General features: G+C 53.7%; 6 protein-coding genes and 1 long non-coding RNA gene across 10 annotated transcripts; 3 read left to right on the forward strand and 4 right to left on the reverse strand.

The window, feature by feature from the left end:
* The first annotated feature begins 335 nt into the window (after positions 1–335).
* KRBA1 (KRAB-A domain containing 1) lies at positions 336–14,925 on the forward strand. Its single transcript, XM_053466614.1, has 32 exons — positions 336–560; positions 1,804–2,122; positions 2,441–2,551; positions 2,986–3,549; positions 3,756–3,977; positions 4,586–4,702; positions 5,276–5,395; positions 5,527–5,661; positions 5,891–5,989; positions 6,292–6,418; positions 6,548–6,628; positions 6,733–6,828; positions 7,293–7,430; positions 8,271–8,537; positions 8,938–9,051; positions 9,213–9,335; positions 9,420–9,497; positions 9,731–9,859; positions 10,089–10,223; positions 10,409–10,564; positions 10,650–10,781; positions 11,024–11,170; positions 11,251–11,421; positions 11,512–11,619; positions 11,745–11,900; positions 12,236–12,328; positions 13,349–13,501; positions 13,599–13,685; positions 13,766–13,912; positions 14,026–14,172; positions 14,481–14,636; positions 14,735–14,925. Exons 2-32 carry the CDS (start codon positions 1,808–1,810, stop codon positions 14,923–14,925), a joined length of 4,815 nt encoding a protein of 1,604 aa, XP_053322589.1. The 5' UTR covers positions 336–560; positions 1,804–1,807.
* Positions 14,926–15,012: 87 nt separating this feature from the next.
* Positions 15,013–18,144, forward strand: LOC128496451 (uncharacterized). The gene is made up of 5 exons (XR_008354234.1): positions 15,013–15,112; positions 15,314–15,433; positions 15,595–15,726; positions 16,323–16,666; positions 17,671–18,144. It is a non-coding gene; the product is annotated as an uncharacterized LOC128496451 (long non-coding RNA).
* A 4,187-nt stretch (positions 18,145–22,331) lies between these two features.
* On the reverse strand, positions 22,332–25,293 carry REPIN1 (replication initiator 1). Its single transcript, XM_053466617.1, has 4 exons — positions 25,231–25,293; positions 24,389–24,515; positions 23,950–24,024; positions 22,332–23,812 (listed from the first exon to the last, which is right to left on the reverse strand). Exons 1-4 carry the CDS (start codon positions 25,237–25,239, stop codon positions 22,332–22,334), a joined length of 1,692 nt encoding a protein of 563 aa, XP_053322592.1. The 5' UTR covers positions 25,240–25,293.
* Positions 25,294–28,758: 3,465 nt separating this feature from the next.
* LOC128496818 (zinc finger protein Xfin-like) lies at positions 28,759–32,024 on the reverse strand. Its single transcript, XM_053466618.1, has 5 exons — positions 31,962–32,024; positions 30,927–31,053; positions 30,462–30,536; positions 29,042–29,694; positions 28,759–28,968 (listed from the first exon to the last, which is right to left on the reverse strand). The coding sequence occupies exons 1-5, from the start codon at positions 31,968–31,970 to the stop codon at positions 28,759–28,761; spliced, it is 1,074 nt and encodes a 357-aa protein (XP_053322593.1). The 5' UTR covers positions 31,971–32,024.
* A 4,512-nt stretch (positions 32,025–36,536) lies between these two features.
* LOC128496438 (zinc finger protein 239-like) lies at positions 36,537–39,590 on the reverse strand. 2 transcript variants are annotated; one of them, XM_053466070.1, is made up of 4 exons: positions 39,452–39,590; positions 38,465–38,591; positions 38,067–38,141; positions 36,537–37,623 (listed from the first exon to the last, which is right to left on the reverse strand). In XM_053466070.1, the coding sequence occupies exons 1-4, from the start codon at positions 39,458–39,460 to the stop codon at positions 36,698–36,700; spliced, it is 1,137 nt and encodes a 378-aa protein (XP_053322045.1). In that variant the 5' UTR covers positions 39,461–39,590; the 3' UTR covers positions 36,537–36,697. The 2 variants fall into 2 exon arrangements, with proteins under 2 accessions (XP_053322045.1, XP_053322044.1); XM_053466069.1 differs by having other exon boundaries at positions 38,016–38,141.
* A 1,775-nt stretch (positions 39,591–41,365) lies between these two features.
* LOC128496434 (uncharacterized) lies at positions 41,366–49,124 on the reverse strand. 3 transcript variants are annotated; one of them, XM_053466063.1, is made up of 4 exons: positions 49,028–49,124; positions 43,532–44,263; positions 43,096–43,182; positions 41,366–42,513 (listed from the first exon to the last, which is right to left on the reverse strand). In XM_053466063.1, exons 2-4 carry the CDS (start codon positions 44,223–44,225, stop codon positions 41,447–41,449), a joined length of 1,848 nt encoding a protein of 615 aa, XP_053322038.1. In that variant the 5' UTR covers positions 44,226–44,263; positions 49,028–49,124; the 3' UTR covers positions 41,366–41,446. The 3 variants fall into 3 exon arrangements, with proteins under 3 accessions (XP_053322038.1, XP_053322037.1, XP_053322036.1); XM_053466062.1 differs by having other exon boundaries at positions 49,006–49,084; XM_053466061.1 differs by lacking the exon at positions 49,028–49,124 and adding an exon at positions 47,190–47,354.
* Positions 49,125–52,413: 3,289 nt separating this feature from the next.
* Positions 52,414–57,655, forward strand: LOC128496820 (zinc finger protein 189-like). Its single transcript, XM_053466623.1, has 3 exons — positions 52,414–52,697; positions 54,931–55,057; positions 55,241–57,655. The coding sequence occupies exons 1-3, from the start codon at positions 52,605–52,607 to the stop codon at positions 57,022–57,024; spliced, it is 2,004 nt and encodes a 667-aa protein (XP_053322598.1). The 5' UTR covers positions 52,414–52,604; the 3' UTR covers positions 57,025–57,655.
* Positions 57,656–67,867: the final 10,212 nt, after the last annotated feature.

Here is a 67,867-nt window from a genome sequence, read left to right on the forward strand (position 1 = left end):
AATCTGTTTAGACAGCCTCAGCCTATGGGCCCCCAACAAGTATAAAGGGCCACACGCCAAAAAGAGGGCACATGAAATAAATAATACACCGCCAGCTGCCCCAGGGGTACCTGAAAACCCCATTGCTGGATTTTCTGCTTGTCTTGGAGTCTGGGGTCCCTGTGGCCCCCAGAAGCGAGGTCTGACACCCCCAGGTCCCTCAGTGCTCCGAGTCTCAGCCTCCCGCCCCCCGCTCGCTCTCCTAACCCTTCCCCTACCAATCAGCGGCAGCGCAGAGGCTCACGGGAGTTGTCGTTCTCTTGGCTCCGCCTCCTGCAGCCCATTTCAGGCCAGGAACTACAACTCCCAGTAATGCATTGCGGCGGCCCCTGAGCTCCCCGGGCCCCTGAGCAGGGCAGAGAAGCTGTGTGTAGGGTTGCTGCCCGGGGGCAGGTGGGTATGAAGCGGGTCCCCTGTGCCCTCCCCGGGGGTGTCTACTAGTCTCCTCCTACTTCCTGTCCTCCTCACGGCGACAATAAGACGGGCTGCCCTGGCTGCAGGAGGCAGCATGTCTGAGCAAGGTAAAGGGGCCCCACTCAACCCCCCGACCCCCTGTACCTGCCCCCTCCGACCCTCTGTACCTGCCCCCTCCGACCCTCTGTACCTGCCCCCTCCGACCCTCTGTACCTGCCCCCTCCGACCCTCTGTACCTGCCCCCTCCGACCCTCTGTACCTGCCCCAGCGCCGTGCACGATACCCTCTACCTGCCCCCTCCACCCCCTGTACCAGGATCTCCTGCGGGTACCGGTTACCGTGTATATATTCTGGATCCGTTACCCGTTACCGTGTATATACTCTGGATCCGGTACCCGTTACCGTGTATATACTCTGGATCCGGTACCCGTTACCGTGTATATATTCTGGATCCGGTACCCGTTACCGTGTATATACTCTGGATCCGGTACCCGTTACCGTGTATATATTCTGGATCCGGTACCCGTTACCGTGTATATATTCTGGATCCGGTACCCGTTACCGTGTATATATTCTGGATCCGGTACCCGTTACCGTGTATATATTCTGGATCCGGTACCCGTTACCGTGTATATATTCTGGATCCGGTACCCGTTACCGTGTATATATTCTGGATCCGGTACCCGTTACCGTGTATATATTCTGGATCCGGTACCCGTTACCGTGTATATATTCTGGATCCGGTACCCGTTACCGTGTATATATTCTGGATCCGGTACCCGTTACCGTGTATATATTCTGGATCCGGTACCCGTTACCGTGTATATATTCTGGATCCGGTACCCGTTACCGTGTATATATTCTGGATCCGGTACCCGTTACCGTGTATATATTCTGGATCCGGTACCCGTTACCGTGTATATATTCTGGATCCGGTACCCGTTACCGTGTATATATTCTGGATCCGGTACCCGTTACCGTGTATATATTCTGGATCCGGTACCCGTTACCGTGTATATATTGTGGATCCGGTACCCGTAAGGCTTACCGCGTATACATTCACCTCTTCTTTCCCCCGTTACGTGGTCGTTGTTGGTCCTCTTGCCCCCGTTACGTGGTTATTGTTGGTCCTCTTGCCCCCGTTACGTGGTTGTTGTTGGTCCTCTTGCCCCCGTTACGTGGTCGTTGTTGGTCCTCTTGCCCCCGTTACGTGGTTATTGTTGGTCCTCTTGCCCCCGTTACGTGGTCGTTGTTGGTCCTCTTGCCCCCGTTACGTGGTTATTGTTGGTCCTCTTGCCCCCGTTACGTGGTTATTGTTGTGCCGCTCACGCCGTCCCGTTGCCCGCGCAGGTACATGATGCCTCGGTGCCGGGCTCCCGGCTGCAGAAATGGTTGTGGGATTCCGGACGCGTCGGTCACGTTCCACGCCTTTCCGGACGTGGCGGAGGCAGCCGAGCGCTGGGCGGCCCTCTGCGGACTGTCGGGCCGGGATCTTACGCACCTGGCTGAGGACGCGGCGCGCGGTGACGCCGGGAAGCCCCACCTCTGCTCCCTGCACTTCCAGAGCGACGCGTTCGAGACCAACGAGGGGAGAGCGGAGCGCACGCTGCGCCGGGGAGCGGAGCCCTCACTCTGCCTGAGTGCGCCCTCCACTCGCCACGATGAGAAGGTGAGAGGAAAGAGAAATGCAAACTGCTATGGGGAGGGCAGGGGCTCTGCGCTGAGGGCCGGGGTGCCGGGCTCTGCACTGAGGGCCGGGGTGCCGGGCTCTGTGCTGAGGGCCGGGCTCTGCGCTCAGGGCCGGGGTGCCGGGCTCGGCGCTCAGGGCCGGGGTGCCGGGCTCTGCGCTCAGGGCCGGGGTCAGTGTGCGGCCCCCGGATCCTCCGCCCCTCCGGGGGTAATTAATCGGGGGGTCTGTGGCATTTAGACGGGTCACCCGGTTTTTGGGGGGCGTTTGGTGACGTCGATGTCTTGCTTGTCTCTGCAGGAAGAAACTCCAGACCGTCGGCATCCTTCCCGCTCGCCATCCGCCACGTGCTGCTCCTGCGCGTCACGCTGCGTCACGCAGACCGTGCTCCACGGCTTCCACCGGAATCAGGTGAGGAGGGGAGCGGCGTTACTGCAGACCCAAGAGCTGACGCTTACTGCCCCGTGCGTCCTGTCTCCATGGAGATTGCACGGCTTTTTGAATCATTCATCCGTGTTCAGCCAGAATGTATGTGATTGGTCAGCACGCCGCAGAGCTTGGACAGGAAGTGTACGTACGAATGCTTCCTGTCCCGGGGGAGGAGTCAAATGGGACGGGGCTGCGACCTCATATAACCCACGTATATGTATCTATAGTGTGTGATAAATGCCCCCTTATGTGCCGGTTCAGGCAGCCTTTACTGGGTGGGGGAGGGAGATATCTTTAGGACAGGATAATGCTGGCTCTGCCACAGGCTGCCTCCCCTCCCGGCTGCCTCCCCTCCCGGCCTCCTTCAGGTAAAATTGTGAGAAGTGAATGACGAGAAGTTTCTGTTTATCCGTCAGATCGTTCTCAATTTCCGCGAGCAGAACGGCCGGCTGATGTTTGATACGGTCCAGTGTGTGACGCCTTCCTGCCCCCAGCGTGCCGAGTCCTACCCCGGTGCCCAGCATTCAGCCCAGCGGGCCGAGTCCTGCCCCGGTGCCCAGCATCCAGCCCAGCGTGCCGAGTCCTGCCCCGGTGCCCAGCATCCAGCCCAGTTTGTGAAGCATTCCTGCCCCCAGCGGGCCGAGTCCTGCCCCCAGCGGGCCGGGTCCTGCCCCCAGCGGGCCGGGTCCTGCCCCCAGCGGGCCGAGTCCTGCCCCCAGCGGGCCGGGTCCTGCCCCGGTGCCCAGCATCCAACCCAACATGCCGAGTCCTGCCCCGGCTCCCAGCATCCAGCCCAGTGTGTGACGCCTTCCTGCTCCCAGCATGCCGAGTCCTGCCCCGGTGCCCATCATCAAGCCCAGTGTGTGACGCCTTCCTGCCCCCAGCGGGCCGAGTCCTGCCGCGGCGCCCAGCATGCAGGGTCCTGTCGGGGTTCCCGGCACCCAGCCCAGGGTGGAGGCTCCTGCCTCGTGTCCCAGCAGGTGAGATGCGCGGAGTTAACCATATGCTGTCTGTGCAGGAGCTGCGGATAGTGGGACACGTATTGGCAGGAACAGTGTGGCAGAGAAGTCACACGGGGGGCCGGGAGAGGACAGGGGGGTCTTGTGGGTGTTCCGGGATGAACGGATGGATCTTGGTGTATTCTACGCGCCAACCATCGGATACCCAATGTTTGATTTCCTTCCAGATTGTCCTCGTCTTCCTGGAGCCCCCGAATGAGTTACCCGGGACAGACCCCCCCAGACTGCCTCAGGAACCCCCCCTCCGCGTGACGAGCAGCACCCAGACCGAAATAACGGGGAGGCCGGCCATGTTCACTGATCCACAGCCCCGCTGGGTCAGACACAACAGCCCCCCGGCCACGCGTCAGGAGCCCCCCAGGACTCTGAGCTCCAACTCCCCGTCAGAGGTAACGGCCGCCGAGAGGGGGCTTTAAATAAACGCTTTAATAAAGAGAAGCCAGCTGTCTAATGTCTGGGTATAGCGCCATCATATTCCGCAGCGCTGTACAGCGCATATCATGTCTCCATATGGATATCGGAATCGTTATCTGATTCGTAGCACGGAGGTGGGATCGGCCCCTTTTTGCTGGGCTGCAGTTTTTTCCGAGGTGTGGGGGTGACGTGGCTGATGTGTATGGGGTGTAACGTGGGTGACGTATGGTGGGTGATGTGGCTGATGTATGGTTGGTGTCGGAGGTATGGTGTGTAATGTGGGCGACGTGGCTGATGTATGGGGTGTAACGTGGCTGATCTATGGTGGGTGACGTGGCTGATGTATGGTGGGTGCCGGAGGTATGGGGTGTGAGGTGGCTGATGTATGGGGTGTAACGTGGGTGACGTGGCTGATGTATGGTGGGTGACGTGGCTGATGTATGGTGGGTGACGGAGGTATGGGGTGTAACGTGGCTGATGTATGGTTGGTGTCGGAGGTATGGTGTATAACGTGGCTGATGTATGGTGGGTGACGTGGCTGCCGGAGGTATGTAGGTCTGTAACACCCGTTCGTTTCTTGCAGTACGTCACAGACCTGCTGGGGCAGCACAAACCTTCACCCCGTGAGACTTTACCCAGTCCCTACCCAGCCTGTGCCCCCCACGGACCCTGCAGCCGCTCCCAGCCTTTCATCAAACAGGTACCAGATCCGTGGGACTTCAGGGGTAGATGCAGATACGCCGCCACGTTCCCCATATCCTCCGCTGTATGCACGAAATAAACCCAAGTAATGGCACGTGCACAGGAACATCAGCCACGTGTGTATCATACACACACATTCATACACACACACTCTGTATATACACACACATTCACGTACACACACTGTATATACACACATATTCACACACACACTGTATATACACACACATTCACGCACACACACACTGTATATACACACATTCATGCACACACACTGTATATACACACATTCATACACACACACACTGTATATACACGCACACACTGTATATACACACACATTCACACACACTGTATATACACACATTCACGCACACACTGTATATACACACACATTCACACACACACACACACACATTCACGCACACACTGTATATACACACACATTCACACATACTAATTGGATTCATGGAAGGTTCTTATAGAAGGTTCCCTCCTTCTTCTCCTCGTTCTTTCCCCCCTCCCCCTCCTCCTCCTCGTTCTCCGTCTCCGTTTCCTTCTTTCCTCGCAGATAGTCCTTAATTTCCTGGAGGGGCAGAATAAGCTGCCTCCGTCTGGTGTCTCGAGCCCCGAGACTCCCCGAGACCGATCACCCCCAGAGAGCTCCTGCTGCCGGTCCAGAGACCCCCAGGTGGGACGTGTGTGTGAGATGCGCGTTATGGAGCCACGTTTGATGGTTTGCTGCCCCGTGGCCCCCTGTGAATGATCTGAGCCCTGGAAGCAGTCACTTTTTAACCCTCGATGTCATGATTTTATTTACAGGCCAGCGATGAACGTTTACAGGAGAGACTCAGGAAACCCGCAGGAGCAAAAACCCTGCTGCGCCACCCAGAGAGCCCCCCGGGGCGTCACGGCACTCGGCCTCCTGAGACGGCCCCCCTGACGCCGATAAGCCAGGTACGTATCTGGAGCCGACGTCGCTTCTGGGCTTCCTCGTCGGTGAGACGTCGGCGGCTTTATTATGTAACCGAAAAAAATTCTCACAAAGAACCCGGCCCAAAAACAGCGAAACGCGGAGGATTCTTCCGAGTCCTTAAGATGCGAAAGGCGTCAGACTTCTGGTGGTCAGCCGGCGCTGCTGTCTCCTCTCGGGCCCGGCGACTGCACGTTAATTACTCTTTTGCAGGAAGATGTCGGGTCTCTGGTGCCAAAAATCGCTGCCGTTCCTCCTGTCTCAGAGCCCCAGCCGTCCAGCAGTGGCCCCCGCGCGCCTCCGGATCTCGGGGTAACTGTCCTTATCAGGTTCTAAATATTTCCACCGTATTAGACTGTTGGAAACCATCACTTAGAGCTAAGGGGTTTCTGCTGGGAGGCTGTTCCACTTATCTACCACCCTCTCCCATCCCATCTCCGGCTCTGACCCCCTAGTGTTAGATTCCGGTCTCTCATTGAACCCCCTGCTCGTGGCCCGCGGTAAATCACATGACAGGTTCCATTACCACGTGGGTCCCTTCAGAGGGGCAGTTAATCCTGAATGGAGTGACTTTGTGCCCCCTCCCCGGAGTTATTTGCCCCGTTCCTCCCCAGGGCCTGCTGATGTTTGAGGACATCGCGGTGTATTTCTCTGAGGACGAGTGGCGCATGTTGGACGGCAGTCAGAAGGCTCTGTACCGGGAGGTGATGATGGACGGTTACCGGACGCTGCTCTCTCTGGGTACGGCACGCGGGCGAGGCAGGGGGGTCCCTCTGTAATGCCCCCCTGTAGGTGTTAGCGTGTATGCAGGGGGGGCAGTTACTGTCTGGGGTATGTGGTTTATTCTAATGCTGCCCCTCCGAACCCCAGGACTCTCGCTGGAGAAGCCTGATCTGGTCTCGCGCATCGAGCGGGGGCAGCTGGACCTCTGGGAAAACGCGGCCCCTCCAGGTGAGATCGGTTATTCATCGCGCGATGGGCTGAGGGCCCCGCAAATCACCCGGCCCTCTGCGGGCAGCGCGGTCCTAGGGGTAACCTGCTGTGTTCTGCCCCAGGGGAGGATCGCTGGTGCTCCTTAGACGCGGATACAGAGCGGAGTCGTTTTGTGATTGGAGAAGACGAGCAGAAGCCTCTCTGCGTAACAGACAGAGGTAAGGGGCCCTGCGTGACCGTGGGTGTGGTCTCCGGGCATGGTCGCCGGGCGTGGTCATCAGGCGTGGGTGTGATCGCCGGGCGTGGGTGTGGTCACTGATCTCTTCTGCATGCTGAGCCCCCCCCATCCTGGGAATCAGACCAATTGTTTTCTTAATGTGTTATTTGCATGATTTCTGAATTCCTGTGTGTGCTCCTGCAAGTGAGGGTGGTAGATAAGTGGAACAGCCTCCCAGCAGAAGTGGTAGAGGGTAATACAGTGAGGGTATTAAACATGCATGGGATAGACAGTTGGCTCATGAATCTAAGACGAGACCAACGTCTGATTAAGGAGTGGGCTGTAGGTTTGTAGAAAGATCTCTCGCCGAGTCCTGCTTTTTGGGTTGGGGCGGAGATGCCGTATTTTAGGTGAAATTTCCTGTATTTGAGTATTTTTTCTCTGTGATGTCACTTTCTCCGGAAGTCTCTGCAGAGAGGAACAGCCACCTCGGTGCCTTGATGAAGCTGGTGAATGAGATTCCAGGATTCCTGCTGGGCGGCTCGGTCACCGACGGGATCTCCTCCCCAGGAGCCAATCCGGTGGATCCCGAGTTTTCTGAAAGTAAAGGCTCTTTTATCAAACCTGCCCCACGGTTATACCCCCGTACAGCGCGTCCTGCCCCGTATAATATATACCCCCCCCCCGTACAGTGCTATCTGCCTCGTATCATATATATATCCCCCCCCCGTACAGTGCGACTTCCCCCGTATAATATATACCCCCCCCAGGGGCGTAACTAGAAACCTCAGGGCCCCGGTGCGAGAATCTGTTAAGGCCCCCCCTCCCCAACCCATCTATCCCTTTCTCACGATCTACCCTCTCCCTCCCTACCCCCCCTTCTCACGATCTAACCTCTCCCTCCCTACCCCCCCTTCTCACGATCTACCCTCTCCCTACCCCCCCTTCTCACGATCTACCCTCTCCCTCCCTACCCCCCCTTCTCACGATCTACCCACTCCCTCCCTACCCCCCTTTGTAGGTCACTTACCGTCAACTCCTGTGTTGGGAACGTGAGGCTTTTGCGTCGGCACCCGAGACAAACGCCTCACGCTCCCAACACTGCACTCTGGGCAGCGCTGAGGCAGGCGGGGGTGGCGGCAGCGGCGGGGAGCAGAGGAGTCCTGGATTTCTGTCAGTCAGTGGGGCCCAAGAGGTGCCGAGCGGTCGTTTTCAGCAACCGCTCGGCACCCCTTGGGCCCCCCTAACTGGCAGAACTTCAGGGCCCGGTCGCAGTCGCGACCCCTGCGACCCAGTAGTTCCGCCAGTGCCCCCCCATACAGTGCGACCTGCCCCGTATAATATATACCCCCCCCGTACAGTGCGACCTGCCCCGTATAATATATATCGCCGGGTTAATCCTCGTGTCGGGGGTAATCTGTCTCTTCTGTAATCTTGTCTCAGTTAAAAGCGAGGATCGATCCCCCGTCTGCTCGCCGTCACCCGCTTGTCTTCGGCATCTGAGAGAGACGCCGAGTGTGGATCCTTCCAGCCCGAGGAGCTCCGGGGAGACGGAGCGGCGTCCCCGAAAAGCCGAGGATGATAAAGCAGGCAGGTCCCGTGGGGGGCCCAATGGGTCGGGGGTCGCAGATCGCTGTAACCTCCTGGGACTCGCTTTAACGAGCGGGGAGAGCGCAGGATTAACATGGAGAGGGCAGGCCGCGGAGAACTGTGCGAGTGAAGAGTTTTACTCGGTACCTGGAACAGCCACGGGAGGACTCATTCATGCTCACACACTTACACATACACACATGCTTACTCATTCATGCTCACACACACTTGGTCTTGAAGATGATAAATTGGGAAGTTCCTCAAGCATTTCAAATGGACCAGGTCAATTAATTTGATCTGACATCTCTAGAGTCTTAAAGCAGCCTCCCAGCAGAGGTGGTAGAGGGTAATACAGTGAGGGGATTAAACATGCATGGGATAGACATACGGCTCCTGAATCTAAGACGAGACCAACGGCTGATTACGGTTTGGATCGTTCCCGCGGCTGTAAATATAGGCAGACCAGACGGGCCGGGCTACTTTTATCTGCCGGGGGGGCTCATTTTCTCTGTTCTTCCAGCAGAGGTCGCTATAGATGCCGCCTTCACACAAATGATTCCGTCCAATAGCAGCTGGGGTCTGTCCTTCGGGGACCCGATCCCCAGGCGCAGAGACCTAGAACCGAGCGTTAAAGGTAACGTAACCGGCGTGACCCCGGGGCAGATGTCTTCTCTCTCTCTTCTTACGTTTTTCTCTTTAAACATTGTGGCCCCCAAGAGCCCACGTTAGCAGGAAGCCGCGTTTAAGGTCCCTAGCGGTTCGTAGGCTGAAGGTGGCTCTTCTTGTGTTTCGCAGAGGAGTCCCCACCTTGCAGTCCCAACCCGCGGCTCGGACCCCCTCGCGTTCCATCAAAAACTTCACACCATCCATGTTCCGAGGAGACCGCCGAGGACGTCGGCACGAGACGCTCACCTGAAGGTACCGGCAGCTTAAATGCCGCAGATCTCCGAGACCTCGGTGACCTGTCCCGCTCCTTACCCTCCGACAAACTTTATCCTGCAGGGAGCGCGAGTCCCCGACGGCCGGCGAACCTCCCCGACAGCCAATGGAGGGGCTACAAGAAAGTGAAGATTAAACAAGGTTGGTAACCACGGGAACCGCCATGTTCTTTCTAGACCGTTTCTCGCTTTATTCGCGGGTGGGGGTTATTTATCAGGGAGGGGTGTTTGCCCCCAGGTGTCAGTAACTTGTTACCCCTCTTGAGTTACTTTGTATTGAGGTGACCCCGGGATGATAGGGATTGTAGTCTTTGGCTGCCGGTGGCTCCAGCACCGCGGATCGGCCCCTTAATCCCCCTTCATTCCTCATTACAGAGGAGTCCGGAGGGGACTGCAGCTTCCCTGCGGCGTCCACCAGACCAGCAGCACCGCCAGCATCTCTCCTGCACCAAGACAAGGATACCCGGAGACCCGGAGCGTCGCCTCGGCCGCCCCCCGCGGACAGTAAGATCGTTACCCTTCGGGGGGCCTCGGGGGCAATTATCCGAACCTCTCTCTCCTTACGTTTTTCTCGCGTTTATTGGCTGTTGGCCTCGCTGGGTTGCCCCGGGAATCCTCCGCTCGCTGCAGACTCGGGAGAACTGGGACTCCGTGGGGAGGTGCTGAGTCCAGTTGCCCCGCACCAGGGTAATTTCTGCTTGGTATTTATATCGGGGTATTTATTCCTCCCCAGACACGCTGCTGGGAAACTCTCATCTGCACGGCTTGGTGAACTGTTTGAAAGAGATTTCAGCAGGCAGACCGCATCCTTACAGCGGCTCCTCTGCGCATGCGCGATGGGGCGCGGAGACAAGCAACATCTGTACAGGTGAGACGCGTCTCCCGGGCCGTGGCAGAGGAACCCCCCGTGGGATCCCAACATAACGTATTCCTGTTTAACCCCTTAAGGACAACGGGCGGTCCCTAAACCCATTGAAAACATGCATGCATTTTGAGCCCGTACATGTACGGGCTTTGTCATTAAGGGGTTAATTCACTTTTCACGGTTTGTAGATGATGCTGTCCGAGGGGCCGCAGTCTCCCATCCGTGTGAATCCTCTCAGCCTCGGCCCAACCCTTTCGCTGCAGCCGTCACCAATGGCGCTTCCCGACTAAACTGCGCGGAGCGTAGGACGCCAGAGACCTGGAACCCGCCCCCCGGCAGAAATGGTAAGTAGTCCTATCTCCCTGGCCCTCGGGGCCGTGCGTGGAGTTGCTCGGCCGGCAGGCTTAGATGCCCCTGCTTGTCGTGCAGATTTCCGGCGGTGCGGCTCGCTGCTCTCTGGGACGGGGAAGCGTTTCGGTAACGCGCATGGAGCCGACGGGTCCCAAGGGGCCGAGGAGACGCGGAGAGCGGATCAGGGAACGAAAAGGCCACGTTCTGACGGTAAGGGGGGGTAGGCGGGTGATGTACAGACCCCGGCCGGGGCATTTACCAACATCGGCACTTATCGGGGGAGGGGGCCGTTTCTTTATCGGGGTAATGGATACGGTGAGCATTCATCACCATGTAACTCCCGGAGGTTGTGGCCCCTGAAACACATTTAGTGTGGGGGGGGGGGTATTTATTTAACCCCATCAGGCTGCACTGGGCTTATAGGTAACGGGCCACGTTTTCGCATGTTACAGATTCACCGCGTCCCCCCGGCACGGTGAATAACGGGAAGAGGGTACTTCTGGAAGCCGCCAGCCCGTCCCACCGTGCCACCAGCAGCTCTCCTGGGCTCCGTGACGTGTGGCGCCCCCCGGAGGAGTCGGCGAAACCCACCAGCGATGGTATTTAGTTTGCGGTCAGAGGTTACGGGGATCCGTGCGCCGCCGACCGGTCCTGGTCTCCTAATTCATTGTTTTTGCAGAGAACCCGTCTGGAAAGTCACATTCGATGAGTGTGGGGGGTCTGGTGAAGAAGATCCCCTCTTACAGGAACAACCCCCCTGCCACGTCTCCGTGCGACTCCACCGGGGGCACCGCGGCCACGCCGAGTCCGATCGGCACAGAGATGGACCTCCGCAGAACCTCCGACCAAGGTCAGTTCCCCCCAGACGTCTCTCGGTGAATGAGGTTGCTCTTCGGGGGTCCTCGGTATGAAAATAAAGTCTTCCCGGTTTTCTGTCCAGGGGCCAGCGCGGGAATAAAGACCAAAGATATCAAAGTGGAGGTAAAGGAGGAGAGGAGTCCGTCGCCACCGACGTCCATCCGGTGGGCACAGCCTGACGGCCCCAGAGGTGAGCGAGGAATCCTCTTTGGCTCCTCGTGGGAGGAACCTCAGGATTAAGGGCTCGTCTGATAATGTAGGGATGTTTTGTGCCCCTCCTGAGACGTTTCTGACCCCAACGCACCTCCGCTTCAGGTCCTTCTGCCACCAACATCCATCTCACTGGTCTCATGAGGCTCATGGAGGAGATCCCAAGGTCAGATTCCAGCTCCAGGGCCATGTACCGGATCGCCGTGGGCCACGCGGAGGCCAGGGGCCCCGAACGGACCAACCACTCACCTTATCTTAACGGTGAGCGATGATGAAACGAGTCTCCCCATCGGTTACAGGGTCTGTCTATCAACCAGCTTCAAGCAGCGGCCCTCAAACCTTCCGCAGTGCACGGAAAACGTGTCTCGGCTGTGTCTGTCGTGGCTGGTACTGGAAGGGTTAACCCTGTAACTCGGGGTCCCCGATATTTAGGGAATATTTAATTGCAGGTCGTGCACAAAGCAGGATTCCGGGGGCTGTTTAGTCGCATCTGTTTCTCTGACTGGGGTTTCAGCCAGTAAGGGGTTAATATCAGCCAGTAAAGGGTTAAAGCCGCCAGCGCAGGGTGGTCACTGAGCCGTACCCCCTTCTTCCAGATGACGGCCATTTCCGCCCGGAGTCCAGCGATAACACGGCCGCGTCGGTGGACTCTGTCTTCAGCGATGACACCAGTTGGTCCTCGGAGAACGGTAACGTAGTCCAGCGGGGGGAGGGGTAACATGCGATGTACCCCCGACTGTGCCCGCTTTTACCCCACCACCTGATCATAATGCCCTCCGTCAGCCTGACCCCCTAGTTAATGGCGCCTTTAATACCCTCCGTCAGGGCTCGACAAATCCCAGGCGCCAGGTCGCCATGGCGACAGAGAATTTTGTCCTGGCGCCTAGGTTTTGTCAGCCTCTTACATCCAGAAAAAATTGTGGATGTGAGAGGCTGAGTCACCACACGGGAGTCTGGGCAGACAGCACAGCCGCACAGAGCCCGCCCCCGAGCCTGAGATCACTCCCACGGAGTGAGCCTGTAGGCTGCAAACGCGGTTGCTGCAAAACCAGCAATCGTGTTTTCAGCTGCCACAGGGAGCTTCAGGGAAGGGGGTTGTGTGTTGATTGGGTCCCCACACAAGTGTGGTTACCTGACCCAACACCCCCCAGCTGCCTGATCGCTCCATGAGAGCGACAGTGCAGCGTTAACCCCTTCAATGCCACAATTGTGTATGACACATTCGTGGCATTGCAGGGGTTAACATTTGTCCACAAGCTTGTGGGGACTAAATATCAGTCAATGCTGTGCTCCAATGGGACATCAGCATTGAAAGAGTTAAAAAAATAATAATAATAATAATAATTAAAAAAAAACCAGCACTGACCTGAAAGTCCAGGGTGCTTCCAGGTCAAACGCCGTGAGTTTAGTAAGTGGGCTGGTGATGATCGGATCCCTCCTGACCAACTGTTGGTTTAAAAAAATCCTGGCTCCTAACTTTTTTACCTGGCGCCGAGATTCACAACAAATTTGTCAAGCCCTGCCCTCCGTGGTTCAAGGGTTTATAATTGGGAGGCAGGTCGCTTGTGATTTGCCCTGTGTCTATCAATTTACCCGGAATGCCCCCGAGACTGCCATGAGTAGGCAGTTATAAATACCCCCAAGATGCCGAAAGTACCCCCCCATACATAAATAACCGCGGGAGGTCTCACGCGTCTGCTCCCCGGCAGATCCCTCGTACTCCGCGCTGGACGGGCTGCAGAAGGTTGTGAGCGAGTTCGTGGAGCTCGGGTCGGTCAGTCCCCTCGTGGCGGTCGGCGCTCCTCCGGTCACCGGCCCCGCCCAGGAGGAGAGCGGACACCGGAAGAGCAAAGACCTCGCTGGTGAGGACCCCCGCGGCTGGAGCGGGAGGGGCGGAGATCTTTTCTTGTGTTTTTTGGCATTTATCGCGTTTATTTCCAGCGTTTTCTCTTCCCGCAGGGCGCTCCCCGCGAATCGGCGATAAAGAGAGGGGGTCTGCGAGGGACCCCGCGGTGACCGGGCGCACCGGCTGCGCTGCCGAGGACGGTGAGATGGGGGGGTTGGGGGTGTCGGGGGCCCCCTGTCTGTGAGTCTCGATGGGTCCTGATCCTCTTTATCGTTTGCAGGAAAAGCCTCGTATGCAGCGCTCTGCGGTTTGGAAAAGGTGGTCCACGGATTCTCAGAGCAGGAATGCGTCAGCCCACTCTCAGCCGTCAGGAGGCCCAGCGTGCAAGAAAACCCGGCCAGGCGGCACGCGGATCCGGATGACGGCGGTAAGACGGGGCACGTTGGCGCCTGAGGTTAAGAAAAGCTTTTGCGTTAAGAAACTTGCCCGTAGAGCTTACAGTCTCTGGATAAACACTAACGAGAACGTGGTCTCTCTCAGCCGGCCCGACGTACTCTGCCCTCGGCGGCCTGCAGAAGGTGCTGAACGGCTTCTCCGAGATCGGCTGCATCAGCCCGTTCTCTGCGGTCAGCGCCACGGCCGGCGACGGAGCATCGGAGGCGAGGAGGAGGAACGAGGCGGCGCCGGGTGAGGACCCTCCAAACCCACCTCCCCGTTCTGAGGGCACGGACCATGGCGGCCATTCATCCCCACCTCCTTCCACCGGCCTCCCTCACTCACTGAGTGTCCCGTCCTCCCCCCTCACTCACTGAGTGTCGGCCCCCCTCACTCACTGAGTGTCCCGGCCTCCCCCCCTCACTCACTGAGTGTCCCCTCTTCTCCCCCTCACTCACTGAGTGTCCCCTCTTCTCCCTTCCCACTTCACTCATTTCAGTCTGAGTTTCCCCTCCTCCCTAACACTCAAGTCTTGGGTGTCTTCTCCTCCCGTTGTGCAGCCGACTCCTCGTACTCCGCGCTCACAGAACTCCAGAAGGTGCTGAGTGGGGTCCCGGACTCTGGATGCGCGAGTCTCCTGCCAACCGCCACTAACCCTCCGAGTGACGGCGATCCGGATGCCAGGGGGAAAAGGAAGCGTGAGCCCAGCGTGGAGGGTGAGGAGTCACTTCATGGCGACACGTTTCGCACACGCGTGTGAGTGTTTATGACCGGCGTGATTTCGATCTTTGTGTTTTCTCCGTGGGTTTTCCAGCCAAGTCGGACATCGGAGGCGCCTCTGAGCCTCGTGGTGGGACGGTGGTCTTGGGGCCCCGTGGCCCCTGCATTGATCTGACGCAGGAGGAGCCGATCTGCCTTAAAACCAGCACTCCGACCGTGGACCGGCAGCCGAGGCTCAGGCCCAGGGAAGGTAACCCCGTGCGCCCTAGGGCCATATCTGCTTAGCAGTGTTAGACACATATGTTTCTCCCCGGCGCTGTGTTAAAGCTGTGACGTCTCCACGCAGCCACGCGGCCCCCCGCCATCCAGACCACCAGCAGCAGCAGATGCATAGATCTGACCACGGAGGAGCCGCAGGCCGGGCCCAAAGCCTTCAACGCAGAGCTCAGCGACGGGAAGCTGCCACGCTGCGGTGAGAGAAGAGCCCCGCGTCCCCCGCTCCGCAAATAAATCACGCTTACTGCATGAGCTCCCCCGGCCCGTGTTATCAGTCGGGGTCTCCTGGCCGCGCTTGGTGGTCTCTAGTTAATGCTTCTCTGGCGGCCGTGGCCCCGTGCCGTGTTTGTGCGCCGCTGGTGACCTCTCCTTGTTTCAATGTGTCCTGAATCCACAGGAAGTCCCAGGAAACAGCCTCAGAGTCTCAGACCATCCGCAGAGCCGGCCCGGGGGGCCAAAGGAAGCACAGAGCGGCCGGCGGACCCCAGCGTGGCCGCACCGGAGAACCCGAAAAGAGGTGAGATAAACGAGGGCCCTTTACAATCGTCAGCCGGTACCCTGTCTGTGCCGTGTCTCTCTCTGGCGTATGTGTGCGATATATCTTCCGTGTGAGTCAGCGTGTCCGTGGAGTGTGGACTCCGTGGAGTGTGGACTCATGCTATCAAACCTCATTTCCAGGCGTTCCAGCCGTGAACGAACATCTGAGCGGCTTGGAGAAGCTCCTGAAGGACGTGCCGACCTTTACCGCCCCAAACACTGGGGGATACGGCCAGAGCGCCACCCGGTGGTTTAAAAGCACATCCCCTCACGGTAACGATGATGTCATAAGGCAAAGAACCTCGTGACGTCTGTGATTCGGGGAGAAAATAAATTCAGCCCGAGACATTAAACTTAATTAACCCCAAAATCTCCGCATCGCATGCTGCGGACGGGAGGGAGGTTTCTAGCGTGTCGCTTCCTGTTTTAAGGTTTCGGAAACTCAGAGAGACCTAGAACTTTCTGACAGATCGGCCCCATCCAGCCCCCGTCTAGTCTCCCGTTTCTCCTGCTGTAAAGCCTCAAACCTTAATCAGTCGTTGGTCTCGTCTTAGAGTCAGGAGCCGTATGTCTATCCCATGCATGTTTAATCCCCTCACTTTATTACCCTCTACCACTTCTGCTGGGAGGCTGCTCCACTTATATACCACCCTCTCGGTTAAGTAAAACATGTTTGTCTTGAAGCCTCGTTTCTTCATGTGCAAAACATGGAGATTAACCCCTTAAGGACCGATGACTTGCCTGGCACGGCATAGCATTAAACAAGCTTAGAAAACAATCTACGATCCCTCCTGGGATTTAAAAGCTCCGGCTGCGCGGCTGGATCCATCTCCCTGTCGAGACGAACCGCTTTTATTCTCATTCCACAGAAACTTGACGAGGCGCAAAGAAGAAAAGGACGAGGGGAAGACGTCGGATTTCTTGGCTGCAGTAAAACTTATTTTTGGAGGCACAGAGCTCGGGGAGACATCCCGCAACAAGCGAGACCGATGTGACCGTGAGACCGCTGTGACCGCGAGAGCGAACCGAGACAGGGCTTAAAAAAACTGAATTAAAATTAGAACAAAAAACCTAAAAGCAGCTGATTTGCAACACAAGAGGATTCTACCCCAGCGGGGCAACTCAGGACACGGAGCGGCAGACGGGAGAGGGTGGTCAGAGACTGACCTCGTCAGGCATTAACCGGCTGGACGGCGAGGAGCGGAGCCGAGAGGTTGGTGAATGAAAGCTCCCCGTAGAGAGAGAGCAATAAATCCGTCTCGTTCTGCTCTGTTTCCTGAATGGAGATCTCAAATCTGGAACGGACGGCTTGCATCCTAATGCACCGGGTAACAGCCCCCCCTACGAGCGGGTAACAGCCCCCCCTACCAGCGGGTAACAGCCCCCCCTACCAGCGGGTAACAGCCCCCCCCCTACGAGCGGGTAACAGCCCCCCCTACGAGCGGGTAACAGCCCCCCCTACCAGCGGGTAACAGCCCCCCCTACCAGCGGGTAACAGCCCCCCCCACCAGCGGGTAACAGCCCCCCCCCACCAGTGGGTAACAGCCCCCCCTACCAGCGAGTAACAGCCCCCCCTACCAGCGAGTAACAGCCCCCCCTACCAGCGGGTAACAGCCCCCCCTACTAGCGGGTAACAGCCCCCCCTACCAGCGGGTAACAGCCCCCCCTACCAGCGGGTAACAGCCCCCCCCACCAGCGGGTAACAGCCCCCCCCCACCAGTGGGTAACAGCCCCCCCTACTAGCGGGTAACAGCCCCCCCCCTACGAGCGGGTAACAGCCCCCCCTACGAGCGGGTAACAGCCCCCCTACGAGCGGGTAACAGCCCCCCCTACCAGTGGGTAACAGCCCCCCCTACCAGTGGGTAACAGCCCCCCCTGCGAGCGGGTAACAGCCCCCCCTACCGGCGGGTAACAGCCCCCCCAGGACTGCAGCTTCACTTTCACAGCATGTCCGGTGGCCCCCGGAGCAGAATGAGGTCCAGTTGTGCCGGCGACCTCGGGCTCGGTGAGTTTCAATTTAGAAATTCCCAAAATGAGTAGAGTGAGAAAAAAAGGCCGTTCTTCCCAATTCCTGGATAATTTGCGGAATTAGAGCCACAAAGATCCCCAGCGGGGGGGATTCCAAAACATTCTGACATTTACCTAAAGGGCATTAGAGCCGTTATTACCCCGTTACTGGGTCCAGGCTTCAGTCCCGTCCTCTCTGTTCCTCTGTAGGTGTCTCGGACTCTGACCGCCTCTCTCACGGCAGAGACAGCCGACTCGGTCCACGCCGGCCACGTGACGCTCGCTGCAGTCTTTTCCCACGGAAGGCATCGACTACCTCTGCATCGCTGCACCCTGAGCTCCCTGCATAATGGCTCCTAGTCCTCCCCGGCCCAAAACCCCATAAAGCTCCTCCTTGTATTGATCGATCGGTCACCCTCCTGGCATTGAGGGACTTGCGCCAAGCATTTAGGACAGCTGGCACATTGTTCTTCTATGATCCCGAATGAACGGCGTTTACCGCGGGATCGACGAGTCGTCGGCTGCCGTATCCAGAACCAGAGCCGATTGGTCGGATTTTCTTCTTATGGAAAACCAAATAAAGAGAGGAATTCTGCCGCAGAAAATCTATTTTGGGTAAACGTCGAGTTCTGGTCGTTCTGTACGACGCTTTCATATTAAAGGTGACGTTATTTATGTTTTTTACTTTCGTTACACGAGTAATCTTTTTATATCCCGATTTGCGGATCGAATACGTTTAACGGTCACGTGATTTACGTGGTATTTAATTATGGCCGTTAAATCCAGTTACAAAAGCTCCGCCTACTTTACCCCTTTACCAGCCAATCAGCTCAACTCGTTTTAAAGTTTTATATTTAGTTTTAAAAGTTCATCTAGTGGGAGCTGAGATGGGTGGCAGCCGGTGGCAGAACCAGAATGATCTGCTCCATTTCCCCGCCTCCTCCCGCCCTTACAAAGGCTGTCTGGACCAATCAGCAACAACCAAGTAATTAACAAAAAGGGAAGACTTAACCCTTTCACGGCTGAGGGTTCTCCATGCCCTCGATGTACCCTTGCATGCCCTTGCAAACAAACAACTCACAAAATAGCCCTCGGCTTAGTGAATTGCCCCAAATTTCGATCCCTCGGTCTTTCCCGATTCATTTTATCCCGCAAACCCTTCTGCAGATCGCGGCCCTCGCAACGCTCGTCTGGAGAGTTTATTTTATTTTTTTTAAATGGGATCGATTTAGGCAAAAATCAGATGCACGGATTTAAAACATCAGCCCCGTCTGGTAAGAATCTGGATTTTTATTTATTTTTTTCCTTTAAATAATCTATTTTACATAAACGATCTCCTGGATTCAGGACCCAGACAGTGGCTGCTAAATTTCATCATTTTGAGATTATTCTGTATAATTTGCACATTATATATATATATTATACACACAAACATTTTACGTTTAATCTATTAAAAGTCTAATTTTTGTAAATATATTTTTAATTTCTGCCAAATAATATTTTTTTAACTTAATATTTGAATATTTTTTATTAAATAGTTTTTGGACTAATATTTATTCCATTTATACCACGGCTGGACACGGAGTCGCTGATAAGATTTCATCCGATAAGCTTTTTTTCTAAGAATACGTTTATAACGGGATTATCGGAAACGATCGTGTGACGGATCGTCCTGAGCCCCAGACTGGACACATCCGCCCGTCAGCTCCTTCCCTCTCCCAGTAAGCGGACGCGCTGTGGCTGTCCGAAGAAAGCAGTCCCAGACCAGCACTTCCCTCAATCATGAGACAGAACTTCATGCTTTGAGGTTAAAAACAGAACTCCCTTTATTACAAACACACAGAACTGATATACAATCTCCATTCACTGTGCACCGAACCCAACCCCCAATCCCATCAGCCACATCCCCTCACAAATCCCATCAGCCACATCCCCTCACAAATCCCATCACTCCCATCCCCTCACAAATCCCATCAGCCGCATCCCCTCACAAATCCCATCAGCCACATCCCATCACAAATCCCATCAGCCACATCCCCTCACAAATCCCATCAGCCACATCCCCTCACAAATCCCATCAGCCACATCCCCTCACAAACCCCATCACCCCCATCCCCTCACAAACCCCATCAGCCACATCCCCTCACAAATCCCATCACTCCCATCCCCTCACATCCCCTCACAAATCCCATCACCCCCATCCCCTCACAAATCCCATCACCCCCATCCCCTCACAAATCCCATCAGCCACATCCCCTCACAAATCCCATCACCCCCATCCCCTCACAAATCCCATCAGCCACATCCCATCACAAATCCCATCACCCTCATCCCCTCACAAATCCCATCAGCCACATCCCCTCACAAATCCCATCACCCCCATCCCCTCACAAATCCCATCAGCCACATCCCCTCACAAATCCCATCACTCCCATCCCCTCACAAATCCCATCAGCCACATCCCATCACAAATCCCATCACTCCCATCCCCTCACAAATCCCATCAGCCCCATCCCCTCACAAATCCCATCACTCACATCCCCTCACAAATCCCATCACCCCCATCCCCTCACAAATCCCATCAGCCACATCCCCTCACAAATCCCATCACCCCCATCCCCTCACAAATCCCATCAGCCACATCCCATCACAAATCCCATCACTCACATCCCCTCACAAATCCCATCAGCCACATCCCCTCACAAATCCCATCACCCACATCCCCTCACAAATCCCATCACCCCCATCCCCTCACAAATCCCATCAGCCACATCCCCTCACAAATCCCATCACCCCCATCCCATCACAAATCCCATCAGCCCCATCCCCTCACAAATCCCATCACCCCCATCCCCTCACAAATCCCATCAGCCACATCCCCTCACAAACCCCATCAGCCCCATCCCCTCACAAATCCCATCAGCCACATCCCCTCACAAATCCCATCACTCACATCCCCTCACAAATCCCATCAGCCACATCCCCTCACAAATCCCATCACCCCCATCCCCTCACAAATCCCATCACCCCCATCCCCTCACAAATCCCATCAGCCACATCCCCTCACAAATCCCATCACTCCCATCCCCTCACAAATCCCATCACTCCCATCCCCTCACAAATCCCATCACTCACATCCCCTCACAAACCCCATCGGTATACAGGGGATGTATCAGGTGAGGGGATTAAGGGATACAATGGGTTCCCCCACCTGTGTTATCCCCCCTGTAGTGCGGGGGCCGGCGGGGCAGATAGGGCTGTGCTGGCTGATTAAGAGCCCCAGCCGGGTTACCTGATCGTCTCTTTGAAGGCTGGAGCTGCAGCCGCATTCAAACCGGGTACACATAAATATAATAATAATAATAACAGTGAAGATCAGACAGGGTTCTTCACAGAACGAAGACCCCCTAACCCCAGAGAACGCTCGCCGACTTCTAACCACCTGAATTTAAGCGGATATTGCTTAATTTTAGCATTTTTTTTTATATGGACGGCTCTTCCCTCCTGTATTTAACGGCTGCTGGGAGCAAACGGGGGATAAAAGGACGCTGTACCCTAATCACTCTCAGCCGGCCAAAATCAGAATACACGACAAACGCAAAGAGAGAAGACGCTGAGCTCTTGGAGTCGCTTTATTAAAACGCCGTTATTAGCCATTTATTGGAATCATTTTTAGACTGTGGTGGTTATGACATCAAATGCCGACATCACAAACCGGCTGTTAGAAGAGAAATCGTTTACCTTGTAATAATTTAACGTAACCGTCACCGGACACCTTACGCTATTAACCTCTGCAGCACCCTGGCACATTAGAGGTTAAGCTTTCACACTCTCCATACACTATTAATAGGCAGTCTGGTTTGAGTTTGGTTATTTTGGCAGCCATCTTGGATTCCTACCGGGGGCTGGAGATGGTTCCATCCATCTATGATCGGAGCCAATGATTGGTCAGCCAGCGGGCCCCGCCTGCAGTCTATTCTCACGGTGTGTTCACCAATGCCGGCCGGCGGCTTACAGCGACCTAAAGAGGAGACCACAGAAACGGCTCGAAGACGGCTTTTCACCCGCTCGTGATTAACGACATCCCACTTTGGCGTTAAACTCTTGGGCTTCACACCCGTCGGTGACCCGCTGCGGCCCGAAGCTCTCCTGGTTCCGGCACCTGTGGGTCGCCCGCTGTTTTGCCGGAGCCGACGTTTCCGCGAAGCTCCTGCCGCAATCCGCGCATGCGTAGGGCCTTTCTCCTGTGTGGATGCGCTCGTGTTTGACGAGGTCCAACTGCTGGATGAAGCTCTCGTGACAGCGGCTGCACTCGTGGGGTCTTTCGCCGCTGTGGATCCGAAGAGGTTTGATGAGCATCGATTTCCACGCAAATCTCTTCCCGCGTTCGCTGCACGGCACCGCCGCCGCAAGCCGCCTCCGCTCCTCCGGAACCCCCTGCCGCCGGCGGATCTTCTCCCGGTTGGCTGCCGGCGGCTCTCTCTTGGCCGTGGATTCTCCGGTGTTTGATCAGGGACGAGGCTTCCGTGAAGGTCTTGCCGCACTCCGGACAGTGATAAGGCCTCTCGCCGGTGTGGACTCGCTGATGCTTCACCAGATCTGACTTCTGGATGAAGCTCTTGCCACAGAACTCGCAGCCGTACGGCCCTTCGCCCGCGTGTATTCGCACGTGTTTCATCAGCGATGACCTCAGAACAAAGGATTTGTGGCAGTCCGCGCAGGCGTGGGGTCTCTCCCCCGAGTGCGACCGCCGGTACTTGATGAGGTCCGCGTTGTGGACGAAGGTTTTGTCGCATTCCAGGCAGCGGAAGGGCCGTTTCATGGTGTGGATCTGGGCATGTTTAACCAAGTCTGATTCCTGGGAGAAGCTTTTATTGCAATGGCTGCACAGTTAACGCTTCCCCGCCGTGTGAGTCCTCAGGTGCCGGAGGGAAGACCTTGTCACATTTGGTGCATTGATGCGACTCATTTGAGTCCGCGCTCTCTTTTGTAGGCAGTTCGATCACGATCTCGTGGAAGGCAGTGGCCGTCGGCGGGGTGTCCGCAGAATGTATCGCCTGCCTGAGAAGGGGATTCGTCTCATCCTGCCGAGTCTCGTCTGTCTCGTGTGTAAAGCTCTCGGCGATGGAGATGCCCGGGAAGGATTTCTCCCCGTCGGGCGTCTGCGGAAGCTTCATTGGTTCAAACTCTTTATCCCCATTGTGTAGCGTCTTATGCTCCACCAACGCCGCCCAATGGCTGAACGTCTGACTGCATTGCGCACATGGATAACCGCCGGGAACGGACGCGCCGTCGCTCACCTCTTCCCCCGAGCCGAGCTGCCTGGCGTGGACTGTCTTCTGGTGCCTCATCATGTCCGACTTCTGGATGAAGCCCCTGTCGCACTGGGGGCATTTATAGGGCCGCTCGCCGCTGTGCGTGCTTTGGTGCAACACGAGATAGGAGCTCTTGGTGAAGCCTTTGGCGCACACCGGACACACGTACGGCTTCTCCCCGCCGTGCATCCACTGGTGGTTAGTGAGGTGGGACTTCTCCTTGAAGCTTTTCTCACAGAGTGGACACGGGAACGGCCTCTCCTCGGCGTGTTGGTGCCTGACGTGTTTAACAAGGTCCGATTTCTGAACGAAGCTCTTGTTGCAGTGGCGGCACTGAAAGGATCTTTCCCCCGCGTGGGTCATTAAATGCTTCAGCATGTCGGAGCTCTGCGGGAACGTCTTGCGGCAGTACCGACACACGTGAGTCTTCTGGTGCCTCACCAAGGGAATCCATTGTTTAAAGGTCTCTCCGCATTGCGCGCAGATGTAAGGAGTGCCGGCAACTTTGATGGGCTCCTTACGAGAGTTTAAGGGGTCCGAGCCGCTACCCGGTGCTTCAGCTGCCCCCGGAGACAGACCGGTGCCACCCTCCCCGGGTGTCATTTCGGGTCTACTGAGATCTGATCCCTTGTGCCTCATTATGTGTCTGGTCAGGGCACAGCTTTCCACGAACCGTCTGTCGCAGATGAGGCAGGGGTACGGCTTCTCCCCCGTGTGGATTCGGTGATGTCTCACCAAGTCCGAGTTCTGGATGAAGCCCTTGGAGCAGACGGAACAGCGGAACGGCTTCTCCGGGGCGTGCGTCCGCCGGTGCTTGGTCAGCGCGGCACTCCGCTTATAACTTTTCGGGCAGTCCCAGCACTGGTACGGCCTATCACCCGGGGGCGACGCGGGGGGGGCGAAGTCCTGAGACTCAGCCCCCGGACCGGCAGAGACGACGGCCTCTCCAGCTTCATATCCAAAGGGCGCCTCGACTTTCACCACCGTCGCTCTATCGACCTCCGTCTGGACGTCGGATTCGCCGGCGGCTGCGTTGTCTGCCGAAGGAAAGAGAAGACGTGACTTTTCACACAATACGAAATATATGGCTCATTTCCCGAAAGCTTCTCCTGTGTGGATTTACGTTGGGTTCTGGCGTGGAAGGGGTTATTCGTTACGCCGCTTTGCTTCTCACCTGGGCCGCCATCGCACCACGGCTCCTCTCCCACCTCGATCCGGGCCACGATATCCGGCTTGTCTGCGGAGTAACCTGCAAGAGTTAAACGGCGAAATCAGACGGACCGGAGACCCCGGCAACAGCCACGTTACTTTATTCACGGTCATAAAACCCCGCCGGGGAGAGACACACCGGGCCCGGCGGGGGGGGGGGGGGAGACACGCCGGGGGGGAGAGAGAGAGAGACGCGCAGGGCCCCGTGGGGGGAGAGAGACGTGCGCCGGGCCCCCCACACGTCTGGCTAACTCTCATGCTTCTTAAAGAGACACTCGAGCCACCAGATCCATTTAAATGCATGATAGCTGAGTGTCCCTTTCAATTAACCCTTACCGCCCCAACACACACTCATTTACCCCCCCCCACACACTCATTTACCCCCCCCCCACACACTCATTTACCCAGAGAGAGCAGCCACTCGTAGTTCTCCCTCATCACCCACTTGTACAGCTCCTTCTGAGTGGGGCTCAGGCTGTTCCACTCACTGCGTGAGAAATACACGGCCACGTCATCGAACGTCGGGGGCACCTGGGGCAAAAGGAAGCGGGTAAAGGGTTAAAACCACAGCCATACATTTGGAGTAATTGCGTGACACGCGTGCATGCGCATCCTCCGCTACACACATTCTGCGCTGGCAGCAGGAACCAAACTCCACTACTACCCGGTCACGTTACTTTTATCTACGGAGAGGCGAGGCAGGGCTCCGTCACCCTAATGCAATAACCTTCCGGGGGGATATGTGGGGTATGCAGGGGAGTATATGAGGAGTATATATGCGGGGTATATATGGGGGGGTATATGTGGGGTATGCAGGGGAGTGTATGAGGAGTATATATGCGGGGTATATATGGGGGGGTATATGTGGGGTATGCAGGGGAGTGTATGAGGAGTATATATGCGGGGTATATATGGGGGGGGTGTATGAGGAGTATATATGCGGGATATATATGGGGGGGTTGTATGTGTGGTATGCAGGGGAGTGTATGAGGAGTATATATGCGGGGTATATAGGGAGGGGGGTATATAGGGAGGGGGGGGTATATAGGGAGGGGGGGAATCAGTTACTTAACACGGAAAGAGCAGCAACGAGTGAAATGATTGGCGACAATACAAACATCACATGGTCCAAACAGAGACAGAGTGACAGCAAAGTGTCCAGACAGACAGACAGACATAGTGCAGGTCCCTCTGTCTGTCCCTCTGTCTGCCCCAGGTGTGTACAGACAGGAGCAATACCCCTTACCTGAGCCATTCTGCCCCGGTGCAGCACACCAAGCCCTGTCAGGAAGAGAAACAGAATTACCGAACACCAACTGCAGAGCCCGGGGATGCTGGGAAATGGAGTCCACGGGACAGCCTGACCAATGGCAGAGCCAGGACTACTTTTCCCAGATCCCTCCGCGGCAGCGCAAGGACTACATTTCCCAGATGCCTACGCGGAAGCGCAAGGACTACATTTCCCTGATCCCTCCGCGGAAGCGCAAGGACTACAGAAAATGCCAAAGGAGGAGGAATAATGAAAAGGCTGCAGTCCCGGTAATGATGGAGTTAATGTCTCAATTTAACCCTCGCTACAGCTTATTAAAACTTTTAATTAAAGACCGAAATACGAAACACCTGCAGAAAAATCCAAGAAAATCGCTAAATATTATTATTAATGTATTATTATTATTATTGCTAATATTATTTTCAATAGAAAGCACTAAAAAAAAGATCTGTGCGGAAAAAGGAACCCACATATGGTAAAAATGGTAAAAAAAAAAAAAAAAACGTACGGTCGCTGGGGCAACAAAAGACAACCCCGGGGGCAGGGCCGGCCCGACAACGGAGCCGAGCACAGCGCTATCCCTTTACACTTCCAAGGCTTTTGGGAACAGGCGCTGCAGATCTCTTTCAGCCCCAAGGATCGGGGAAAAAAATTTCTCCTCACCCATAAAAGCTCACGTAGTACAAAACCGCAGGAAACCTCTTACAAGCTTCTGCCCCGCTGGTATAGATCCCCCGATATACTCCATGCTGCCTTCCCCGAGGTGCCGGAGACGTGCTGGAGACGTGGCTCGGGGGTGGGAGCGCCCGAGGATTGTTCCATTTTGGCACCAGATCCACTCGCTCACGCCCCGGTTCACGGGCCGTCAGATACCGTTCTCACCTGCTTTGTTCCTTCCGCATCATACTGACCAATCGGTCGCTAGTTATAAGAAATCGATAGGGCCTCACCTGCTGAACGCCGCAAAAGCCTTAGTACCGCTTCACTGGAAAGACCCTTTGCCCCCTTCTTTTAGGGAGTGGATCTTGACAGTGAAACGTATGAGGTCTCTGGAGGAACCAGCCATGGCCTCTGACGATCAAAGTGAGAGGTGCAGGAAGATGTGGGATTATTGGATGGAATGCATTGCAAGCCCCGATGTTCGGGCTCTATGGACTCGCTTGGCGGTGGGGCGCTGGGCGGCTTCGTGGAGGTATGGGAGCCTTCTGCCCCCCCCCCTTTTTTTTTGGTTTACCCCCTCTTTTTACCCTCTCTGTCCTTCTCTTGTTGTACCCGCTGGGCTGTGATTTTCGCACCTCCACACTTACTCCCACCATCGCCTACTTCCATTGGCCCCTAGGGTCCCCCGTCCGTACAGCGTTTATGTCTGGGCGAGAGTGTGTCGCTACTATGCTCAGGCACCTTCCATCCGGAGTGTTGTTGTGGTGGGGAATGTGATTTCTGTTGCAGCATTTTCGTGGCACTGTATGTGATCTCTGTGCCGTTGTATCCGTGCTGTGCTGGGCTTTTTGTCTGCCTGTACTTTGTGGAGTGATATGCATTGTACCCCCCTCCCCTATTCCCTTCCCCCGCCGATCTTTATTTTCTTGTTTGACAAAAAAAGAAAAATTCAATAAAACATATTTACAAAAAAAAAACAACCCCAGCAGAACTGAAGGGGTTAAAGGGGAGGCGCACCGTAAGGCAGCGTCTAAATTCAGATTCCGGGGAGCCGCTGAAACACCCAATCCGTTTGCACTACGCCCCCCCCCCCGCAAACGCTAGTTAACCCCTTCGCGACCACAAAGAAGTTTGCCCCAGCAGGCCACCAGACGACGGCAAAGGCTGCAGCCAGCAGGGGGCAGTATGATTGGGATAATAACATGAAGCGGGGTAAACGGGTACTTCAGGTGTTGAACTTTTTGAATATCAGCAACAATGAATTATGTTTGCCAACAACCCCAATCACTCTCAGCCAGCCAAAAATAGGAGTGCCTGGGAAAAAGACAACACAGAACTCTTGGCATAGGACCTTTGCTTGTAATGGAACGACCCCCCCCAGGTGTTCCCAGTGGTACGTTCCGCGCGGATTTATCAGAATTCATTCATTTATTTATTAGAACGCCGCGGGCTCGGAGCCCCACGTTATATCCCAATGCTTTATACGGCATGGAAGCGGATGACCGGCGGCGGCTCCCGGCAGGGCTGTAGGAGGGGTGAGAGAGGCGAGGGGGCGCACAGCCGCCCGATCAGCAGCCGCAGGACTAGTTGGGGAGATCACAATCTCCCTCCGGCTTCCGCGCTCCCTCATCACTACTCGCCGGCGAATGATGCCGAGTTATGTCGTCATCCCCGCGCTCTACATCAATAGCCGGCGCGTGGTGATGAGGGAGCACTAAAGCAGAGGCCTGGAGTGACAGACCTTCCTTAGTGGATGGTGGAGGATGGAAGATTAGAAAGGTAAGAGATGGGGAGAGAGATGTGTAAGGGCGTGTGTGTGTTTGTAAGCTTGTGTGTGTGTTTATGGGCAAATGTGTATGAGCAGTCATGTGTCAGGGCAGGTGTGTGTAAGGGCAGTGTATGTGTATATGTGTGTTTATGGGCAGGTGTGTGTAAGGGCAGTGTATCTGTATATGTGTGTGTTTATGGGCAGGTGTGTGTAAGGGCAGTGTATCTGTATATGTGTGTGTTTATGGGCAGGTGTGTGTAAGGGCAGTGTATCTGTATATGTGTGTGTTTATGGGCAGGTGTGTGTAAGGGCAGTGTATCTGTATATGTGTGTGTTTATGGGCAGGTGTGTGTAAGGGCAGTAGCACAGGAGGTAGAGCCTGTTTTTGTTTTTTTTGAATGTTTTCACACAAAACATTTAGGTTGATGTTTGTGCAAAATTCTTTACTTAACCCCCAACCTGCACCATTAACCCTGCCAGCACCACATGCATGATCAGCACCCTGGCACATCACAGGTTAAAGGGGAGTCGCATGGAAAAAGTATTTTTATCTGCTGTATAGAGTAATATAACCGCCCTGGCCGCCTTATACAGTAATATAACCCCCCCCCCGAGCTGTATACAGTAATATAACCCCCCCAGCGCTGTATACAGTAATGTCGGTTGGTGACAAAAACCTGGTTTTATCTCATTGGAGCCGCCCTCGCTGTCAGTCATGCGATATTTTGGGTGACTTTCCCGGCTCAAACACCGCACTGAGCTCGTTATTTACGACAATACTAATGAAGTCCGTCCCTCCATAGACTTTCATTAGTCAGAGAGTCCGGTTGAGTGATTAAGACTGAGGCATTCCGTTGCCCCCCACAGGCAGTATGATAAGGAGTCGTGGTGTTTAGTAGATCGAGGCTCAGATACAAACGGCTGCACAGCATTTTTAATCTTTTTACCTGATACAAGTAATAAAGTAAGAATTGCTTTCCCGCGGTCTGTATATCGGTAACGCTTCCTGCTTGGTGGCTCATGGCCCGTCGGGGACAATGTCCCTGACGGAATGGCTGCCACGGCCGGAGGGAGTCCTAATGGCGCGTCCGCTCGTGCCGCACAGTAGCGTAGTGCGTGCTGAAGCAGAGGCCGCAGACGCGGCAGGAGTACGGCCTCTCCTCGGCGTGTCGGTGCCTGACGTGTTTAACAAGGTCCGATTTCTGAACAAAGTCCTTGTTGCAGTGGCGGCACTGAAAGGGTCTTTTCCACGCGTGGGTCATTAAATGCTTCAGCATGTCGCAGTTCTGCGGGAACGTCTTGCCGCAGTACCGACACAGGTGGGGGGAGATGCTTCACGTGGGTCTTCTGGTGCCTCACCAAGGGAATCCATTGTTTAAAGGTCTCTCCGCATTGCGCGCAGATGTAAGGAGTGCCGGCAACTCCGATGGGCTCCTTACGAGAGTTTAAGGGGTCCGAGCCGCTACCCGACGCTTCAGCTGCCCCCGGAGACAGACCGGTGCCACCCTCCCCGCGTGTCATTTCGGGTCTACTGAGATCTGATCCCTTGAGGCAGATCTTCTTGCCCCGCGGAGGGGGGCGCGTGGCGCTGTGCGTCATTTTGTGTCTGATCAGGGCAGAGCTTTCCGCGAACCGTCTGTCGCAGATGAGGCAGCGGTACGGCTTCTCCCCCGTGTGGATTCGGTGATGTTTCACCAAGTCCGAGTTCTGGATGAAGCCCTTGGAGCAGACGGAGCAGCGGAACGGCTTCTCCCGGGCGTGCGTCCGCCGGTGCTTGGCCAGCGCAGCACTCCGCTTATAACTTTTCAGGCAGTCCCAGCACTGGTACGGCCTATCACCCGGGGGCGACGCGGGGGGGGCGAAGTCCTGAGACTCGGCCCCCTGACCGGCAGAGACGACGGCCTCTCCAGCTTCATATCCAAAGGGTGCCTCGACTTTCACCACCGTCGCTCTATCGACCTCCCGCTTGGCTTTGCCGGTCTGGACGTCGGATTCGCCGGCGGCTGCTTTGTCTGCCGAAGGAAAGAGAAGACGTGACTTTTCACACAACATGATAATAAATGGCTCATTTCCCGAAAGCTTCTCCTGTGTAGATTTACATTGGGTTTCGGCGTGGAAGGGGTTATTCGTTACCCCGCGTTGCTTCTCACCTGCCCCGCGTGTCCTTTCGGGTCTACTGAGATCTGATCCCTTGAGGCAGATCTTCTTGCCCCGCGGAGGGGGGCGCGTGGCGCTGTGCCTCATTTTGTGTTTGGTCAGGGCAGAGCTTTCCACGAACCGTCTGTCGCAGATGTTGCAGCGGTACGGCTTCTCCCCCGTGTGGATTCGGTGATGTTTCACCAAGTCCGAGTTCTGGATGAAGCCCTTGGAGCAGACGGAGCAGCGGAACGGCTTCTCCCGGGCGTGCGTCCGCCGGTGCTTGGCCAGCGCGTTACTCCGCTTATAACTTTTCGGGCAGTCCCAGCACTGGTACGGCCTATCACCCGGGGGCGATGCGGGGGGGGCGAAGTCCTGAGACTCGGCCCCCGGACCGGCAGAGACGACGGCCTCTCCAGCTTCATATCCAAAGGGCGCCTCGACTTTCACCACCGTCGCTCTATCGACCTCCGTCTGGACGTCGGATTCGCCGGCGGCTGCGTTGTCTGCCGAAGGAAAGAGAAGACGTGACTTTTCACACAATACGAAATATATGGCTCATTTCCCGAAAGCTTCTCCTGTGTGGATTTACGTTGGGTTCTGGCGTGGAAGGGGTTATTCGTTACCCCGCTTTGCTTCTCACCTGGGCCGCCATCGGACCACGGCTCCTCTCCCACCTCGATCCGGGCCACGATATCCGGCTTGTCTGCGGAGTAACCTGCAAGAGTTAAACGGCGACATCAGACGGACCGGAGACCCCGGCAACAGCCACGTTACTTTATTCACGGTCATAAAACCCCCGCCGGGGAGAGACACTCCGGGCTCGGCGGGGGGGGGGGGAGACACGCGCCGGGCCCGGCGGGGGCGAGAGAGACGCGCCGGGCCCGGCGGGGGGGAGAGAGACGCGCGCCGGGCCCCCCACACGTCTGGCTAACTCTCATGTTTCTTAAAGAGACACTCGAGCCACCAGATCCATTTTAATGCATGATAGCTGAGTGTCCCTTTCAATTAACCCTTACCGCCCCGACACACTCATTTACCCCCCCGAAACACTAATTTACTCCCCCGACACACTAATTTAACCCCCTCCCCCGACACACTCATTTACCCAGAGAGAGCAGCCACTCGTAGTTCTCCCTCATCACCCACTTGTACAGCTCCTTCTGAGTGGGGCTCAGGCTGTTCCACTCACTGCACGAGAAATACACGGCCACGTCATCGAACGTCGGGGGCACCTGGGGCAAAAGGAAGCGGGTAAAGGGTTAAAACCACAGCCATACATTTGGAGTAATTGCGTGACACGCGTGCATGCGCATCCTCCGCTACACACATTCCCCCGCTGGCAGCCAGAACCAAACTCCACTACTACCCGGTCACGTTACTTTTATCTACGGAGGGGCGAGGCAGGGCTCCGTCACCCTAATGCAACAACCTTCCGGGGGGATATGTGGGGTATGCAGGGGAGTATATGAGGAGTATATATGCGGGGTATATATGGGGGGGGTGTATGCAGGGGAGTGTATGAGGAGTATATATGCGGGGTATATATGGGGTATGCAGGGGAGTGTATGAGGAGTATATATGCGGGGTATATATGGGGGGGTGTATGCAGGGGAGTGTATGAGGAGTATATATGCGGAGTATATATGGGGGGGGTGTATGCAGGGGAGTGTATGAGGAGTATATATGCGGGGTATATATGGGGGGGTATATGTGGGGTATGCAGGGGAGTGTATGAGGAGTATATATGCGGGGTATATATGGGGGGGTATGTGGGGTATGCAGGGGAGTGTATGAGGAGTATATATGCGGGGTATATATGGGGGGGGTGTATGAGGAGTATATATGCGGGGTATATAGGGAGGGGGGTATATAGGGAGGGGGGTATATAGGGAGGGGGGGTATATAGGGAGGGGGGGTATATAGGGAGGGGGGGTATATAGGGAGGGGGGTATATGAGCTCGCAGGGGAAATCAGTTACTTAACACGGAAAGAGCAGCAACGAGTGAAATGATTGGCGACAATACAAACATCACATGGTCCAAACAGAGACAGAGTGACAGCAAAGTGTCCAGACAGACAGACATGGTGCAGGTCCCTCTGTCTGCCCCAGGTGTGTACAGACAGGAGTAATACCCCTTACCTGAGCCATTCTGCCCCGGTGCAGCACACCAAGCCCTATCAGGAAGAGAAACAGAATTACCGAACACCAACTGCAGAGCCCGGGGATGCTGGGAAATGGAGTCCACGGGACAGCCTGACCAATGGCAGAGCCAGGACTATTTTTCCCAGATCCCTCCGCGGCAGCGCAAGGACTACATTTCCCAGATGCCTTCGCGGAAGCTCAAGGACTACATTTCCCAGATCCCTCCGCGACAGCGCAAGGACTACATCGCACAGATCCCTCCGCTATATACCCGCCGGTTACCGAGAGCGGGGGGGGGGGTGTATCATGTGTAGTTACTGACAGAATCTGCCCTGATAGGAGAACCCCATGAAGGTGTAAATAAAGAGCGGGGGGGGGGGCAGAAAATGCCAAAGGAGGAGGAATAATGAAAAGGCTGCAGTCCCGGTAATGATGGAGTTAATGACTCAATTTAACCCTCGCTACAGCTTATTAAAACTTTTAATTAAAGACCGAAATACGAAACACCTGCAGAAAAATCCAAGAAAATCGCTAAGTATTATTATGAATGTATTATTATTATTATTATTGCTATTATTTTCAATAGAAAGCCCCCTAAAAAAAGATCTGTGCGGAAAAAGTAATCTTAATTAAACCCACATATGGTAAAAATGGTAAAAAAAAAAAACATACGGTCGCTGGGGCAACAAAAAACAACCCCGGGACTGAAGGGGTTAAAGGGGAGGCGCACCGTAAGGCAGCGTATAAATTCAGATTCCGGGGAACCGCTGAAACCCAATCTGTTAGCAAAACCCCCCCCCCAAAAACGGTAGTTAACCCCTTCGCGACCACAAAGAAGTTTGCCCCAGCAGGCCACCAGACGACGGCGAAGGCTGCAGCCAGCAGGGGGCAGTATGATTGGGATAATAACATGAAGCGGGGTAAACGGGTAATTGAGGGGTTCAACTTGTCGAAAATCAGCAACAATGAATTATGTTTGCCAACAACCCCAATCACTCTCAGCCAGCCAAAAATAGGAGTGCCTGGGAAAAAGACAACACAGAACTCTTGGCATAGGACCTTTGCTTGTAATGGAACGACCCCCCCCCCCCCCCAGATTTATCTGAATTCATTCATTTATTTATTAGAACGCCGCGGGCTCGGAGCCCCACGTTATATCCCAATGCTTTATACGGCATGGAAGCGGATGACCGGCGGCGGCTCCCGGCAGGGCTGTAGGAGGGGTGAGAGAGGCGAGGGGGCGCACAGCCGCCCGATCAGCAGCCGCAGGACTAGTCGGGGAGATCACAATCTCCCTCCGGCTTCCGCGCTCCCTCATCACTACTCGCCGGCGAATGATGCCGAGTTATGTCGTCATCCCCGCGCTCTACATCAATAGCCGGCGCGTGGTGATGAGGGAGCACTAAGGCAGAGGCCTGGAGTGACAGACCTTCCTTAGTGGATGGTGGAGGATGGAAGATTAGAAAGGTAAGAGATGGGGAGAGAGAGGTGTAAGGGCGTGCGTGTGTTTGTAAGCTTGTGTGTGTGTTTATGGGCAAGTGTGTATGAGCAGTCATGTGTCAGGGCAGTGTATGCCTGTTTATGGGCAGGTGTGTGTAAGGGCAGTGTATGTGTATGTGTATGTGTGTGTTTATGGGCAGGCGTGTGTAAGGGCAGTGTATCTGTATATGTGTGTTTATGGGCAGGTCTGTGTAAGGGCAGTGTATCTGTATGTGTGTGTTTATGGGCAGGTGTGTGTAAGGGCAGTGTATCTGTATATGTGTGTGTTTATGGGCAGGTGTGTGTAAGGGCAGTGTATGTGTATATGTGTGTTTACGGGCAGGTGTGTGTAAGGGCAGTGTATCTGTATATGTGTGTTTACGGGCAGGTGTGTGTAAGGGCAGTGTATCTGTATATGTGTGTTTATGGGCAGGTCTGTGTAAGGGCAGTGTATCTGTATATGTGTGTTTACGGGCAGGTGTGTGTAAGGGCAGTGTATCTGTATGTGTGTGTTTATGGGCAGGTGTGTGTTTATGGGCAGTGTATCTGTATATGTGTGTTTACGGGCAGGAGTGTGTAAGGGCAGTGCATCTGTATATGTGTGTTTATGGGCAGGTGTGTGTAAGGGCAGTGTATCTGTATATGTGTGTTTATGCTTCTTACCCTAATAAAGTTGGCAACGAATATATAAACATAATATAAATATAACATTTATATTATGTTTATATATTCGTTGCCAACTTTATTAGGGTAAGAAGCGCAGACAGTTTTTGTTTCTTGTATACATTGTGCAGCCAATACACTGTTTCTTGCAGCATGCTTACACCTGTTTGGTAGGCCTCGTATTACACATTTGTATTATTTGAGCCTGTGACTAGCTTAGCGCACCGACATTTTTTCTTTTCCCTGTTTGCACATATTTGAGGTTGTTGGCTCCTCATCAGTCTGGTTGCAGCTTGCTGTCCAGGGGTTAATAGGGAGGAGGTTTAATTGCACCTCCCCCAACACATTAATAAGGTTTTGGTAGCAGTATAAACTGCTTTGTGTGCCCACTATGTAGGAGGTGAGAGTAGGTTCTCACCCTATTGAGAGTGTGCCTTGACGTGGCGGGTGAGCTTAATTATGCTTTGGCCAATTCATATAACCAAAACCTCTCATTTATATTATGTTTATATATTCGTTGCCAACTTTATTAGGGTAAGAAGCGCAGACAGTTTTTGTTTCTTGTATACATTGTGCAGCCAATACACTGTTTCTTGCAGCATGCTTACACCTGTTTGGTAGGCCTCGTATTACACATTTGTATTATTTGAGCCTGTGACTAGCTTAGCGCACCGACATTTTTTCTTTTCCCTATGTGTGTTTATGGGCAGGTGTGTGTAAGGGCAGTGTATCTGTATATGTGTGTTTATGGGCAGGTGTGTGTAAGGGCAGTGTATCTGTAAATGTGTGTTTATGGGCAGGTGTGTGTAAGGGCAGTGTATGTGTATATGTGTGTTTATGGGCAGGTGTGTGTAAGGGCAGTGTATCTGTATATGTGTGTTTATGGGCAGGTGTGTGTAAGGGCAGTGTATCTGTAAATGTGTGTTTATGGGCAGGTGTGTGTAAGGGCAGTGTATCTGTATATATGTGTGTTTATGGGCAGGTGTGTGTAAGGGCAGTGTATCTGTATATGTGTGTTTATGGGCAGGTGTGTGTAAGGGCAGTGTATCTGTATATGTGTGTTTATGGGCAGGTGTGTGTAAGGGCAGTGTATCTGTATATATGTGTGTTTATGGGCAGGTGTGTGTAAGGGCAGTGTATCTGTATATGTGTGTTTATGGGCAGGTGTGTGTAAGGGCAGTAGCACAGGAGGTAGAGCCTGTTTTTTTTTTTTTTAATGTTTTCACACAAAACATTTAGGTCGATGTTTGTGCAAAATTCTTTACTTAACCCCCAACCTGCACCATTAACCCTGCCAGCACCACATGCATGATCAGCACCCTGGCACATCACAGGTTAAAGGGGGAGTCACATGGAAAAATTATTTTTATCTGCTGTATACAGTAATATACCCCCCAGCGCTGTATACAGTAATATAACCCCCCAGCGCTGTATAGAAGTAATATAACCCCCCCAGCGCTGTATACAGTAATATAACCCCCAGCGCTGTATACAGTAATATAACCCCCCAGCGCTGTATACAGTAATATAACCCCCCCAGCGCTGTATACAGTAATATAACCCCCCCCAGCGCTGTATACAGTAATATAACCCCCCCAGCGCTGTATACAGTAATATAACCCCCAGCACTGTATACAGTAATATAACCCCCAGCACTGTATACAGTAATATAACCGCCCAGCGCTGTATACAGTGATATAACCCCCCCAGCGCTGTATACAGTGATATAACCCCCCCAGCGCTGTATACAGTAATATAACCCCCCAGCGCTGTATACAGTAATATAACCCCCCAGCGCTGTATACAGTAATATAACCCCCCCAGCGCTGTATACAGTAATATAACCCCCCCAGCGCTGTATACAGTAATATAACCCCCCAGCGCTGTATACAGTAATATAACCCCCAGCGCTGTATACAGTAATATAACCCCCAGTGCTGTATACAGTAATATACCCCCCCAGCTCTGTATACAGTAATATAACCCCCAGCGCTGTACACAGTAATATAACCCCCCAGCGCTGTATACAGTAATATAACCCCCCCCCAGTGCTGTATACAGTAATATAACCCCCAGCACTGTATACAGTAATATAACCCCCAGCACTGTATACAGTAATATAACCCCCAGCGCTGTATACAGTAATATAACCCCCCAGTGCTGTATACAGTAATGTCGGTTGGTGACAAAAACCTGGTTTTATCTCATTGGAGCCGCCCTCGCTGTCAGTCATGTGATATTTTGGGTGACTTTCCCGGCTCAAACACCACACTGAGCTCATTATTTATGACAATACTAATGAAGTCCGTCCCTCCATAGACTTCCATTAGTCAGAGAGTCTGGCTGGGTGATTAAGACTGAGGCATTCTGTTTTCCCCCAGAGGCAGTATGATAAGGAGTCGTGGTGTTTAGTAGATCGAGGCTCAGATACAAACGGCTGCACAGCATTTTTAATCTTTTTACCTGATACAAGTAATAAAGTAAGAATTGCTTTCCGCGGTCTGTATATCGGTAACGCTTCCTGTTTGGCGGCTCATGGCCCGGCGGGGACGATGTCCCTGACGGAACGGCTGCCACGTCCGGAGGGAGTCCTAATGGCGCGTCCGCTCGTGCCGCACCGTGGCGTAGTGCGTGCTGAAGCAGAGGCCGCAGACGCGGCAGGAGTACGGCCTCTCCCCGGTGTGGATCCTCAGGTGCTTCACCAGATACGAGTTCTCGATGAACCTCTTGCCGCAGCGATCGCAGCCGTACGGCTTCTCGCCCGTGTGCTTCCGCATGTGATTGTTGAGGGCCGACCTCTGGACGAAGCGGCGGTCGCACTCGGGGCAGGCGTAGGGTCTCTCGCCCGTGTGCGTCCTCTCGTGCTTCATGAGGTCCGAGCTGCGGACGAAGGCCTTGTCGCACTCCGTGCACCGGTAGGGCCGCTCCCCGGTGTGGGTCCGGAGGTGAATAACAAGATCAGAGTTCTGCGAGAAGCTCTTGTCGCACTGCTGACACTTGAAGGGCTTCTCGCCCGTGTGCGTCCTCATGTGATTGTTGAGCGCAGACTTCTGGACGAAGCGTCGGGCGCACTCCGCGCAGGCGTAGGGTCTCTCGCCCGTGTGCGTCCTCTGGTGCTTGACGAGCTCGGAGTGGTGGACGAAGGCTTTGTCGCACTCGCTGCAGAGGTGCGGCCGCTTCCCGCTGTGGATCTGCAGGTGTTTGATGAGGTCGGATTTCTGGAAGAACGTGTCGTGGCACTCGCGGCACTGGTACTGCTTCCACGCCGTGTGAGTCCTCAGGTGCCGGAGGAGGGCCGGTCTCAGCAGGAACACCTTGTCACATTGCTGACACGGATACGACTCGCCGGAAGACGGACTCTCGGTGGTTTTAAGAAGGATCCCGTGGAAGGCGCTCGGCGGGGGATCCTCGCATCGGATCACATGGGTGCCAGGAGCGCGGGTAAAGCTCTCCTCGCGGAGAATCCTTTCCCATATGAAGCGCTTGACATTATACGATCCGACGGCCGCTGCGCCTGCTAAAGAAAGACAGAACTTATCATAAAACATAGATATTTACTATCATTCCTCCCCCCTATAATCACCCGCCTCGTCAGGGCTTCTGCCCCCCTATATCACCCGCCTCGTCAGGGCTTCTGCCCCCCTATAATCACCCGCCTCGTCAGGGCTTCTGCCCCCCTATATCACCCGCCTCGTCAGGGCTTCTGCCCTCCTATATCACCCGCCTCGTCAGGGCTTCTGCCCCCCTATATCACCCGCCTCGTCAGGGCTTCTGCCCCCCTATAATCACCCGCCTCGTCAGGGCTTCTGCCCCCCTATATCACCCGCCTCGTCAGGGCTTCTGCCCTCCTATATCACCCGCCTCGTCAGGGCTTCTGCCCTCCTATATCACCTGCCTGTGTGGATTTACATAGGGTTCTGGCGTGGAAGGGGTTATTCGTTACCCCGCGTTGCTTCTCACCTGGGCCGCCGTCGGACCACGGCTCCTCTCCCACCTCGATCCGGGCCACGATATCCGGCTTGTCTGCGGAGTAACCTGCAAGAGTTAAACGGCGACATCAGACGGACCGGAGACCCCGGCAACAGCCACGTTACTCTATTCACGGTCATAAAACCCCCGGCGGGGGGAGAGAGACGCGCCGGGCTCGGCTGGGGGGGAAAGAGAGAGACGCGCCGGGCCCGGCGGGGGGGAGAGAGACGCGCGCCGGGCCCCCCACACGTCTGGCTAACTCTCATGCTTCTTAAAGAGACACTCGAGCCACCAGATCCATTTTAATGCATGATAGCTGAGTGTCCCTTTCAATTAACCCTTACCGCCCCAACACACACTCATTTACCCCCCCCGACACACTCATTTACCCAGAGAGAGCAGCCACTCGTAGTTCTCCCTCATCACCCACTTGTACAGCTCCTTCTGAGTGGGGCTCAGGCTGTTCCACTCACTGCGTGAGAAATACACGGCCACGTCATCGAACGTCGGGGGCACCTGGGGCAAAAGGAAGCGGGTAAAGGGTTAAAACCACAGCCATACATTTGGAGTAATTGCGTGACACGCGTGCATGCGCATCCTCCGCTACACACATTCCCCGCTGGCAGCAGGAACCAAACTCCACTACTACCCGGTCACGTTACTTTTATCTACGGAGAGGCGAGGCAGGGCTCCGTCACCCTAATGCAATAACCTTCAAGGCAGAGCAAAGACCCCCAGCGTCCCGCTCGTCACAAAGAGACCTCCGAGATTATGTAACTTTACAGCGTTTGCTACATCGGCCCATTAATCGACTTCAGCGAGAGATACGGCTTTTATTATATTGCAGGACACTCAGCGCAGACAGAGAGAGAGTGAGAGAGACAGACAGAGACAGACAGAGACAGACAGACAGAGAGAGTGAGAGAGACAGACAGAGAGAGTGAGAGAGACAGACAGACAGACAGAGTGAGAGAGACAGACAGACAGACAGAGTGAGAGAGACAGACAGACAGAGTGAGAGAGACAGACAGAGAGAGTGAGAGAGACAGACAGACAGAGAGAGTGAGAGAGACAGAGAGAGAGAGAGAGAGACAGCAGCCAAGTGTCCTATAGCCTCAGGCAGCAGCGCGTGGGGCGGATGAGCTCGTGGGGGCAATAAATCAGGTTTATACTCCGTCTCTATATTATTATTCTGCATATTAATAACAATACTAACCGCTGATGGAGCAACCCAGGCAGGGGCTGGGGATAGAGAGACAGACATACGGACAGGCAGCAATCTGTGCAGGCACAAGGGGGGCGTCGGTCTGTCCTTCTGCCCCCAGAGACGCACAGGAAGTCCGCTCTCACACCGAAGATACAAAACTGTCCCTCACCTGAGCCATTCTGCCCCAAAGCCGCGCACCTCCAGCAGGGTAAATACCGTTACTGACCACTATCAGCAGTGAAGGCACCGCGTGCTGCCGGGAACTGGAGTCCGCAGGCCCTCAGGACCAACGGCAGTGCGCCAGCATCAACACTACATTTCCCAGAACCCTCCGCGGCAGCGCCAGGACTGCGCTTCCCAGAGCCCTCCGCGGCAGCGTCAGGACTGCGCTACCCAGAGCCCTCCGCGGCAGCGCCAGGACTGCGCTTCCCAGAGCACTCCGCGGCAGTTCCCGGGTTAATCGTTGTGACTGCTGGTCTGCTGCCTGCGGACGGGAGGCGGAGACCCCGAGTATTTTTTTAGTTCATCTGCCCCGGAGCCGCCGTTATAATTACCGTATATAAAATAAGAGATGCTTTAAACTTCATTTAATCCGAGAAAATACCCCTCCCCCGCTCTTTAACCCTTTGCACAACAGATGAGACGTGCATCTCGGTAACGGGCAGGCTAAAGCTCCTGCTGATTAACGAGTTTTTCATTAGGGGGTTCAATCGTTTTTGCCTCCTTTCTCGGGGTTCTTAACCCATTAAAGACCACAAATACATAAAAAAATATTTTAACCCCTACCTATCCCTGTTTCAATGTGTTTTCCGGCTCTCCAGTTCACGATCACAATGAGGAGACGTCGTCACCTGCCTCTATCCACGAATGTGATTGGCTGTAGAAGTGATGACATACACCTAAGTGCAGGGACTGCGCTGTGGACTCACTGGTTTTGTGACCTGGCAAAGCCAGCCTGTTTTTTGTTTCCGTTTTAAATCGATGACGTACCAGGTATGTCATTTGTCCTGTAGGGACATATTTTAATGACATTCAAGCTAAGTCTTTGGTGGCAAAGGAGTTAATTGTATCTTTTGGCAGGGTATCTAAGCTTGTATACTTGTTACGATATTTTATATACATAAATGTCTGTTTTGTTACCACAACCCCCCTCCCCAAAGAACAAACCTTGTAAAAGTCATAATTTCTTACATGATTTTGGGCACAAAACCCTTCACCGTATCAGACAAACGAAAGAATGTGAAATATTCATAAAAATCCATCCTTTATTGCATGAAAAGTTTAAAAGGTCCAGTAACTGGGCAAAAAAAAAAAAAGAAAAAGGCGTTTATCGTAGAACATCCTAAATTAATCCATCAGATCCTCCATAACCCCCTCCCCCCCACCGTTCTGTCCGTGGGGCTTCCAAACTAAACGGGTCTCAGTAAAAACCTGTACACTAGTTCATGCGCGACCAGAGTCATCAACGGGCCCCGGGCACGGCTGGCGATTCTCGCGTCTAACCATAGAAAACGAGGGGGGGGGGGGACAAAATTTACACTCATTTTCTACAGGAGTTTCTGAAATGGAAAAAAGAAAAAAAAAAAAACACAAGTTTCAGAAAAGTATATAAAGCTAAAAGCTTCAACGTCATTCTCTGGGGTTTTTTTTTTCCACTTAAATTGATATTTAACCCCCCCCCAGGGGAGAAAGAAAGGATCCTACTAAACTAAACGTTTCCAAGGCCTGGATGTTAAGTGGATTTAAAAGAAATAACTGCCGCCGTATCTACTTCTCTGGAGACGATTTTTTTTTTCTTAGCTCTTGGTACAAATGACTGATTTTCTAAGTTTATTTCTATAAAGAAATATATATAAAAGGAAAAAAATTATATTAAAAATTAAAAAGATGGAGGGGGTGAAAAGAGAAAAAAAAATAAAATACGAATCAAGGAATGTCAAACTCTGTCCTTGAAGGCGTCGGGCCCGACACGGTTTTGGGGCTCCACTAAGTAAAGCCTCCTTTTACAATATATCACAACAATCCCCCTGCGGTCCCTGTGGGTCTGTGGCCCTTCAGGACGCGGCTGCAACACCCCCGTACAAACGCTTCCAGTGTGGGCTACCGCTGCGGCAGAGACGTCGTTGACCCATTTGGCGGTGGGGAGGAGGTTCAGTCACAAAGCTCAGCTCTGGTTGCTTGACGATGTAGGTCTATTGATACGAGGGCGACCCCTCCGCCTTACCGCCCCACTTACGGGGGAGCCCAGCGGCGCCAACTTGGGGGTCTTGGACGCTGAAGAGCCTGCACTGGAGGGTTTGTCTTGAGGTGGGGGGCTCACAACCAAGCGGGGGCTGCTAGGGGAGGATGCTTGGTTCTGCCGGGCGGCAACTCTCTCCTCCCTGATCTGGCGCAGTTCATCTCTAATGTCCGTGAGGACCGCCAGCAGCTGCTGCTGCAGCTCTCTGTCTTGCGCCCGCTGCTCCCTCTGCTGATTCCTCTCCTCCTCCCACATCCCTAGCTCCTTGTGGTACATGGTGTCCCACTGCTCCTCCAGCTCTAAGAGCCGATGCATGTTAGTCCTCCATTGTCCCTTCTGTTCATGCGGCATGCAGGCACAGTCTCCGTTGGTGGCAGCCTCGCCGGAGGACGAAGGTTCTCCCTCTTGGGAGGATGAGGAACGGAGAGAGTCTTCCGGCGCGTTCTCACTAGGCTGGGGGGATCCAGACTGCCTCTCCCACTCATCCTGGTTCTCTTGCCAATTGGACTGAGCTGGTTCCTGAGGTGGCGACTTCTCCTCTGTTCCTCTGCTTCCCGACTCATCCTCAACCTTAAGCTCTATAGTATCTCCCGTCTCAACTGGATCGTTCCCATTGCTGTCGGCCTTCTGTTCGGTTTGTCCGGTCGGCTGACTTACGGGATCTTCTCGGGAGGCGATGGAGTCACTGCGACCGGTCTCCAGGACAGTCTGGACTGGTACAAGCTCCCGCTTCACTGTGAGTATCTCAGGCTTGGAGATTATCAGCTTCTTCGGTGCTGGAGCCAAATCCGATTGAGTGGTCACCAGGGTGCAGATCTCCCCTACAGCGGACCAGGTCTCGGTGAAGGGTTTAACGGTCACGGTTTGCGTTACATCCATCTCTTGCTCCTCGTTATCGCCATCATCGGATATGTGAATGAAAGACAGCTGGGCAGGGGAGTTACTGACCAACGGAGACACCAGGGAGATCTCCGCAGTTGGCCGGGGACTGGCTGCAAGCAGAACACAAAAAAGTTTAGTGTAAAGAGATGAATCGGAAGTTCTACGAAGGCAAATCCCACCATCCAACCCAATCAACATGGCGTCAGAACACACAGAGAAGCTGACACTGAACAAGAACAAGCTGAAAGGAGTTATTAAAGGAACCGTAACCGTTCTTAGTCTCACAAAAGGGAACATATATGTAAACATGTTATGGTATTATGGCTCCCCCCACATACATACAGCAAGACAGAGAAATTCCAAAACCTTCTGTTACAGGGACGTCAACCCAACTATCCCTAAATCTGCCGCGTCTTCTACTGCGGAATAAAACCACATCCCACCCTTCGCTTCCTATTCTTCCGAGCAGTAACGTATCCACCAATCTATACCGAAGGCAAAAAGTATGGGATCTCCAGCAATCCGACCGTTCACCTGCGGGTCCCTTGCTAGGCCTGAGAAATCCGCAGTTGTCAACCCTCAGTATTCCAAGACCTCCTACAACGTCGCTAAATAAATTTCGATTATTGCAACTCCTTTAGCGCCACAAGCTCATGAGCGATGGCTGAAGCTGGGTTGCCCTCTTGACGTACCTGTAGCTCCAAGTCTATCAGCCGTGACGTCAGACACGCTGCCGGAGGGACCTCTGCACGAGAAGAAGATGGACTGTCTCGGGATACCTGAGAAGACAGAAGACTAAGAAGAAATGTACCCAAACCCATCCCATAGAGTACATGTCATACACTCTACCAGACGTTGGAGTCATGCTCCACAGCACTGTGCGATGGGACGGACCCCTATACTCCAGTTATAAGAATGGTTCTTTTCAAGCTTAAAAGGTCTTATTTTAACTGCAGAGCCGTTTGGCCTGTTACAGGTTAACAGCACGTCAAGCTGCCTACCCTGCCAATGCTCAATGTAGGGAAAACTGCACACGAACAACGAACACGCAGCACACGCACCATGGCCAGCAAAAAAAAAAAAAAAAAAAAAAAGCCCCAAACACCATGCGCCGCTGCCTGCACTCACCTGGCTCCATGTACATCCCTTCCTGCTCCCCGTCGAGAGTGCAGTGAAGTCCTATGGTGGAGGCCACCAGGTCCTCTAACGGATTGAGCTTGGTATCTATAATAGAGGTCACACCGGCGGCAGGCTTGCTGGTTGATTTTCTATGGGTGATCTTTCTTTTCACTTCTAGCCGCAGATCTCGCCACTTGTGCTTCAGGTCATCGATGGTGCGCGGGGTGTAGCCCAGGTCATTTACGTGCTTCTGGATCTGGGTCCACAGCTGGCTCCGCCGCTGGTTCCTGCGAGTGGACTCCGTTCTGAGAGCCTCTGTACCGTACAGGGCGCTAAAGTGCTTGACCACTTCCCTCACCAGAGTCTCCGTCTCCTCATTGGAGAAGTTGGCCTTCCGTTTCCGTCCCGTGTAGGTGACTTGATTGAGCAGCGCTAACCTTTCGCTTTCCTTGGACTGCGCTTGGACGGCCTGTAACACCATCGAGGACAGCGAGGCAGGTAGCGGCTCGGTATACGAGTGTTCCTCCTTCACCTCCAACTTGGGCTCCAGGCTTGGCGAGGCCGAGTTGTTGGTGCTCAGGGATTCCGAGGGAGACGTGGCCGACGAGGAGGTATCGGAATCCAGTAGGTTGGCGGCCTCCTGGTTCAGTCGGTGCACTGATCTGGTGCTCATCCTCCGCTGGGCGAGGGGATCATCAGACATGAGGGCAGCTGGGTGGTTAGGCTGTGCTCATGGCAAAACTGCGTGAAGAAGAGAGCCGTTACACCGGAGGAACGCGGCAGTTAGAACCGGCAGCACAGCGTGACCCCAAAAACCCGCACAACATAAAAACGATGAAAAATACATACTTTATCTACACATTTGCAAATTCTGGGAGAATAAACCACCCCGTCTCACAGGAAGCCCGTGTGGGAATAGTGATAGAGAGTGTGTGCGTGTGAGCTGTGGCATGTTATGGCTAACACACATGTGTGACCCGGCCCAGCGCAGAACATTTAACCACAAACACTAAAACATAACAAAGGGGGGAGGGCGTCAAGTTCTCTCCCCCCTGCAGTTGTAATACACTTTATGGAGCGTTAATAGCTCCATATTTAACTCTCATCTGGGGCATTGTGGGTATAAAGGGTTAATCTATAGAAAGCATATAAACACCGTGGGGGAATCCAGCTGGGAGTTTCCTGAAAGCCCCTCAGCTGTCGGCCTATCGCGTGCTGCAGGGGGCGGGGAAAGGCTGCATTGTGCAGGATCCCCGAGCCGCTCCCCTCCCCTCCACAGAAGCTGGTTTGGCGGGCTCAGTGACACTCGGACACGGCAGATGGGCCCCCCGATGCATGCACAAAAGGCCTCTGCTTGGGGTGTACGTTTACACGCACATGCATGTAAAACATGTAACAGTGGAGTTACAGAGACCGGCATCCCAGCAGAGGCAGCAATTACAAAATCAAAGCACTTGTTACAAACTTACACTAAAGTAAACCTTGTTACAAAAGAAACAAACAAATGTAAAGCATGTTACGTATTATCAGCCTAGCGACACCCCAGGGACCGTACTCAGCACCACGGTATTAACCCCGTGTGTTCTTAATCAGACATACACCGAGAAGATGGCATTTGTGCTACGAGACAACGCGCCCGTCTCCCAGCGTTATTCATTCTGTCAGAACGCGGCCCATAAACCCCAATCCCAGTTTATTAAGCGAGATGCGATGATCAGAAGCCCCTGGCAAGGTGACAAGCGAGATTCCAAGAGACAACATTCTGATCCCCAGATCTGCCCCATCACCCCAGATCCCCAACCGTCTCATCCCGAGAGCTGCTCCCATCACCCCAGATCCCCAACCGTCTCATCCCGAGAGCTGCTCCCATCACTCAGATCCCCAACTGTCTCATCCCGAGAGCTGCTCCCATCACTCAGATCCCCAACCGTCTCATCCCGAGAGCTGCTCCCATCACCCAGATCCCCAACCGTCTCATCCCGAGAGCTGCTCCCATCACCCAGATCCCCAACCGTCTCATCCCGAGAGCTGCTCCCATCACCCAGATCCCCAACCGTCTCATCCCGAGAGCTGCTCCCATCACCCAGATCCCCAACCGTCTCATCCCGAGAGCTGCTCCCATCACCCAGATCCCCAACCGTCTCATCCCGAGAGCTGCTCCCATCACCCAGATCCCCAACCGTCTCATCCCGAGAGCTGCTCCCATCACCCAGATCCCCAACCGTCTCATCCCGAGAGCTGCTCCCATCACCCAGATCCCCAACCGTCTCATCCCGAGAGCTGCTCCCATCACCCAGATCCCCAACCGTCTCATCCCGAGAGCTGCTCCCATCACCCAGATCTGCCCCATCACCGAGAGCTGCTCCCATCACCCCAGATCTGCCCCATCACCCAGATCCCCAACCGTCTCATCCCGAGAGCTGCTCCCATCACCCAGATCCCCAACAGTCTGATCTCCCGGAGCCACCCCACCACCCAGAGCTGCCCCATCACCCAGAGCTGCCCCATCACCCAGATCCCAACCATCTGATGCCAGGAGCTGCCCCATCACCCACTCCCTCACACAGGTTTAACCAATGGAAACCTGGTACCATCCCTGCCCCGGCCTTCGTAGAGGCCTCCGCCGCCCTTCACCGTTACCCCTCCGCGGAGGTCGGTTTGGGGATAAGGAGCTCATATTCAGTTAAAATGGGTTATTTACACCCCAAACAGCTCTGATTTCCAGTTTGGTGATGGGAGCCACCAGTACTGCCTTTTATTTCAAAGGTAGATGATCACGGCTGCCATAATGAGGACACCCGACACGTCCCAAACGCTTACATACATTGCCACCACATTAACCCCCTACAGTGCAAGTGATGAAGTGCCCTGCCGAAAGGGTAAGCGAAGGGTCCACATTCACCAACAGACCCCCAGCCAAAACATATTACCCCTCAGCCCACCCCAACAGGTGTCATCCATCCCCGACATCCGGAACCTGTAAAGTTACAACAGAAGTCCCGATCATCCTGTGACTGACAGACGGCTGCTCTGGCAAACAATGAGTTAACATGCACCACAGCCCAGCTCCCAAGCTTAGGGGTAAACTTCTGCCCCATCCCTCTGCTATCAAAGGGGTAACTGGCAGCCCCCCCCCACGCCCATAAACTTATTTCCAAAACACTGCATTCACATCCAACGTCTCCAGGTACACAACGAACATGCTACACGTGTGTAACACGCATGCGCAGGGGGGAAATATAGCATTCTATCAGAATTCATGAATCTGCTGCAGATCCTGAGTCCCTGAAGCAGCCAATCAGACGCAGCGTTATTGTAACGATACATGTAATTAAATATTACAGCTGCATCCCGTGACCACACAGTATGTGCATTCTATGCACGGATTTCTGGAAACACGCTGCATTTACACGCATGCAGGGTCCCAGTTAGTACCAGCGACCATTACTGATCCCAGTAGGTCACTCGAGCACCCAGGAGCCTGGCCTATACCTTTACACAGCAGCTGGATCGTGGCTTGCTATCTGCCCCCGAGGGCAGGAGTCTGGCCTGTATCTGGACCAAAGCACCGGGGCAGCTGGACCCAGCACCGGGGCATCCGGAGGAGCCTGCACTCTGTTTACCCCACATGGCCCAGACCCCCTAACTCACTATTGTTCACACTCACATGACCGTAGGCGAGGCTCTCCTGCTCAGATCCTGATCAGCTGCTGATCACGGATCCCGTGTGAATCCAGTACAACGCAGATCCAGTGCTGGAGGTCAGATCTCTGCTTTTACCGGATCCCTGAGGCTCGCAGGACGGTTCATGTAATCCACCATGCAGCCTCTCTGCTAATGGCTCCCAAACTAAAGGAACTGGCTGCATCATTTCCTTCCCCTCCCCCTGACCTGCCTCCCCCAACCACAGAGCACGCCTACTGCCCCCGCTGGCCACCCAGGAGAGTGCAGCCAGCACCCACCTACTGCCCCTGCTGGCCACGCAGGAGAGTGCAGCCAGCACCCACCTACTGCCCCTGCTGGCCACGCAGGAGAGTGCAGCCAGCACCCACCTACTGCCCCTGCTGGCCACCCAGGAGAGTGCAGCCAGCACCCACCTACTGCCCCTGCTGGCCACCCAGGAGAGTGCAGCCAGCACCGACCTACTGTCCCTGCTGGCCACCCAGGAGAGTGCAGCCAGCACCCACCTACTGTCCCTGCTGGTGCTCCAGAAAACCACTAATAAGAGCGAGAGGCTGCGAGCATGCGCAAGTGCATAAAAGGGAATGTGACAAAGTAACAGAATTCACTTATCTGAGCCCCGTAAAGCTCCTAGGCACCTACATTAGTCTCACCAGGTGCATGCGCTGCGCTCCGTGCAACACTCCTCAAGTCTCTTGTGCCACAAGAGCTTTTATCCAGCTGTGTGAGAAACGAACTATTTTACTGCAAACCGGGGGTCCGTTTTGCACAGACACCGGCGCATTTTGCGGCACGCAAATCTGTGCAGGCGTTCCTCCAATTCCGGAGCAGTCTCTACGGAAACCAGGAAGTGGAAGCATACTGCAGTCCACTTCCTGTACAGCACGCCCATCAACATTCATCTGCAATACATCAGATGGAGCTGCAGAGCGGCGCTCCGCGGGGGACGGCAACAGCTTTCATCAGGGAAAAAAATTTAAAAAAAAGCAACTTGACGATTCCTTTAACTTTTATACATAAATCCTTCAAAGACGCACTTTTTGTTTTAGGGGTGTGGTTAAAGGCGTGGCTGGGGTTATTAGAAGAATAATGGGGTTTATTTACCCCGTTTAATTTATAGAGCTGTTTCTACACACATTATCGGGGATTTTGGGGCTGTAGAGCCCGGTGATACCCTCATACCCCGCAAACAAGCTTTCTTCCACCTAGAGATTTCACCCACCAAGGTGAAAAAGTGATAAGCCTCGGGGCCGGACACCCCTCATCCCACCCAATATATTAGAGCGTGCAGCCCCAGAGCCGCGCTACATACCCCCTTCTGGTATTGCGGTCAAACATGACCCTGTATATGGCATGCATGTCTCTGCAGCAGTCACACACACACATTACCCCCTGCCTGTCACATGCATGTCTCAGCAACAGTCACACATCCCCTCCTGTATGTCTCTGCAGCAGTCACACACACACTACCCCCTGCCTGCCACATGCATGTCTCTGCAGCAGTCACACACACACTACCCCCTGCCTGCCACATGCATGTCTCTGCAGCAGTCACACACACACACACACACACACACACACACACACACACACACACTACCCCCTGCCTGCCACATGCATGTCTCTGCAGCAGTCTCACACACACACACACACACACACACACACACACACACACACACACACACACACACACACACGTTACCCCCTGCCTGCCACATGCATGTCTCAGCAGCAGTCACACACGTTACCCCCTGTCTGTCACACGTCCCCTCCTGTATGTCTCTGAGGCAGTCACACGTTACCCTGTCTGTCTCACGCACTCACCCGCTCTTCCCGGGCAGTTTGCAGGATAAACCGCCAGGCCCGAACCGCAGTTCCCGGGCTCCTCTCCGCGGTGTATGCCGGGATATGTAGTTGCGCGTGCTATAAATACGGTGACCGCGTTCTGCGCTCAATGACTGCAAGTCCCGGCATTCCGCGCGCTGGGCGCGGTCACATGATCCGCGGCAGCCAATCAGGTTTGGAGTTGCTGGCCCGCACACCCTGGAGGTTCTGTGGGATTGGAGCGTGAGAGCAGATCTGTCCCACGAAGCTTGCACTTTTTTAGCCATGGCTTCTCCGTGCAGGGTGATTAATCCAGTCGGTGACCCTGTAATCTGTATCTTATTTAAATAATATATATATATATACTGGGGCCCCTTACTGTACAGTATTCCGATTTAATCAAAAATTCCCCCAAAAACCTCACTGAGAAGCTAAAAACTGTAAAAATGTCTATTTCCTGACTGGGAGTTTCTGTCCCCGAGCCGGGCCGGCGAGGCCGTTCCTGAGCCCCGCGCGGGTTTGTGAAGAGACGGAGCGGGGGGTTTACTGAGGGGGGATTCTGGTGTATTTACCACACAGAGAACGTGTGTTCTGTGCCTCCCCACCGTTTCAATTGCCCCACCATCTAGGTCACCTGGACAGCGGGGGGTATTTAGCTGCCAGCCTTAGGACGTGATGGAGGAGGGGCTGGGAATGAATGGGGTGGCGGATGCCGCAGGCGGTCGCCCAGCTCTGGGTATGATAACTGCCCCTTAGTTATATGGTGGGTTAGAATCCTGGGTAATGGGGGCACCGGGCTGAGATGGGGGGGCGGCCGGGGGCACTGGGCTGAGACGGGGGGGGGGTCGGGGGCACTGGGCTGAGATGGGGGCCGGCCGGGGGCTCCATGTGTGACTTAATAATAAAAAATAAAAACATTTTCTGTTTTAGGAATGAAATTTCATTTACCAGACGAGAGCAACGAAGATCCTGATACCCCGGAGACCAGGAGACTCTGAACCCCGTCGCAGGTAACAACCGTAACCAGTCACTGGTCTCATCTTAGATTCAGGGGCCGTATGTCTATCCCATGCATGCACTGTATCAGCCTCTACCACCTCTGCTGGGAGACTGTTCCACTTATCTACCCTCTCAGTAAAGTAAAACTCCCTTCCGTTCCATCTCCGTCTCGGACTCTCTAGATTCCGGTCTCTTGTTGTAATTTTTTCTCCTCCTTTGAAATAAATTCCTTCCCGTCCTTTATCCCTTTATGGATTTAAATGTCTCTCTCCCCTCCCGTCTCTCTTTCTCATCCCCTTTGTTTCTTGTCTCTCCATATCTCTTTCTCCTCTTCCCAGTCTCTCCCCCATCTCTCTCTTTTCTCCCATCCCCTCTGTCTCTTCTCTCCCCATCTCTCTCTTCTCGCCCATCCCCTCTGTCTCTTCTCTCTCCCCCATCCTCTCTGTCTCTTCTCTCTCCCCCATCCCCTCTGTCTCTTCTCTCTCCCATCCCCTCTGTCTCTTCTCTCTCCCCATCCTCTCTGTTTCTTCTCTCTCCCCCATCCTCTCTGTCTCTTCTCTCTCCCCCATCCTCTCTGTCTCTTCTCTCTCTCCCATCCTCTCTGTCTCTTCTCTCTCCCCCATCCTCTCTGTCTCTTCTCTCTCCCCATCCTCTCTGTCTCTTCTCTCTCCCCCATCCTCTCTGTCTCTTCTCTCTCCCCCATCCTCTCTGTCTCTCTCTCTCTCCCCCATCCTCTCTGTCTCTCTCTCTCTCCCCCATCCTCTCTGTCTCTTCTCTCTCCCCCATCCTCTCTGTCTCTTCTCTCTCCCCCATCCTCTCTGTCTCTTCTCTCTCCCCCATCCTCTCTGTCTCTCTCTCTCTCCCATCCTCTCTGTCTCTTCTCTCTCCCCCATCCTCTCTGTCTCTCTCTCTCTCTCTCTCTCTCTCTCCCCCATCCTCTCTGTCTCTTCTCTCTCCCCCATCCTCTCTGTCTCTTCTCTCTCCCCCATCCCTACTGTCTCTTCTCTCTCCCCCATCCTCTCTGTCTCTTCTCTCTCCCCCATCCTCTCTGTCTCTCTCTCTCCCCCATCCTCTCTGTCTCTTCTCTCTCCCATCCCCTCTGTCTCTTCTCTCTCTCCCATCCTCTCTGTCTCTTCTCTCTCCCATCCCCTGTCTCTTCTCTCTCCCCCATCCCCTCTGTCTCTTCTCTCTCTCCCCCATCCTCTCTGTCTCTCTCTCTCTCTCTCTCTCCCCAATCCTCTCTGTCTCTTCTCTCTCCCCCATCCTCTCTGTCTCCTTTCTCTCCCCCATCCTCTCTGTCTCTCTCTCTCCATCATCTCTGTCTCTTCTCTCTCCCATCCCCTCTGTCTCTTCTCTCTCCCCCATCCTCTCTGTCTCTCTCTCTCTCCCCCATCCTCTCTGTCTCTCTCTCTCTCCCCCATCCTCTCTGTCTCTTCTCTCTCCCCCATCCCCTCTGTCTCTTCTGTCCCCCCCATCCCCTCTGTCTCTTCTGTCTCCCCCATCCCCTCTGTCTCTTCTCTCTCCCCCATCCTCTCTGTCTCTCTCTATCCCCCATCCTCTCTGTCTCTCTCTCTCCCATCCCCTCTGTCTCTTCTCTCTCCCCCATCCTCTCTGTCTCTCTCCCCCCAATCCCCTCTGTCTCTTCTGTCTCCCCCATCCCCTCTGTCTCTTCTCTCCCTCAAGTTGGACATATTGAGATCTCTTGGTATTTCTGCATCTCTTTATTAGAGGGGAGCTGTCCAGCTTGTGGCCCCTGGGGTGGGGTGAAGATGTCTGTACCGTGTGACCGTATGGATGGACGAGATCCCACCCTGTCATTTGAATTGCGTATGGCCTCCCCTCTATAGGTAGAAGGGGGGGTGCAAGAAGGGGTTCAGCCCCCAAATAACATAGATAGAGGGGGGGGACCCGTGGCCCCTCTAGTCTGCACTTGTTGAATCACCTTTTCCTTATTCATTCTTTAGGAGAGCTTTATGGACGGCCGCAGCTTTCTCGGAATTCCTTCACTGTGCTTCTTACACTGGAAGGTATCCATTCCAGGTATCTACTACTCTTTCTGTAAAGTAGACTTTTCTCACTTTAAACCCTGCTTGCCTGTACCCCGGCGGCTCCTTCCTATAAAGCACCGAGTACACCTCGGCAGCAGAGAGGGCTCTCAAGGGGTTAATGCGAGAGCTGGTTTTTGACTCTTCTCTGTTAACCCCTTGCGGTGCTGGGTGGGTGAGCAGCGCGGTGGCGGCGGGTGCTGCTGGGGGGGGGGTTAGGTGCAGCGGCACGGCCGGGGCAGGCAGGCAGGAGGAGGGGGCAGCTGCACGGGGAGGCAGGTCTGGCCCGGGGCTGGGAGGCAGGCTTAGCAGGCAGAGATGCAGGCAGGGCTGATGTCAGAACGAGGGAGGAACTTCCTGCTTCCTCTCAGTCTGCAGCCACCCAGAGAGGCTTTTTTCTGGGCCTAAAATCTGTGCGATTCCAGCTGCTCCGCATGTTTCGGGGGCTTCCCCTGTCCGTGGAAGAGGGGGCCGCGTCCGCCGCTGCCGTCAAGTTGTCCTAAGTAGACGAGAGACCCCCGCACGGCTCCCCTATGATCTGCTCGGTGACAGCCGGGGACAGGCTGAGCCTCGCGGCAGCTCGGAGGGACCTGGAGAAGCCCATGTCAGAGGGGGATACTCCACAGGTATGTCTGAGAGACCCCCGGACGGCACTGAGCGGCCAGCAGCACGCCCGTCTCATCTGTGAGACCTCCAAGTTTTATCCCTTATTTACAGGATAGCCTTATTCCTGCCCCACGCGGCCTCCCTCAGTGTACCAACATCTGCCACTTCTGCTGGGGGGCTGCTCTGTGTGTCTACTACCCTCTCCGGGATGTTGTCTGTATGTTTCTTGAGCAGCTTGTGTGGGAATGCAGGTGTGCTGAGTGTGACGTTGCACACGCGTGTGTGTTTTCTTGGCTAATGCATTATGTATGTATGGAAGCCCTGTGCACGTGTGTGATCACGTGTTCTGTATGTGCAGTCATTGCATAGATAACACGTCAGGTTGTGTCTGTTCTCTGCCGTCATTGGCTTACAGCGCTCAGAGTTTACGTAATCCGCCAACATGCGCCGCTCTCTGCATGGCTTGTGACACATACGTGACATCACGCGCCGGTCACATAGGTGTGAGCGCATACACGCAGTGCACACCGCAGCACGCGCATGCTCCACACCGTCTGCAGCCATCCACCCGCGGAGCGAACGATCGGGCGCAGAGCTCTGAATGTGGAGCTGTTAGCGGGAGGATTCTAGTGGTTTCTATGGCAACTGCTCTACAATTACCCTTCTACACCAGACTTTCCCCCATTTTTGCCCTGATAAGCGTGGGCCGCAGGGGGCCGCAGACTGAATAACCGCAGCTGAGAATAAAACCCCCCAAAATAACCCGATTTACGGGATTCTGAAGATATCGATGTCGGGCGGTTCGGGGAATAAGCTGTCGGCGCTCCCCCATCCGCCGGGTCCGTTTGTTTTCCGCCCCGTCTCTCGGCGTGTAGAGATTCCCCGTCGGAGGGGTACGAGCGGCCCGTCGGACCAGCGGGGTGGGTAAATAACGTACTAGGGGCTACAGGGGAGCCGTTACTCGGTGTGATACAGAGAAACACCGCCTCTGGGGTATATTGTGTGACCCGGCTGGATCCCGACTCCCATAATCCTCAGTCATACCACCTTTTTATTGGTTATTCGCAGCAGGGTGAGACCCCCATGGGGTGGTTAAAGGGGCCCTGGAGTTTTCCTGCTGTAAAGACTGAAACCTTAATCAGCCGTATGTCTATCCCATGCATGTCTTATCCCCTCACTGTATTACCCTCTACCACTTCTACTGGGAGGCTGTTCCACTTATCTACCACCCTCTCAGTAAAGTGGTATTGAAGGAAAGTTAACAGGTGGATGCTTTTACAGGAATTAATGACGCTTTGCTTTTTATTCTGCTTTGTTTTGTAATTTAGTCCTCCCCAGCAGTTACTTCCTAATAATGCAGAAGCGATCGCTGAACTGCTACAGAAATAGCAAAGTAATGAAGATAATTAGGAGTAAGCGAGATCTCACCTTGGAGGAGCGACATGTAAACGGGAGAGACGTGAAAGGAGAAAAAAACGAGCGAGAGGAAAGCTGGAGAGGAGCGGGGAGAACGGAGGCTGGAGGGGAGCGGGGAGAACGAGGCTGAAGGGGAGCGGGGAGAACGAGGCTGAAAGGCTGGAGAGGAGCGGGGAGAACGAGGCTGAAAGGCTGGAGGGGAGCGGGGAGAACGAGGCTGAAAGGCTGGAGAGGAGCGGGGAGAACGAGGCTGAAAGGCTGGAGGGGAGCGGGGACAACGAGGCTGAAAGGCTGGAGAGGAGCGGGGAGAACGAGGCTGGTGGGGAGCGGGGAGAACGGAGGCTGAAAGGCTGGAGGGGAGCGGGGAGAACGAGGCTGGAGGGGAGCGGGGAGAACGAGGCTGGAGGGGAGCGGGGAGAATGAAGCTGGAGGGGAGCGGGGAGAACGAGGCTGGAGGGGAGCGGGGAGAACGGAGGCTGAAAGGCTGGAGGGGAGCGGGGAGAACGGAGGCTGAAGGGCTGGAGGGGAGCGGGGAGAACGGAGGCTGAAAGGCTAGAGGGGAGCGGGGAGAATAGGGCATAAACTATCATTAGTAATGAAGTGGTAGGTAAGTAACAGCCTCCCAGCAGAGGTGGTAGAGGGTAATACAGTGAGGGTATTAAACATGCATGGGATAGACATACGGCCCCTGAATCTAAGACGAGACCAACGACTGATTGAGATTTGAGTCTTTACAGCAGCAGAAACGGGCGACCAGACGGGGGCCGATCTGCCGGTGGGTTCTAAGTTCCCAATTGCGGCGGGTAATCTCTGACCAGTAAGGACTTCTCGTTCCAGGTCCCCGTAACGTTCGACGACGTCGCTGCCTATTTTTCTGAGGACGAATGGAAAGACCTGGAAGAATGTCAGAAGGAGCTCTACAAAGATATGATGAAGGAGAATTACGAGGCCCTCATCTCTCTGGGTAACTTTTACTTTCCTTCGGGGCCCGTTTATTTATTTATTTATTTATTTATCAGGAGCCTTTTGAGTTAAAAATAAATAACCAGGGATTTTTGTTTCTTTTACGGTTTCTGATAGGATTTTGGGACAATATAATTGGTTCGTTTATTTATTTTGCATCCTAATCCGTCTTTCCTCTCTGCAGAGGACGGGCCGGTAAATGAAAAGGAGAAAAATAAACTGGACAATGCGGAGACCCCGATCCCCCCGATTCTGGAGGCACCTTCTGAATGCCCGGATCTGGGAAATGAATGCTGCCGGCCGGCACAGGAGCGACCGGACGACCTTCCTCCCTTTCCAGAAAGCTTCAGCCCCGCTCCGAGCAACAACACCGCGGCCGACTCGTCGAGAGAGGAGGGGGAGAAGTGTTACCGGTGCACCGAGTGCGGGAAGAGCTTCAGGAAGCGCGACAGCCTAAAGCGCCATCAGCAGACGCACACGGGGGAGCGACCCTACAACTGCATCGAATGCGGCAAAAGCTTCATCCAGAAGCAGCATCTGGTGACCCACCTCCGGACGCACACCGGCGAGAGACCCTACAAGTGCGAAGAGTGCGGCAAGAGCCTGAGCACCAACGAGCGGCTGAAGATCCACCAGCGGATTCACACGGGAGAAAGACCCTACAAGTGCGAGGACTGCGGGAAGAGCTTCAGAGCTCACCGGGTCCTCAAGGTCCATCAGCAGACTCACACGGGGGAGAGGATTCACAAGTGCGAGGAGTGCGGCAAGCGTTTCCGGCACAAGCAGACTCTCCTGGCCCACCAGAGAAGCCACACCAGCGAAACCACGTACCGGTGCAGCGAGTGCGGAGAGAGTTTCCGCACGTTCAAGCACCTCAAGTTCCACCAGAAGCAGCACCGCGGGGAGAAGCCCCACGAATGCGAGGACTGCGGCAAAGGCTTCAGGAAGCGGGAGCACCTGAGGCGGCATCAGCAGATCCACACCGGCGAGCGTCCGTTCTCCTGCGAAGAGTGCGGCAAGGGCTTTATCCAGAAGCATCATCTTGTGAGACACCAGAGGACGCACTCGGGGGAGAGGCCCTTCACCGTTGTGATCGTGGAGGAGTTCCCGTACAACAACTCGTCCTCTGGCTCCTGCAGGGGCAGCCCGCACATCTGCAGCGAGTGCGGAAAAAGCTTCACCACCTACGAGCATCTGAAGAGACACAACCGCATCCACAGCGGTGAGCGCTCTAACAAGTGCGCCGACTGCGGGAGGACCTTTAGGTCTCAGAAGCTTCTGAAGGCCCACAGACAAGCGCAGGACGAGGAGACGGGTCTGTGCCGGGACGAGGACAGCGAGAACAGCGAGAGCCAGAGGGTGGGACCAGGGGAGAAGCCCTTCGAGTGCGGGGAGTGCGGGAAGACTTTCCGCTTCCTCAAGCACCTGAAGTTCCACCTGCACACGCACACCGGCGAGAGGCCCTTCAAGTGCGAGTCGTGCCAGAAGACCTTCCGAAAACGAGACTGCTTAAAGAGACATCAGCAGATCCACACGGGGGAGCGGCCCTTCACCTGTGCCGACTGCGGCAAGGGCTTCATTCAGAAGCAGCACTTGGTCAGGCATCAGCGGACTCACACGGGCGAGCGGCCCTACATCTGCAGCGAGTGCGGGAAGACGTTCAGCACCTGCGAGCACCTGAAGATACACGGCCGTACCCACACGGGCGAGAAACCCTACAAGTGCAACGACTGCGGCCAGAGCTTCCGGAAGCGAGAGTACCTGAAGTGCCACCAGCAGACGCACACCGGCGAGAGGCCCTTCACCTGCTCCGAGTGCGGCAAGAGCTTCATCCAGAAGCACCATCTCATCGCGCATCTGCGGACCCACACCGGGGAGCGGCCGTACCAATGCAACGACTGCGGCAAGACCTTCCGGCACAAGCAGAATCTGACCACGCATCAAAAGACCCACGGAATAGGCTTGTGAGAGTCTCACGGGAATAGCGGCGCTGCCAAACCCGCCCCGGAGTCTCCTGCCCCGGAGTCTCCCGCCCTGGAGTCTCCCGCCCCTGGTTCCTTCTCCTGGGACCGTCTGTACATATTATTTCCTTCTGTTAAAGGATGGCGAAGGGGCTCCGGCCCCCGACGGACAATCAGTCAGAAGAGAGTGCGGAGGAACGCGGTGGACCCCCGTCTGTTCCTCCGTTACTGACTTGCGGTGTCATAATGATGCCGGATTGCTTTATCTTGCGCTTTTGATCCTTCTTAAGAGCGATTCTGAATTCTGGCCCAAGGTCGGCAGAACAAAAAGGTTTAAAGGGAAAAAAACGTTTAATTTCGGATGCGTGCCAAACATAAATGTCTTAACCCCCCCCGTGCGGTGGCTACTTTGGTTTTTATGTATTACGTGAATCCCACTTCTGCCACCAACACCAGGTCGTATTCCCTACCCTGAGCCCGGGTCGAGCCCGTAAAGAACCGAGCCGGCCCGGCCCCCGGTGCACTTTGTAGAGCGTCCGTCACGCTTCCCGGCGAGCTATGCACTTACGTGTTTTTTATATGTTTTCATTGTTTGTTGTGCGTTTGAGAAAATATTACAATGTTTCCGATTCTATAAACTGTATCCTGTTACAGGGATTCACGACGTGGTTTTAACGGCAAAGCGCGCCGCCGGTCTTCTGCGGCTTCCTGCATCCACGTAGCGAGCGCTCTAAGCCTGTGAGCTCTCGGCATCCTGCGGGGTCCTGTATGCGATCTGGGGGTCTATAGATCTGGGTAATAATAAACGGAGCGGCCATCTTTACTTATGATCCCCCCTGGGGGGGGCTGAGAACCCGAAAAACCCTCTGCAGGTAGTCCGGGTTCTTATAGCGGTTCTAGACTAGCGTCAGGAACCCGTGTGTCGGAGTGTCAGCGGTCAGCGGAAAGGAGCTTGTGCTTTGTAGTCATCAGAGTGGGGAATATTTCATGGCTTCCTCCAGCGATTAGCATTTATTTGGAGGTGCCCCTGGCCGGGGTCGGATCAGCGTGCGTCGGGGCAGTCGCTGGAACATGAATTTTAAAATGAGTTTCACTTTAACCCAACGATCCCCGTCTCAGCCAACGCGGCGTCGCGCTTCACTCAGACACGCAGAGATCTCAGAGCCTCCCAGCAAATTCTAATCTGCACGGGCAGCGATTCCATATCCCCCGATGCAGCCGCCCGCCATTATTATATACTGGGTTATTGGTATATCACCTACATATTCCGCAGCGCTGTACAACGGGCGTTCACTGCAGTAACTTCCCGTAGAGTTTCAGACAGCGGTTCGCGCCGATCGGTCCGGCAAACGCTCGACTTTATAACCTGAACAGAACCTGCGCTCATTTAAATGAAACCTGAAGTGTTCTCTTTTTGTTCCATGAAAAACATTAATTTTAAGTTTAGTTTGATGATTTTTCCGGGATAGATTTATTCTGCTTTCAGGGAATAGCCGGATAGTAGATCACAGCTGTCCTCTAGACTGTAAGCTCCTGCGACCCGGACCCTCCTCGCGTTATGTGCGTTTACACACTGCGGAATATGATGGCGCTATATGAATGACACATTGTACAGCGCTGCAGAGTATGATGGCGCTATATGAATAACACATTGTACAGCGCTGCAGAGTATGATGGCGCTATATGAATAACACATTGTACAGCGCTGCAGAGTATGATGGCGCTATATGAATAACACATTGTACAGCGCTGCGGAGTATGATGGCGCTATATGAATGACACACATTGTACAGCGCTGCAGAGTATGATGGCGCTATATGAATCCATAAATAATCATCATAATGACCTGATATAGTAGGTTACCCATAGGGGGCGCCCCCGAGCTGCCCCCCGGCTTTATAGGCAAGAGGCCAAATCTATTGATGCAGAAGAAGGCGATTATAATGTTATTTATTGTTTATTGATCCATTGATTTTATTGTATTGAGTTTGGGGGCATTTAAAATAGCGAATTAACCATTTGAATGCCAGCGTGTGCGGTGTCTTCTGCTCCTCATCCCGCTCCTAAGCCGCAAATGGTACAAAAAGCTTTGACAGCATTTAACCCTTTCAGGCACAGAATGCCTTCCCCTTGACCCGGGGTACTTTCTCCCGCAGTCGCGCTCGCCAGCGTTCTAGAAACATCTTTTGCGTCGTTACAGATTCCACTTATTTCGGATTTAATGGTGACCTTTGAAATAAAGACATATTTGCCCCAAATTCCCCATATTGGGAGTATTTGCACTTTTGCCCGTTATCACTTTAAGTATGAAGTTAGACGCAGGCCACGGTCAGCTCATTTCACGCGACCTATTGAAGTGTTAAGTGGCCCCGCTGATGGTGTCCATGCGGGCCGGCATTTTATTGCCCCATTAATAGTAGAATAAGCCACGTCTGCCGGTACCGGCCTCGCAGCGTTATATCCGGTGCTTGTGGATTCTGAATTAGATTTAATATCGCATCCCGTGTCTGGAATCGTACGATCGGGGCTGATTTTTAAAGAAAAAGCTTCCGCCGTGAAGTAATTTTAAATATTGTATTGTAAAGCACTTGCACCAGGGGTAACGTAACAAACATGCGGAGCAGCCGTACCCCCTGGCTGGATCCTTTCTATGCTCCTTATGGATGGCGAGGTTCTCACTGACTGACGGAGCAGCTGAGGCTGAATGTCTTCTCGGTCCGTGGGGGGTATGGATTCGGGGCAGCACCTCGAAAGACACCAATGTTTATTTCAATTCAGCCCAAATACATTGGCTGGGGGGGGTATCGGGGGCTTGGTAAATCTCCCTTATGGTGCAATAAATCGGGGTGGAAAAGATGCTCAGCGTTGCTGCACTTTAACACAATCCGCAGCGCTGCCGCATTTTTTTATCCGCACCTTTCACTGCCAAATGCCCCTCTTGGGGTAATAACCTGGGTTGGCTGAGAATGCTGGGGGTTTTATTGTACGGAGCCGCCGATTCCAGGCCATTTCACTGTGTTTTTAAAACAATATCTTGCGTTTTTCTGTTCCTTGGGTCTCCCCGGTAACCTTTGTTTTGTGTAATTATTATCGATTCTCCCGTTTCCAGGTTTTATCCGTCTTGCGTGTCATCAAAGAGTTAATGCGCCGTTATAATAAAACAAATCAATAATTAATGATTGATACGTTTATTGCCTGGATGGCCCCGATCAGACGCTGTGGCCCCTGTATTCTAAGTAGCGCTACAGACGGACTCTTTAATACGATAAATCTTTCACGTCTTGATAAAATTGGCCAATAAAGTGAATGTTCTGCCCGTTGCCGGCGGTAACGCCTGAGCGGTTATTTACTCCCGACTTCCTTTTATTCCTTTTGTGTGTTTTAATCATATAAATTTGTGACGCTGAATGCGGAGCATTTATTTTGGAATCGTTTTGACCGTTTTCTATAATAAGTATAATAATCGCTAATCGCACAATCCAGGAGTGTCTCTGCTTCCCTGCGCAGCCCGGGTCCCCGACGCGCTTAACACTAATTCCTTGGCACCAGGACCCCGGAGACGATCAATCTTCAGTATTGGGCTTTCTGCGCAGAGCTTTTTTTTTATTATTATTATTTGCAGTATTCTGGTTGAAACGGGATTACGTTTTAGCATCGTTGCTATGGTAACAGAAGCGCTGGAAGCCCGGGCGGGTTTTGGGTTAAGTCGGGCCGTACGATCACAGAAAGGCTTCTCCCGAGGGTCTTCTAGCGTAGAGTCCTATCCGGCTGTGAAAAGCACGCGGGATCCCCTTCCCGCCACCAGATTGGGTATTTTTACGGATTTGCGGCAGAAAAGGTGTTGCTTTTGTGTCATATTTATATTTATATCGTTCTATCAAAGCGTTATTTGGACTTCTTGTTGGAGAGGAACCGAGAGGGTCGCCCAAAACCCCGATCCGATTGGCTTTTGTGAATATCATCAGATTTCTATGACTTTATACGCCGTAAATATCTTTTATGTTTCGGACAGCGGGGGCCGGCGGGAGATTAATCCCAGCGAGGTCGGCCGCCATGCCGGAAGTGATTTTTATTGTGTTTTAAGTGTTTTGGGGCCCCTGTGTATTATTTTGACCGGCGTCCGGGTTTGATCTGGCATTTTAGAGGTTAACGGCGTCTATCTCAGGAAACGTTCCGCAGGGGTGGGATTCTTCATGATAAATTCCTTCCGATCGGCTGATAAATACCCAGTGACGTCGCATTTTTACTGTTTATTTAATAACGCAAATAAAATGTTGGAGATTTATTACCACGAGCGGCTTCTCTGTCAATGTGTCCCGAAACCCCCCCCCCGATTCAGCCCAGGGTCTCCAGGCCGTCACGCACCGTAACACCGATCACCCTCAGCTGCCACGGGAGCTGCTTCCTGACGTCAACGCCGGCCACAGAGGAGTCCGACTCCCATCACACTCAGCTGATGTTATAAGCTGTGCAGATATGTCAGGGTTTGTCCCAATCTTAGGGTCTCCGGGTGATGGGGCAGATTCTCTGGGTTTTTACCCCAGTCTCAGGGTGTTGGGGCAGAGTCTTAGGGTTTTTACCCCAGTCTCTGGTTGAATGGGTTTATTTTCTACTCTGATGTAATGACATCTGAGCATCCTGATTGGTGCTTTTCTCCCTGCATTATAATTATTACTATATATAAATATTTATTATATATTTATATATGATTTATATATCGCCATCATATTCTGCAGAGCTGCACAACAGCTAAAGAGGACACAACCAATAGCGCAGAACATAACATTTTGGACCCTGCTAGCCATAAAAAGAGAGCAGATTTTTTAAAAATGATCCTTTTATTGGTATCTGGCGTATAATGGATTGCAAGCTTTTGAGACGATCTTTTTTTAGGCGTATTCTACATGAGAAGCAGAAATCGCTCATAGATTTATACAGCGGTTTAGAGACAGTCGCAGCGAGACGCAGAGACCGCGATCCGAGATTACAGACCGAGGTTCGGAATATCTTTTGGTTCCCGTACGGATCGTTATTGGGAGCCTTCGGCGGCCGCCGTCAGCGAGTCCCTGCGATGGGGTCTGTGTGATGGGCTGTTAAAGGGCTAGCATTAGGGGGGAGATAATTTAGGCAGTTCCCGGGTACGCAGATGGGTTTCCCCAATGCTGCCCGGGTAACAGGCCAATCGCTGATCTTCCTGCATGAAATGCCCTCTGAGGGGGTCGAGCTGTGTGCCCGGGGGCGCTCCCCGCACATATCATGCAGTAATTACAGCACGGTGACACTAGGGGGCAGTAGTCTGTTCTCTGCTTTCTATAATTAAAGCGACCCCATCGCCAAAACAGTCTGTGAGATTCATTGGATTGCGGGTGGGAGTAGGGTAAAAAAACAAGAAGGGGCATCTTCCCCACCGGGGCATTTCTGTGAGCATCTCCCCGGCTCATGGAGTCAATGCTCGAGCCAAGAGGACGCCCCGTCTTCTGACGCAGCTTGGAAGGGGCACCTATAGAAAATGTATGTCATCCATAGCCTATGGTACTGGATCCGGTACGAAGAAGACGCCGCAGGGAATGGACACCCAACTTACGTACAAAAGCAATGCATTGCGGTTTATTCCTCTTCCTGCAAGGAGTTAATTCCAATGTCATCTCTTTCTTACATCATAGCAGTCATTTATGGGTTAAACACAGATAAGAGTTCTGGACACAAATGACAAAGTTCCAGTGTTTCCATCTGTGAGTTTAGAGTCCGAGCCGAACCAACAAAGTGAGGTTAATTTCCCCGGAAAATGTTAAACCGTCTCTGAACCACAAGGTTTTCACGTCGGATATCCCGGGGAGGCTCCGAGAACATGGCGGCCGAACATTCTCGCTTCTTCTCTTTTGCGTATTTCTTGTCTTTTTTTTTTATACTAAACGGTGAAAACAGGAACACTGAAGAACTGGCCCCGCCGCGGACAGATACGGGGCCCGTCTGGGTTACTTAGTAAACCTATAGAGACATCAGACATGGAACCGATAAAATATAAACCAGTGCAGGACTCGGGGTGGTTTGGACTTTGCGTGATGGGCATTGGAGGTAAATGAGTGGTGAGCTGCGTCGAGGCAACTGCTGAAAAATGGTGCGCCGAGGCTGCAACTAACGCCAGCGGACAGTCTCCAAACCTAATTAACCGGGAACATGCGCCATTAGCCCCAACTATATAAACCTCTATCCTCTGCTATGGTGCTCCCCGAGTTCTTCATTTCTTGTTCTTCTCCCTACCTCTCCTGGTCCTTTCTCCTGTGTGACCTCTGACCATTGCTGAGTTGCCTCCTGGGCTATGACTTATTCTACCCTTTTGGACTGTTGTGTACCGACTATTTGGCTTGCCGTAGGCTCTGCTCCTGTGTAGTGCCCTATTTTGGGACGCCTGTCCTGGCTTTGACCTCGGGTCATCTGACTCGGCTCTTCTTCTGACCCTTTTGGTGGTGACCCGTTCCAGACTCAGCTTGCCCCAGCTACTCCCTCTGCTTCGCACCCTGCTTTGCCTGCTGTGAGTAGTATTCTACCCCCCACCACTTCTCAGAAACTCCTGCAAGGGTCTCCCTCGTCCTCAACACCTCGGACCAGGCAGGTCTTTACATGAAGCAAGATGGACCTCAACTCCAATGTTCACGTTAGAAGTCAGACTCCTTCAAAACCATGAAAACCTCCCAATGTATAAAGATTTCTACTGACCTTTCTCCACCGCTGGAAGTGCAGCCCCAGGATGACCAGGAGGAAGATGGCCAAACAACCAAATCTGACCCCCAATGGCTGGAGGAAAGACCGCTGAGCCTTCAACTCTTCTTCATCCTCGCCGGAGTCCAGAGCGGGATCTGGAAAAGCACAGAACGCATTACATGGATTATGAAGCCGCGCTCCTTACAGCTAAAGACATCTTCTAGGTCCTTGATGGCCGCCTAGTACACGGAAGGTTCCTTCATACCTGCCGGAGGTTCCTGTATGGTTTTGGCCGACAGACACAGATATTTTAACAACTTTCTCCAGAGCAGAGCAGAGAAAGCAGGGGGTCCCCGGGAGATTGGCCAAAAAACTAAATTAATAGATGAGACAGGAGAGAATTTATTTAAAAGGAGGAGAAAAGTTACAACAAGAGACCGGAATCTAACACTAGAGAGTCAGAGACTGAGATGAAACGGAACAAAGTTTTACTTTACTGAGAGGGTGGTAGATAAGTGGAACAGCCTCCCAGCAGAGGTGGTAGAGGGTAATACAGTGAGGGTATTAAACATGCATGGGATAGACATACGGCTCCTGAATCTAAGACGAGACCAACGACTGATTAAGGTTTGAGTCGTTACAGCAGGAGAAACGGGCGACCAGATGGGGGCCTAAACTGCTGTTTTTTGGTGCCACCTAAAGAGCTTGCAATCTGTTCAGTAAATCTGCCTGTTAAAGGAATGACTCCAATTTGTGTGATTATTATGGTATAGATACATTATATATAGTGATTATTGTTACATTATATCAATGTTGGTATTTTGATAGCTTGTGGTTTCGGGGGCTGTCATCGGCCTCCATTGTGGCCCCAGGGAACCCCCACCCGTAGGTTTCAGATAAAGCAATGGGCCCAAGGATAGTCCTCAGCCTAAAAACCCTTTATTTCCAAACCCATCCCAGGGGCCGCCCCCAGAGCAACACAGAGCACTTCGGCGACGGGCACCTGGGATGCCGGGGTCCGTCTGCAGGGCCAGGACCACCAGAGTGAGATGTCTGGTCTGGTTCAGCTCCGCGAAGGTCACCGTGTACCGGCCGCTGTCACCGACATGTAAGTCACTGAGACGCAGGGAGGCATTTCCTGGGTAGAAGGTCGCCCGTTTCGTGTACTCGCCCCCCACAGTGTTGTAGTTGTGGCACATTGTGAGCCGGGCGGTGGGCTCAGACGGACATTGCACCATCTCCGAGAACAGGATCATGGAGTTTTGGTGAATCCACTTGATGTGGAGCACCGGTGGAGGCTCTGGGATCCGGTACGACACGGGAAGGAGAACCGAATTACCGACGAACCCCGTGACGGGCTCCCGAGGGACGCTGATAACCAAGGCCTGGCAGACGCCTGTGGGGAGAAAGGAGAGACGGCGGAGAGTCAGGGAGAGAATACAGAACGTGACGACAGATCTAAGACCTCAAACGTTACCTAGCCCACAGCCCTGCCTTACATTCACATGCATGTCTTCATCCCCTCGCTGGATTAACGGCTGCCACCTCTGCTGGGAGGCTGTTCCACTTATCTACCACCCTCCCCTGAAGCGATGCATTCTTTTATTACTGGAGCTGCCTGTGAGGACACAGCATGCGATCCCCGTGACCTGGTTTATTATATTATCTTATATATATTATATAAATCCGGAGCTAATGGCGCTGGAATAACCCGACGCGGCCGGGAACGGGCATCTGGTTTATTGACAGTGCTTCGCGTCTCCATGAAATATCAGAGAGGGGGAGAAGAAGTGTAAAAGGACCCCCCCAGAAGCTGAAGGTCCAACACGAACTTTCTAAAGCAATGCGGTCTCTAAACCCCGCCTCCCATGCAGCCTCCATATATATGACAGCTGAGGGGTCTCGTTACGTTTACACGTGGTCCATTTCTGCAGAACCCCCCTGTTACAGGGCCACCGTACCCAAGGCTGGGTCCCCCTGTTTGAGGGCTGAGGAATCACCGGTCAGTTCCTCATACGGAGCTCCTGCTATCCACGGATCAGTCAGACCACAGAACCCAACCCCAAACCCCATCAGCTCGGGGAGGACACAGGGAATGGATCCGGTACGGGGATAAGTGATACGATGGCTCCCCCACCTGTGTTATCTCCCTTGTAGTGCGGGGGCCGTCGGGGCAGACAGGGCTGTGCTGGCTGATTAAGAGCCCCAGCCGGGTTACCTGATTGTTCCTTTGAAGGCCGGAGCTGCAGCCACATTCAGTCTCTGGTCCGGTTACACAATAAACACAATATAAAATATTACCGGGTCATGTGATCAGAACCAGGACACAGACGCTCCATGACCCGCACACCAATCCCCAACACAGACCCCCAAAACACCCTCACCCAACGAAACACTTTGTGCAAACTGCCCCCCGACACCCCGACCCAGAGTTCCACGAGAATGTCTGTCTCTGCCCGGGGACAGGAGGTCCGGGGCAACTCATGTTAACCTGGCCCTGTCACCCCCCCCAATATGTATCCCCCCCCCAGCTAAATGCCCCCACCTCCCTGCACATGATATACTCTCCTCCATCATTGATGTCATTAGGACCACGTTCCACGGGACAGAAATTGTCAGCCCACAGAAGAGGACGGCGGCTGCAGCTTCTACCTCAGTTGTGGGTTATTTGGGGGGGGGTTTGAGGAATGCATATTGGGTCACAGAGGGTTGGGGTCACTCGCAGAGACCGTAATGTGCTGTCCGCTATTAGACTGCATCTCTAACTGCTGCTCTGTCGTTGGCGATGGTGGGGAGGACTCACCTAGAAGGTAGGTATTCAGCAGAAGCTCCAAGTGGCTGCTTCGTGTTATAAACGCCATGGCTGCGAGCTGAGCTCCGATCTCTGTGACAGGTCTGTGGCTTCTGTGCCGCAAAACCAGGAAGGAAATGACCTCCCCCGGGTTAGCCCACTGTATTAAGAATTTTAACAAAAGATCATTGGTTTGATCAACTGTTTTTTTCGTTAGATCTACTGTAAAATTCCAACAAAATGTTACTGATTATGATAGTTCTGCGTTAGATCAGGTTTGATCAGACAAAATTTTTGTTAGTTCTAGTCTAATTACTGAGATATTGCATATTTAATGAGGGGGACTGCCCCCCCCAACTGAAATTTGGATTTTTTTAAATGGATTTTGGTAGATATTCGTTAGACCCGGTTAGATCAACAGTTGTTTTTCGTTAGCTCTATCACGCAGGAGGCGGTATTCACCTTCCTATTTTGTGTGCGGGGGGGGTAGGTTTTATTTCCTAAATGCTTTATTTCCTATCTTTTAGTTTTGTGTAGCGTTTCCAGGGCCGGCCTTAGGTGTTCAGGCGCTCTGTGCGGACCACCCCCGAACTCCACGGAACAGAGGTACAGCGGGACATAAATTCCAAATTTGAGTTGGAGGGGCAACCCATATGTATTCCCATATGTCTGTTTTACCATAACCAGTTTTGTATAATAAACTTAAATACAAAAAACCCATATGTATTCCCATCCTCCTGCATACTAAATAGGATTGTGAATACCGCCTCCTGTGTGATAAAGCTAATGAAAAAAACAATTGATCTTACCGGATCTAACGAATATCTACCAAAATCCATAAAAAAAATCAAAATTTCAGTTGAGCCCCCCGTCATTAAATATGCAATATCTCAGTAATTAGACTAGATCTAACAAAAAAATGTTCTGATAAAACCTGATCTAACGCAGAGCTATCATAATCAGTAACATTTTGTTGAAATTTTTGTTGAGGGGGCTGTCTACGGGTTAGCCCCCACCTGAAAAAGATTGCTAATATTGCCTATTTTAGAGTAGATCTAACGAAAAAAACAGTTGATCAAACCTGATCTAATCTGATGTTAAAATTCTTAATATGGGGGGGCTAACCAGGGGGAGGTAGGAAATGTCCGCTCCGTATAAAAACTAGAAGAAATCACACAGGTTAAAGAGGAACCGGAATCTTAAAACAGATTTATAGCGCCGGCCCCTGTATAATGTATAGATAAATCAGTGACCGGCCCCCTGTATTATGTATAGATAAATCAGCGAGCCGGCCCCCTGTATAATGTATAGATAAATCAGTGACCGGCCCCCTGTATAATGTATAGATGAATCAGTG

Source organism: Spea bombifrons, chromosome 5 (assembly GCF_027358695.1).
Source record: "Spea bombifrons isolate aSpeBom1 chromosome 5, aSpeBom1.2.pri, whole genome shotgun sequence".
Lineage (NCBI taxonomy): Eukaryota > Metazoa > Chordata > Amphibia > Anura > Pelobatidae > Spea > Spea bombifrons.

Coding starts and splice junctions, on each gene's coding strand:
- REPIN1 (XM_053466617.1), bottom strand. Junction 24,025..24,388: donor CGAGTGGCTGCTCTCTCTGG/GTAAATGAGTGT, acceptor TAACTCTTGCAG/GTTACTCCGCAGACAAGCCG. Junction 23,813..23,949: donor GTGGTGCGATGGCGGCCCAG/GTGAGAAGCAAA, acceptor TTCCTTCGGCAG/ACAACGCAGCCGCCGGCGAA.
- LOC128496818 (XM_053466618.1), bottom strand. Junction 30,537..30,926: donor CGAGTGGCTGCTCTCTCTGG/GTAAATGAGTGT, acceptor TAACTCTTGCAG/GTTACTCCGCAGACAAGCCG. Junction 29,695..30,461: donor GTGGTCCGATGGCGGCCCAG/GTGAGAAGCAAA, acceptor TTCCTTCGGCAG/ACAAAGCAGCCGCCGGCGAA.
- LOC128496820 (XM_053466623.1), top strand. CDS start 52,605: ATGATCTGCTCGGTGACAGCCGGGGACAGGCTGAGCCTCGCGGCAGCT. Junction 52,698..54,930: donor CAGAGGGGGATACTCCACAG/GTATGTCTGAGA, acceptor TTCTCGTTCCAG/GTCCCCGTAACGTTCGACGA. Junction 55,058..55,240: donor CGAGGCCCTCATCTCTCTGG/GTAACTTTTACT, acceptor TCCTCTCTGCAG/AGGACGGGCCGGTAAATGAA.
- LOC128496434 (XM_053466063.1), bottom strand. CDS start 44,225: ATGTCTGATGATCCCCTCGCCCAGCGGAGGATGAGCACCAGATCAGTG. Junction 43,183..43,531: donor AGGGATGTACATGGAGCCAG/GTGAGTGCAGGC, acceptor CTGTCTTCTCAG/GTATCCCGAGACAGTCCATC. Junction 42,514..43,095: donor TGATAGACTTGGAGCTACAG/GTACGTCAAGAG, acceptor TTCTGCTTGCAG/CCAGTCCCCGGCCAACTGCG.
- KRBA1 (XM_053466614.1), top strand. CDS start 1,808: ATGATGCCTCGGTGCCGGGCTCCCGGCTGCAGAAATGGTTGTGGGATT. Junction 2,123..2,440: donor CCACTCGCCACGATGAGAAG/GTGAGAGGAAAG, acceptor TTGTCTCTGCAG/GAAGAAACTCCAGACCGTCG. Junction 3,550..3,755: donor CCTGCCTCGTGTCCCAGCAG/GTGAGATGCGCG, acceptor ATTTCCTTCCAG/ATTGTCCTCGTCTTCCTGGA.
- LOC128496438 (XM_053466069.1), bottom strand. Junction 38,142..38,464: donor CGAGTGGCTGCTCTCTCTGG/GTAAATGAGTGT, acceptor TAACTCTTGCAG/GTTACTCCGCAGACAAGCCG. Junction 37,624..38,015: donor CTTCCACGCCAGAACCCTAT/GTAAATCCACAC, acceptor GTCTTTCTTTAG/CAGGCGCAGCGGCCGTCGGA.